The 72,089-nt window shown below is 40.0% G+C and overlaps 2 protein-coding genes and 2 non-coding genes across 4 annotated transcripts; 2 read left to right on the top strand and 2 right to left on the bottom strand.

Moving 5' to 3' along the window:
- The first annotated feature begins 21,324 nt into the window (after nt 1-21,324).
- Nucleotides 21,325-22,011, top strand: LOC144700534 (coiled-coil protein). Its single transcript, XM_078571952.1, has one exon. The coding sequence runs from the start codon at nt 21,354-21,356 to the stop codon at nt 21,927-21,929; it is 576 nt and encodes a 191-aa protein (XP_078428078.1). The 5' UTR covers nt 21,325-21,353; the 3' UTR covers nt 21,930-22,011.
- A 4,563-nt stretch (nt 22,012-26,574) lies between these two features.
- LOC144714198 (U2 spliceosomal RNA) lies at nt 26,575-26,770 on the top strand. The gene has a single exon (XR_013584279.1). It is a non-coding gene; the product is annotated as a U2 spliceosomal RNA (small nuclear RNA).
- Nucleotides 26,771-40,015: 13,245 nt separating this feature from the next.
- LOC144714182 (U2 spliceosomal RNA) lies at nt 40,016-40,211 on the bottom strand. Its single transcript, XR_013584275.1, has one exon. It is a non-coding gene; the product is annotated as a U2 spliceosomal RNA (small nuclear RNA).
- Nucleotides 40,212-45,503: 5,292 nt separating this feature from the next.
- CYT1 (Glucose-1-phosphate adenylyltransferase family protein) lies at nt 45,504-48,215 on the bottom strand. The gene is made up of 5 exons (XM_078571939.1): nt 48,030-48,215; nt 47,512-47,677; nt 47,378-47,440; nt 46,878-47,117; nt 45,504-46,307 (listed from the first exon to the last, which is right to left on the bottom strand). The coding sequence occupies exons 2-5, from the start codon at nt 47,620-47,622 to the stop codon at nt 45,636-45,638; spliced, it is 1,086 nt and encodes a 361-aa protein (XP_078428065.1). The 5' UTR covers nt 47,623-47,677; nt 48,030-48,215; the 3' UTR covers nt 45,504-45,635.
- Between the last annotated feature and the right edge of the window lie 23,874 nt (nt 48,216-72,089).

The raw sequence follows: 72,089 nt of genomic DNA, 5'->3' as shown, positions 1-72,089 counted from the left end.
AGGTTTAGCATTTACTATATAGTTAAATAGATATGTATTTATATTTATATATACATATTTTTTCTTATATCTTTCTATAGTCTAAAATCGGAGAAATAAGGGTGGTTTTGTTGACACTCGAGAGGTTTTCGATAGAATGCCCAAAACAGATCAAACTAGGAGCAAATGGACATGTACATATGTATACACACGCACATATATATGCTTTTATAAGGTTGAATGAATAGGGACTTAGTGAAGTTGATAAATATCTTTGAATGCACATTAGGTTCTCAAAGAAATGAAAAAACAAAATTGCAGAATTGAATTCTGAACGAACTGAACTAATTTGATGATTGAAAGAACCTGAATCAAATTTATGATGTTAATATACTCAATTGCAACAAGAACAAGCTCGAGAGATACCAGGTCTGACATGATTCGATGAGAAAGAGTTGTGGCGACGCTCGCCGCCGCCAAACCTTGGTGTGTTGTCTCCCTCGCTCTTATCCTCCATGTTGGCACAAATCTGAGCTTCCCTAGCTCTTCCTAAAGCCTCCCTGAGCCTTCTGCAATCCACCAGAGTTGTCACGACGTTATCATATGCTTCAAAGCTTGGACAAGGGACCTCCGTGGTCTCCTTTCTGCAACCAGAGATAATACTTAAGCTTCCAAAATCCACTTTTCAAGGGGTCAAGAGATGTTCTCTCGACCCCTCAAGGGGTTAGGCTTGATCAAACAGTCCTCCAGGGGTCGTTTGATCAGCCCGTGGTCCAACTATGGACAATCTTCGTCGGCCACCTGACGAGGACAGTGGCTGGGGGGGGCGAAGAAGTACCATATTACCCCAAAGTTGTGGACCCATTTTTAATCAGTGTACCCCTCAAGCCATGTCAGCATGTATCATCAGCATACCCCGTCACCAATCTCCCTTGATTGGTCAGTTTGTGTGGCCCCTCTGATGGAGGCGAAAATGGGGTGTAAATTGTTGTTGTTATTTTCGATTCAATCAAATAAAAATTTGTAATAGTAAACTTACTCAGATATGTATAGAGGTGAGTAAGGTCATCTCCACAGGGATTGGCTCTTAGAGTTAGACTTAACTAAGGCGTTGGATGGCTAACAAACACAACTAGGTATTTTTTTTTAATCTCTAAGTGAAAGTAAGGAAGGATTTAATGGTGATTTATAAAGGAAAATATCCTTACTGATTTTATTTCGACCTCAGACTTTATAGAAAGGTATGGGAAGCAGATTAGTGATTTTAGCAAATTTTCATATAATTTTTAGAGGTCGAATTATAAGAGAAAATGCAGGGGAAAATTCTGAAATTTAAGTGTTTGATGAAATGTCTAAAAGAGGATTCCAGATTTTTATGATTTGTTTTATAAGGAACGAGATCAAATTTCACTGCATTTCACTTCAAGATGGATTTTATATACGAAGCATATCTTTCCAAATTTTATTACATATTTTTGGAGATTTTTTTATTGGTGGAAAAGTATTCAAATGGGTTTCAAAAATATTGTTTTAAAGATTGCATGTAAGGTATTTGAAGAAATGGGTGAGAGAGTTTTTGAAAGAATTTTTTTATGTTTTTACTCGAAATCGATTTCATTCAATTTCGAGGAAAACGTTTGATGAGATTAATTTTTCTTTCTTGAAACTGTACAAATTATGGAAAAAAATAATAATAATAAACCAAAGCACTTACTGGATTTCTGCGCCAATTTGGGATCGCCGGAGACTCCTGATCCTTCTTTGGACGCGTCGTCCTTCAGGTAAGATCTCTGCTCCTCCTTCCTCTCTTATCTCTTCCTGATCTCCCTTTAGGTAGCGGCGATGTCACTACCGTTGACCGAGAGATTCCAGAGAGTTGAGAAAAAGGCGGAGGATCTTCCCTCCGTCGTTAATTTTGATTTCAAAATGGGCGTTCAGTTCGGCGGCAAAAAGATAATGTTTTTAGTGATTCATGATCCTTTTATAGTTCAGGAATGGTCGGATTACCTTCTTGACCAGTATGGGATTATTCCGGCGAAGTTTCTGACGGCGAATCAGCGAAAATCCGCCTTCTCGTCGCCGGATTGACTTCGCCGGATTGACTTCGGAGGCGACGATGGGATGAAGAGGACGATCTGCGGTCATTCTGACTGTCCGATTTCCCTTCCAAGGGGTCCAACGGCTACGATTAAATCGTAGCCGTGGACCCCTTTATTTTCAGTGGACCCTTGCTCCGTCAGCATTTCCACGTCAGTGTTCACTGCTACACGGCATTTTCTGATTCGTCCACGGCAGCACGTTTGGATGAGCTTTTGACCTGAAAATAAAAGAAAAGAAATTAAAAGACGATCTTGACCGTTCGATCTTCCAAAGGAAGATCAACCGTCAAGATTACAACCCATTTATTGATAAAAGCCCGAACTGATGCGGGCTTCGGGCCAGGATGGCTCGAAGCCCAGACGGGTTTTGTTTTGGATTTTATTTAAGATCTCGGCCCGATGGGCCGCGATCATTCATTTCCATTATCGGCCCGGCCCGAGTGCGTTTGAGATATGAGATCTCGTAATCCCATATTGACGGTTTTAAAAACAGGGTTTGGTATATATTTTGTTTTCGTTCTTTTATAACTGAAATTAAATCCACACTTACTGTAGGGCGTTGACAAATCTCTTCTCTTGCTCTGAGGCGCGGCCGTCGGCTGGGCCTGCGCTGTTCATGTCGCCTGAGGCTGCAGCCTTTGCCGCGCTGGCAGCGCAGGTGCGGTATGCGCCAAGGCTGCGCCTTGGCTTGGCTGCGGCCCACTTTAATTTTTTTTATTTATGTTATTAATATTCATTTTTTTCTTTTATAATTTTTATTGTTTATTTAACCATCAAATGTCTTAATATGTTTATAAATGCAAAAAGCATAAAAATGTGAAGTTCTACACAATGAATGAATCTTTGCATAAAAGTGGGATTTTAACCTGAAATGTATGTTCATTTCATTTAAAATGTCTTCATAACCCCTTATTACATGTAGTTTTGCACACAAGAATAGTGACTCGTCACCCTCGTCTGCATCAGCGCCCTGAAACCAATCAAAAATCTAGAAAATATTTCAAATTCAAGTGCATTAAATCTCAATGTGTGATCTTATTTAAGAATATTGGACGGTTGAGATTAGATCAACGACTTTAAAAAGGTATGTTATTATATGGGCTTCGGGCCAGGTTGGCTCGAAGGCTGATTACAACTTTCCTCTCGTTTATTGAGATCGTGGCCTGTTGGGCTGAAATCATTTTTATTATAACTGGTCCCAGTCCGACAAAAATCTAAAAATACAAAACATCCATTATCCCACATTGGAAAATTTTAGGAAGCGTTTCTCTATAAAAATTTTGCATGATATTATATATCGAAAATAAATGACTTCCCTCTCTGTGAAATGAACTCCATTGTGCATGTGTGGACCTGATGTTGGGCCCCTTGGGGCTTATATTGTGTGCTTGTGGTAGGCCAGCAGTTGGGCCCCTTCTATCAGCGTTGCTCATCGTTTGCTGGTCGAGTGCCGCCGGCTCCCCCCCCCCCTTTAGCTGATCACTTACAAACCTCATTTTTTATATTTCTATGTTAAGCTTACAAATATTTCATAAATGGAATTAAAAAAATGGCTTTCATACATTAGATAGCATTTTATTGTGGAGAAATGGTTATAGTGAATATTTTGAAGAATCAATATATGGAGCGCAAATATATAATAAAATAAATATGAAATTAATAGCATCGTGCATATGCTAACTCCAAAATGTGTATGTTTTCACTGCTAAAAATCCCTTTATCAGTGTGATATTGACAAAGATGGTAATAGACTCTAATTATGCTAGCGACGGTAAGGGGAAAGAATAATGTAAGGCGAAGACAGTTACCATAGATACTCAGTGACGATAAGTTACACCACGACCACAGAAATTTATGAGCGTCATTAAGCTCCCCCTCTTCTCCAATGCTTCTTCCCACGCACCCAACACACCAAGAACACACTCGATGAATCTTAAAAACTCACTATCTTTCAATCAGCCCATGTGAGTAGGAAGCAAGTTCAAGATGAATTTCACAGTGATCCAGGCCTCTATTTATATATCAGAGGGTATGGATGGAAAGAGGAGAGGGATTGAAACAACCGTGAAAATTTCAACTTAATTGGACTGATGGATCGTCAGATATTGCGGTTTGAATTTGGATCAATCCTAGCCCTTATTTTTCTCTCTCATCATCATCGGCGCTAATGCCTTCCTCTTTTCCATTTCAGCTGAACTGTCTGAACTTTAAGATCCTTGTTGCATCATCTTCCACGCTCGCATCTTTAAAAGTGCCCACATGTACCTGCAAGTGGAAAAAGACAAAAAAGTGATTTTTACTTTATTTGTTTCTTAATTGATTATTCCATGACGTGGTGTTGCGTCACATCGCCACGTCATGGAATATTCCCCTTCTTTCTCATTTTAAGTGAATGATGCTCTGACGCATGGCATTCATGTCACAGAAAAGGGGGAAGATTCCTTATTAATCATAGACGTGGCATGGGATTCCACATGTCACGGCAGCCTTTTTGTCATTTTCCTCATTTTTTAATGATTTGTGGTGGTACAGGTGCGCGCCACATGTACAGCTGCACTTTTTGACTTTTCTTTTATCATTTTTTACCTTTTAATTTTCTCGATTCTCATCTATATTTAGCGTAAAAAATGGCTTTTTTCCATTGGTCCACGTTCCTTGCAAAAAAACATGTTACTGTGTCAGTTGATGATTGGCGCATTATGGCATTGTGATCCTTGATCCATGATGCCATAATTGTGCCTTTTCGCAATGATTAGCGCACCTAATCATTAATGACGGGTGTGATTGGTGGCCATTCGACGAAACAAATGGCGACATGTGGTTGTTGCATTTGAAATCCAAAAAATTTTAATAAATTATTTTAAAATAAAATGTCACAAAAAATATAATAAATATATATTAACTTAAAAATTTTGTATCTTTTTGAATATACATCCAAAAAAATTATTAAGAAATATATATTTTGGATTTTAAACTTAATTTGTTTCAGAATATGATGTTAGAAAAATCCTAAAAATTTTACTTTAATCTGTAAAAATCAAAATATCATTCTTAAATTAAATTTAAGACTCTTAAGCTTGATAACACATATATTATGATTTGAATGCAGAAAAACATGTAACTATTATAGAATTACACTCTTAATTTGTGTGTTATCAGCTATCCAAGTTAGTATTGATGCAATCAATAATCATCAGAAAAATCTTCTCAAATACTCCGCTACCTTGGCTAAGGACTTCATGGCATTCTTTTCCTTGTGTTTCCTCCTCTTGCATCCATAGTGATGTCAATTGTTGTTACATCCATAAGGAGCTTGGTCCCTCTTTATTCCCTCAATCCCGGAAGAGCTTAGTTGCATCTAAAAGGTTCTACATAACCCTCGATTTACATGGTATTTATCCATTCATACTTTTATGCCAATTATTTCTCTAACGAGAGGGATTAGGTCTTGGTTCATATTTTTTAATTCATTTCTGGTTCACACAACTTCAAGCAGATAAAGCATCTACAAAAGCTATGCATGTCAATTGAGTAAGTAATTTTGGATTAGCTCTAGGGATAAATCAAAATAATTTTAAAATGATCAGAAACTATTTTTCATGGTAAACCTAAATTATTCAGAATTCATAAAATAATTTAAAGAGTTGTAATATAATTTTATATTAGAAAATTACTAATTAATTCTAAATAAATACCTTCACAAGCACTTTGGCAACGTCGGGAGACGATTAATGGTGGTGTATATGAGTGGAGTGGAGCAGACGAAAGAGATATTGTGACAAAGATGAAGGTGGATGTGTGCCCAAAAGACGTAGAGAGGGGTTAACTTTGATGATGATTTTATTGTTGTTGGTGCGACAAAGATGAAGACGGATACACACTGATGAGTTGCGATGAGAGGCAGAGTTGAAGGTGGCATGCATGATGGTGAAAACCTAGGCTACAGGCTATCTTCTATCAGCATAGTTGGAGGTTGTATGCTACTCAAGTTGGATACCAATGTTTGAATATGAAGCAATTTGAGCCTTCTGATTTTCTCTCTTCTCTTATCTGTATGGTGGATTGTTAGCCTGGTATGTAGATCTAGGAGCAGAAAAGGTTAAAAAATTGATTAAAAATATTTATATAAATTGAATTTTATTTTTTCTGACCTATAAAATTATTTTCTTATTAATTTAACACCATAATGTTCCACAAAAATACCAGAAATCTAAAAATCAAAATATAATTAAAAAATATAATAAATCACTAGAATATTTAAATAAATCTAAATAAAGAGTTTCTAATGTGTAAAATTATTTTATTCATAAAATTGGTGGCAGAAAACTATGTTAAAATACCATAAAATGATGAAAATAGGTTATTCATTCTACAAGTGAAATGAATCATTCTAAGCATTAATAACATGCATTTATGGTCATTTCAATGGAAAAATAAGCACATAAAATGCATGAAATTATTGCTAAAAATAGAATGATATTCATGATTATTAATAACATATCTTACAATGTCTCGAAAGATACCACAGATGGAAAGTCCCAACTTGACCACTGAACCATCTCCATGAAATTCTTGATTCAAACAAAGACTTTTGAGAATTTCATGATTGGGTACACATAGGTCATGGTCAAAGTATAATTGTCCATCCACAAGAGATATTTGGCGAGTGAGGTCCAAGGACCACTTACACAACTCTGATGTGAATCAACATGATTAACAATTTAGTATAATACCATTCAGGAATTTGTATGGATTAATTGAATGAACTCTTTCTGCTAAAAAGCACCAGCTATCTATCATTTCTGCCTCTACATTAATGGCTACTAGACCGGTCATACTCAACATACAAGTGGGGTCTGATTTTATATCCAGATACTTAGATATCCCTCTCAATTATCCTTTGAATAGGAATACTTATTACATATGCTTAAAGACTAGTGATCTATGTATTATGATCTCATCAAAATTTACCAATTACAATCATGTATTCATGGAATTCATTATAAATATCATACATGCACATGGAATGAGATATCTACATAAAAAAGATGGAACAGAGAAGAGGGGGAGCTTACGTGCCATCACAAATCATCCTGATCTTGGTAGAACTTAAGGCTCAACTGTAAGCACCCATGATTTACATGAGTTCTTTTATCATCAATGCTAGCATACATGCATTTCATCATCTTGTTACATCATCACATCATACATCTATCACATCACTATCTCTTGTGATCTTATTGTCATCCCCATATGTTGTCTACTCATGTTCTTATCTCATTATTGTCACTCCCTTCTTGCTCTAACTCTTTCCTCTAATAACCTTATTATTACTATATAAAATGATTATCTTAATCTTATTAATATTTATCATGCTCTAGTGTTATATTTGCATCCTCTCTCGATCCCATATTTTATATGTATCTCCTCTCTCGATCCCATATTTTATACATATCATGAATCACTATTGAATGAATATTATATAAAAAATTACATTTCCTTGTGGATATGATTTGTACATATCACTAACTAGTAAGTATGTGTTACATTGTTATTGATTAAACCTAAAATTACTAACAATGAATGAAAACCCTAATTTTAATTTTATCAGACTCACAATGTTTAGTTATATGTCTTCACACCACTGGGATACAAAATAGCTTATTGAGGATGTGTAACATAAAACTATGTCATAGTGAACTCTTTACTTACAAATATTTTAGTCATGCCCCTTTTTGTAACATCAAATTTTGGCTCAACATGAGCATCAATCCCAAGGATATAGGCTAACAGCTCATTCTTAAAGACAATCATCAAGTTCATGAGCATTTGATAAATATTGTACTCTTCAAACTATCTACATCAAATATGCCATATAATGGGTTACTTCATGATGTACCATATTGGGCTCCCACTAAAATTAATCATTTTACACAACCTTCATAATCAGAAATAAAATTATATTTTAATAAATAATTTTATTTAATTTATAGGTTTATTTTTATTAAAATATACATTTATGTATGATATTAAATCTTTAAATGATTTATTAATTTCCCATAATAAATTTCTCATTGTTCACTAATGTATGCTTTTTTACATAACTTTAATAAATAAATTTCATAAAAAATTAATTTAATACATTATAAATTTTAATTTTTGCTTTATTTAAACATTTATAGGTACTTATCATATTTTTAAAATCATAATATGAGTTTTTCCACAAAATTATGGTAATTTTATATATTTTATGCTAAATTTATAAAGATACTTTTATAAGTTCTAATGTATATATATTTAATTACTCATAAAATTAAAAGCATAAAATAAATTTATTTTATTCTCTCTGCCAGGTGTCACAATCTAATTTGGTAAAACTATAACTAATGTTTAGTGTTAGTCAATCGTTGGCTATGGTTGATGATTATCATTGGCTTATCATTGGTGGTAGTAAATTTTTTTGAAATTAAATTCATAAATAAACACATTTTAGAATTTAGAAAAAAAATTGATCCATGTTTATATTTCTAGGGATTTATTATATTTTTTAAATGATATTGTGCGTTTTCCCCAAATTCATGGTATTTTTCTAAATAAAGTACTATGAAATTAAAAGTACTGTGAGTTAATATGTATCTATTGATTTATTTAATTATTTATAAATTCTAGAAATTCATATTAATGTGTTTTAATACTCTTCACCTTGTATTGCAATCCAATTCATTGAAACTACAACCAATGATTAGTGTAAGTCAATCATCGGCTATGGCTAATGATTTGCATTGGTGAATCATTGGCAGAAGTAAAGGATTAGTATGCATTATTCTATGCCTTTTATGGTTACTTTTTACCTAAGAATCCATTCTACCTATAGAAGAAAAAAAAACCCTTATTCAAAAAATAAATGATTGTGATATGGAGAGAAACTTTTACTACGTGAGGACACATGTTTAAATGTGATTGACTAACTGAAAAGAGCATTTAATATGCCTTAACTTATTTTAATTTTTGGCCTTTAAAGGTATATATATGACAAAAGCTTGTTGGGTGTGACATTTCAAGCACAAAAAATTATGCTAATGCTTGGTGTTTTTTGGTGAAATCAAGGCATGCATGAACACATTATTTAAGTTCAAATTATGATGTGGGATGTTTGGGAAATATAATGATTCTACACTAAATTTGTGATCTATGACAAGGTGAGAAAAAAAATGGGCACATATTACTCCAACTTCAAATAATGAGATTTAATGATCCAAAAAGAGTTTTGGGCTGTTGTTTTAAGGTTAGATTTGTCTTTACCTCCTCTATTTATTTAATGGATCTATAAGTAGACCCCCTCTATCATTGTAAAAGGCTCCTTTGGATTTTTTATAGTTATAATTATCATAATGATTTTCCCATTTGTTGGAAGCTAAGAGGGGGGGTGAATTAGCTTATCTACTTTTTGTTTGCCTAATTAGCTTTTAAGATTCCTTGATTTGACTCTCACCTTCTTTCTCTCAAACACTTAGATTTACTTGGTTCCTCGATCCGCTTAGTGATCGAGTCAATCTAAGGCCCCCCTTCGAGTCCAAATTAGGACTCAGGATAACCTTACTAAGGATCCTCCCTTGTAAGGTACCCTAACCCAACTTACAGAGTTGCTTCTGCAGAGGAGTCTTCCGATGGCACGTCACGTTCTTTGGTGCACGAGCTTCAACCCCGAACCGCCTTCGGGTAGACCGTCACGAACTCTTCCTCGTACGTCCACTTCCCTCGTCACCGTCACGTCCTTGGTGCCACCAACGTCACCTCCCTGCCTTCTCGATCTTCGTCACCTGCTCAGATTAGTGAAAGAAACGATATACCTCTCCCCGTGACTGATCAAAGGTCAATCACTTCTCTCAATGATGTATGAATGATCAAAAACACTAAGATTCAAATGTGATATCAAGATCAATTCTGAAAACCTGTCTCATAAGTACTTTCAAGATCAACAAATCAATTCCTCTTAATCACTTTCAAAAATAATATCAATCCCTTCACTATCCTTCACAAAATCTCATAAAAATCACCACTAACTCAATGATTGTGGAGGAAACTATCACCCTATTCAGTAAATGAATGAATGATGAAAATGAAAAACTTCCCTTGAGAGTCGAGAAGCACAAGCACACTGATTGCGGGGGAAGAACTTCACAAGAGGGAGCACTTTCTTCTTCAAAGAGGAGCTCAAGAGAGATGGTTTTCAAAGTGGATGCCTCAACCCTTGCTCTGAAGGGGTATTTATAGGGCTAGAGGGGTAGATTGTAATTTTCTGAGAATTTCAAAAAAAAAAATTCGAGCTCAAAAGGAGCTATAATTAATTTTTTATGACCTTTCAAAGTTTTATAGAAAGTTTCCTTAATTAAAAAATTAATTATAGTAATTAGTGCTAATTAAAGTAGTTAGGTTTAATATAGGAATTCCAAAAGTCGGAAAAAATATGATTTTTAGAAATGACAAATGAATTGTGGAAAGTCAACCGTCGGATCCGACCTTTGGAATAAATCAAATTTCCTAATTCGATTTATCGGGTCCGAAGTGAGTTAAATATAGAACTTTTATTTCTATATTAAAGTGCACACGTGGCGCACTAGTCAAGCGCCACGTTGCCAGGGCGGAGGTCGCGGGTTCGAATCCCGCCCGCCCCGTTTTTTTTTTCTTTATTTAAACATTCTACTGCGGACCCGACCGCGGACTTAACTGGTTAAGTCCGCCCGTCGGGTCCGCCACTAAGGCTAATGGGCTCCGCCCATTTAGGCCTTATTGGGCCCTTTATAACCCAAAATAAATCCAAAAAAAGTGATTAAAAAACCATTTCTCATTCAATAAAAATTCTTTTAATTTCTTTATTATTTTTTTGACATTTTAAAATATAAATCAATTTTTTAAAGACACTTTAAAACCTAAAACGCCCTTTATATTATTTAAAACATTTTAAAAACATTTAAAAACATTTTCAGAATATTTAAAAAGCATTTTTAATTATACAGAAGATTTTAACAATTTCTTTAACAATTATATTAATATTTTAAAACATTTTTTTAAAACATTCAAAAACCTTTAAAAACCTCTAACTTCAAAGAACTTATTAATTTATAAAGTCATGATTACTATTTTAATTTAATGCACATTAAAACACAAAAACCTCAACACCATTTAAAATCTCATTTGGGGCTGTTCTTGAGTCTCAAGAGTGAAAGATTGAAGGAGAGATATTATAATAAAGGCTCATGAAGAGAAAGTGTCATTCAGCCTGATTGACTACTGATGACGAGGTTAGTGTTATCTTCATGTTGTAAAACTAAAATTACATCATTTTCTCATGTTATCTTCATTGAGGATAGCCTAGGTTTTTTACCATCCCACATGCCACCATTGACTTTGACTCTTATTGATTTGTATTTGCCTCCATCTCCATCACCACCAGTGATGGTAAGTCTGCATCCATTTCCATGTTCTATCACTTGTCAGCACGTATCAGCCACCATCTCCATACCAATCAAGGAAGATATTTTATTCATCAACTCACTCCATTCACCCCGCTATCAACCAGCACCTAACATTTTCAAAGTCCCAAAGAAGGAATTTAATTGGAATTAAATTTTATTCATTAACATAAATTCCAAGAAAATTCAACAAGTAAATTTATAAAATTTTAACAAATTATGTTAAAAATAATAACTTCTCATTGAGTATAATTATTTTGAATTAATTGTGATTGCTTTAACTTCAATAATTTACATTTAATTCTTGAAACAGGTATATTACATTTAATCCTAGAAATATAAATTAAATTTTAAATTCACTTATTCCAAAACTGTATCATTTGGACTCAAATATTACTCTTTTGTGCTCCAAAAAAATGATAAATAATGTTTTCTAAACAAAACACTTAAACATGTGCACTATGTCCTAGAGCATAGCCACGCCTATAATAATACATGCTATTAAGTACCCATCTCATGGGACTTTCAATGGATTACAGTATTCAATTGTTCTTGGGTCCCCAATGCTCATGTGACATGCAATATACCCCCACCAACCACTCATTTTGGTCTAAAAAGTACCATTGTTACTTGATAAAAATACATTTGTGTATACTTGAATAATATACCCTAACCAAAGTACATGGCTCTGCTATAACAACCTTGTGTTGTACGCAAGTTCTTAGTTTGTGAGGGTGGACTCCACCAACCCAACTTAAAGAAATTTGGATTGTTAGACTATAAAAATGGAGGACCATGTGTGTTTTCATCACTCGGTATGCATTCCATAAACTTATTAGCATAAAATAATGAACTCTTAATCTAAAACACATTTCCCATTTTTTAAAAATTTATTTGACATTAAATATTTTTTGGATCTCAATTAATGTGATATATGTGTGGCTAAATTATATCTATGATTTATTTGGAAATAAATATTTTAAATTTTAAATTGTTTGTATCAAAAAATAAATAATAGTATTTTCATGTCAAGTAGAGACATGTAGAACAATGAAAAAATGTAGTTTTAATTTACACTAATCTCAATTTCAGAAGACCAGAAAGTGCATACTTGTGGAACTTTTCAATTTAAAAAAGAGAATGGCGCCAATAACGATGCACTATTTTTGGAGAGTTTGAGGGGTCATTTTTATATCATGAGTAACACATTGATCTTTGTAAAATTGAAGGATTATGTGACACATGGATCAATGAGGAGAGAGAATGTTTGAGAATGATTCATCTTTAAATAAAGATATCTGATAATATATAAAGAGTTTGAGCTGAAATTTTAAGAGCATATTTAGCTTTATTTTTGTATACATACATACACTCTGATCTTTAAATAGACCCATTTTATCTACATAATAGTCCATTTTTAAATACTTAAAAGTTTTGTTACAATTTATCTTGTTTCTGTATGCCGCTAGAAAGAATGAGATTTCAAGATCCTTCAAGTTTGTTTGTTATCCATCGATCATACAAGTAGGAGGACAAAAGATAAATGGATGAAAGAGATGGATATATGATGAGTCTTCTTGTGCTTACTTTGTCTTCTTCTTCTCAACATCCATCTATTTTTATCCATCCATCCACATCAATCAATCCATCTCAATCTATCAACATACGTCCATCTACATGAATCCGTCCACATATATCCATCTCATCCCATCATCCAGGTTTGTCATCCATCATTATTCAATTTACCTGTCCTCCTTATCAATTGTGTAGACTTATTTCAAGTTTGTAATCATTTATATACATTAATTATTATAGCCCTATGTTGTTCCTTCTTATTTCACCATAATTCTTATTTTATAATATATATATGTTCATCCTCTAATCAGCATTTAAAGACACATTAGTTCCCTTGTATATGTTCTTTGCAGAAACAAGCCTTTTTCGGCACTAGCTTGTAATATTTTTTTTATGAGTTAAGGTGTTATAACATTTATTTATTTACTTGATTACCTAAAAGCAATCAATACCTGAAATTCGTTGTCATCATTAGACACTTGCACAACTCAACACTAGTTTGAGGAATCAAGAAACTCACATATTCAACATATATGCAAAATGTAATTAGATCATTGTATTTTTATTCTTTTAAAAGTTTCATTACAATTTTTTCTCTCTTCTAGTACATGAGCAGTTTATGCTATAAATTTGCATCCAAGATCATTACAAACCGACTCGAGACCTTCCTTGATAGACTTATCTCACCTGAACAATGCGGTTTTGTCAAGGGTCGACAAATCCAAGATAGTGTCATGCTCGTTCACGAGTTAACCCAGTCACTAGACACTCATATTCAGGGCTTGAATGTCATCATCAAACTGGATATGGAGAAGGTTTTTGATCGAGTCGAGTGGACATTCCTTATCAAAGTTATACGTCTCTTTGGCTTCACTTATGCATTCATCGCTCTTGTGGATGCTTGCATTAGAGAAAATCACTTCTCTCTTTTGGTGGATGGAAACTCCATAGGTTTTTTCACAGCCATGAAAGGTCACAACAAGGGGATCCCATCTCACCCCCCCTATTTACATAGATGGAGGAGGTCTTAAGCCGGTCGCTCACACGAGTGATCACCTGTGGCCTCATCCAACCATATTTTATGAAAAGGAGATGCCCGATCCTCTCGTACTCTCTATTTGCATATGATGACATTACTTTCCTCAGTGGATCTAAAACATCCATTAAGGAATTTATGAGTTTCCTCACCACGTACGAGCCAGCTTTTAGCCAGCTTGTCAATGCCTCGAAGAGCAGCTTTATGGTCAGTCCGTCCACCATTGTAAAGCACTCTCAGATTATCCAACACTATACTGGGTACCAAAAAGGATCCCTCCCTTTCGACTATCTTGGATGCCCTATCTTTCTCGGACGTGCGAGGCATCATTATTTTGATCCCTTGTTGACCAAATTGAGAAAGAAACTAGAGGGACGAAAACTTCTTTTTCCATCCCCTAGAGGACACATCCAACTCATTCGACACGTCCTCATGAGTATTCTGATGCATACCCTTGCGGTCCATTCATTATCTCTAACAATCCTCTGCTCTGTGGAGCGATTGTGCGCACATTTCTTATGGTCCGGTCACCTCGAGGGAGAGAATCGCCACCATTGGGTTTCTTGGGAGAAAGCTTGTCGGCCGATGGACGAGGAGGGTCTAGGGATTAGACGTCTTTCGGACATCCAAGACATGCTTCAAAAGAAGCTTGTGTGGTGTATGCGTACCACGCACTCCCCATTTGGGAGATTCATCTCATCGAAGTATGGCGAGTGGTCGCATAGTGAGATGGATATCCATGGCCATCTTAGGTGGCGGACTTGGAAGTGACATTGGATTAACATAGCCACGGTCAAACGTTGGCATGTCGGTCGAGGCGAGATTAACGCCTAGTATGATACATGGCTCACTGATGCACTCGTAGCCTGTCACCCCCACTTTGAGCCCCGTCGCCTTAGATTGACTGTGACGCAATTATTCCTAGATGACACAAGCCACCTTTGGGAGCAACATGGCCTTCCCATCGATCTGTTACCCCAGGCCTTGAGTACTCCCATCGTGCCCACTCAGGATCATCCTATTTGGATGCTTACCCTTGATGGGTCATTCTCTTGCCGCTCTTTTTCGGAGAATTTCCGTGAGAAATCCCTCGCCAAGGACTAGGGTCGCCGAATCTGGCATCCGGTGATCATTACTCATATCTCCTTCTTCCTCTGGAGACTTTTACATCGTGGCCTCGCGACTGATGATCAAGTGACTCGTATCGATTAATCTCTCTATTCGCGTTGCCATTGTTGCCCCACATCTCCCAAGGCTGAGACTACAAAGCACATTTTCTTTCATAGTGAGACAGCTCTCGCTTGTTGGCACCAAATCACACACCATTGGCCTCTATTTCTCGATACCTACTCTACTCTGACATTTTTAGAGTGTTTTAGCAAGATGTATTTCTTACCAACATGCTCCAAATGAAGCCCCCTCCTACACGTCACCATAGCTTACTATGGGAGATTTGGAAAGGGAAAAATTCTTCTTGTTTTGCAGGAATTCCCATGTGCGACTTAGATATCATGCGACAAGTCAAGCAATGGATACGTCGTACACATCACCTTTTACCACCTCGTGCCCGTAGCTCAGCCCTAGCCTACAACCTCCTTTGAACTTGGAGTATCCCTGTGACCCTCGCCCCCATCCGCATTCGGCTATAGATTGTTCGTTGGCACCCACTGCCAATTGGCATCCTCAAGCTAAATGTGGATGGTGTGGCCAAAGGGAACCTAGGGCCAACAGGAAGAGGTGGTGTCCTACAGGATCATAAAGGGAGTATTATCTTTGTTTTCTCCTCTTTTTACGACATACAAACTAATATAGTAGATGAGACTATGGCGATACATGATGGTTTACTCCTATGCGAGGAACAAAACCTTCATCATATCGTCGTAGAATCGGACTCACATGTATTAGTTGACATGCTTCGTGCAGTCAAATGCGCCCAATGGGGACTGCAACGTGTATGGCAGGACATCATGCGGTGCTGCCGCCGCACAACTAGTGTTCGTCACCATCTGCGTGAGGGAAATCAGAAACCAGATGCCCTTGCCGACCACGTGGTACACACACAAACCCCTTCCTCCCTTTTCCTTTCTTGACAAGCACTCCCTCCGACAGCTTGTGGATGATATCGCGTTGAACGCCTCAGCTTGCCAGTCCTTCGTACACACACACACATTCATAGGAAGGCCTACAGGAGTGGCGGATAGCATGGAGTGCTAGAGGCGGGAGAGCTCACCCTCTCTCTTGATAGTTAGTCAAGTTGAACACCTCCTCGATGACATCTGCGAACAACGGGGCGAACTAGGTACTTCACTTTTGCATTGCAATGAGGGCTCCCCCAACTCCTACTGGCACGAGGGACCATCTCTCGACCTTCAGTAGGTAACACCTATGTATCTTTCCCTTTCTGCAACATGGGCGTGGGCGAGTAGGGTCTGTGTGTAATTGGGACATGTGCACTCACTCCATGCCCAAAAATGATGAAAACACTACATTTTAACAATAAACACCCCATGGGTTGCATCCAGGGCATGGAAGGATCGGTTTACGGCCACAACCCGCAATGTTGGACGTACCTTGCATCGTGATTTTGCCAATTAAAAAAAAAGTTTATAGTTCATGTCAATCACAGTGTCTGAACCAAATACCTTATACATTTTGTTTAATTTTTTATCTATGATGATTAAAGTGTAATTTGTTTCAGGTCTAACAAAGTGAAACATAAATGGAAAACTAAAAACATACTTTTGAACTTGACCCTGAATAATAAAATGGATTCTGTCTTGAGAAAGTACAATTTGGAGGATATAAATCTAATTTTCATTACCTAAGTTTGGAATGTTACATTTGTATTTACTTCTTAATTATTGTATTTAAGAAATTCATTTAAATAATAATTTTCATGTTTGTTATGTCAATTTTCTATTTAACATTCTACAAGAAAATTTTAAATACTTAATTTTTAATTTGAGAAAATTTTCAAAATAATGCATAGTCAAAGTTGTCTATTCAACCAATGCACTTGTCTATTCAACCAGTGCCTTCATCAAACCAAACTTAGACAACATGCTGTCTATTGCCCGTTATTTGATTTGGGTGTGATTTGGATCAAATTAAAAACATAACTAATGACAGATTGATAATGTTTTAGATTTTATTCCAGATGTAACTAAAACATTTTCATTCTTTTTGGGACGTGGTCCAAACTATAGTTTGTTTGGATGTAATGCAAAATAAAAGACTAACATTATGACTATACTTCAACTAAATAAATATTTACTGAGTAGACATTTTAGTTAATATGTGCATATAGCAGTGTTTGTTCCTCATAAATGACAAGAAAAAACTGTAGTTATGCCAACAAAAATGCTTATGCTATGCCCATATTATATCCCGTCATAAACTTTTTTGGGGAAACATGCCTCTGTGCAAGATACAAAATTTGTATACTAATAACACCCTAAATTTGGTCTTTATTTCATGCTACTAGCACAATTCTATGCATTTAAGGAGCTTAAAATGGGCTTGTTATCATATATTTACATAAATTTAATGTTTCCAAGTGATTTCTGATTTTTCCCTAATTTTCTGTTAATTTTATGAATTTTATGGGATTTATTTGAGCTTGAAATAATTATATTTAAATGAAAATGTCAGGTTTAAAATTTAATTTCGAGTTTAATTATTATGATTATGAAATACCAAATTTTCTAGAATTTTTTGGAATTTTCAAGAATTTATTTAGGATTTAATTGGATTTTTTGAGATTTATTTGAGTGAGAAATGAATTTTTAAAGAGGAAAAGGATATATTTATAATGAGAAAATGAGTTTTAAAGTAATTTCTACTCTTCTAAGGGCTTTTTGTAAATTTCAGTTGCAATTATGCCCTCAAACACAGCTCTCGGTCATGTATGCAGGCGTAAAGCTATTATTTAAACATTTACAGGGTTTTATTGCAAGTACTTAGTATTTTTTAATGGTTTTCTCGCGAAGGACAAATTCACAATTACTTTTGGGCCCGTCAGGCTGTAATTTCAAACTTTATGAAGGGTTTCTACGCAAATTATTCAGAAAAGTTTTTCAGGAGTCGACGTGGCCTCATCTCAGGCGTCGGATGAGAATCTGACGGCGTTTGATGATGGGCGCCATCGGGAGGTAAGTTCACCGCTCGTGCGGCGCATATAACGCACGCGCACGGGCGGTGATATGGCATTCGTTGATTCGCCCATGCTGCACAAGATGCACACTTCAGTGCATAGCGAAACGTACCACACTCATTTTTTTACACCTTTTCTCTTTGTTCTTATTTTTTGCCAGGGGGTAAGTGGAGCTCGGAGATCAAACCTGAAAAAAAAAATTCAAAATGCGCCTGCAAATCAGCGATCGACACATCATGGGGTGTTAAAGAAAGTTTAAATTAAATAAATGAAAATTGATCCAATGGCTATGATTGGTCGATTTTCATTTATTAATAACTTTTGATCCTGAAGTCCGATTGAGATGATTTTTTATGGATTTGCTCGTCTTGATCCCCTCTTTCTATCATGGTTGATCATTCAGATCAAGCCTACATCGATAGATAAAAATTAATTACTAAATGGGGGTAAAATGGTAATTTTTACCATTTAACCTAAGTATAAAAGCCAAATTTTGAGAGGAGGGGGTCATTCTGGATGGTGCTCTATCACAGCTGCAAGAAAAAACAGAGAGGAGCTCCAGCTTTGATCAACTTGTTTTGTATTTTTTCCTTCTTTGTATTTGAACTTTGGGTGTATTTTGGATGTTGTTAGTTGAATTTCTTAATCGTTCTTCTTGATCCTTGTCTGAACTTCTAAAACGCTTGGCTTGAGTGGCATGTACAAGCCCTGACTAGGATTAAGAGGAGAAATTGAAAGATTTAACAAGCTATTCCAAGTACATTAAAACAAAACTATAAAAAAAACTTATAAAAAAGGGTTAACTTTCTAGGAGATTAGGGTTCCCATCTTATTATCCAATAGAGTAGTTATTCCTGCTTTATCAAACTTACAGAACCAACCAAAAAAAATCAAAATTTTGTTCTTAATCTCTCTAATTAAATTCTTCGATCCTTTCAATTGGATCAATTAATTCAACTTAGAGCCCCTTATTTCTTCTACTCCTCTCATCTCTTCTACCTCCCTCTCTAACCTCCTTGTCTAATTAGGTTGATTTGATCTTCATTGAAGATCAAATTAACTCTAATTAGGATTGAATTGTCAAGAAAATCATCAAATTGAATTCCTTACTAGCTTCCCTTGGACGATACCTTTACTTATCAATATACATCTTAAGTTAAGGTTTTATAAATTTTATTGTATAAGCTGAAATTGACAACGACAAGGGATTAAATTTGGTAAAATTCACCCCTATTTTTGGCTTAGCATCTACTCACAGCCGAGACTTAAATGTTAGCAAAATATTGGTGGTTTCGGCATTGAGTTAATATAGCTTGTACATTATAATTCCAAGATCCTTTTTTTGGCATCTTATATTAGACATCATTGAATAGGAAGTTTTTGGCTGAAATAAAGAAATTGTTGAGCATGCCAAAATAATTGCACATTTTTTACAACCCCTTGATTTCATGTTTATTGGCAAATACTTCCTGATATGTCTGTAGAACACTGTTGTCATGTTATTTATATCTTGATGCAATATGACATGCTTTGTGGGATTCTAGTCGTAGCATAATTTACTCCAAAGTATGTTGTGAAATACTCCATCAACTTCAACCAAGTAGATGACACTTTGTTTGCTAACCAGTCACTGTGATTTTGACTGAATGTTATATCACCTCAGCCACTCCCATTTCTATCATCCTTTAAAAGCAGTGTCATGCACATTAGAACTAAATTAAAATAAAATAAATATTTTACTATTTGAGGGGTGCAGTTGAACATCTTATGTACACTTTTATGCTAGAAACTACTTTTAACAAACACCCATACGAGGGAAAATGCATGAGCACGTTCACAAGGCACATGTTGAGGGCATGTTATGCATGGTTTACATTTTGGCTATGCCGGATGGGCATTGGTTGACTGAATGGCTAGTTAGTTGGGTGGCTGGTGTGCTAGATAACTACCTAAGTATTTGGCTTGGAAACTAAATAGCAATTGACTGCTTAGGACCTCTATAAGTTTACCATTAGTGTCATTACTTCAAGGAAAGCAGTGCATTATTCTTGGACACTGAAATCAGAAGTCAATTCACTGCACACCATGGATGAACATCTTCAATGTCTATTTTGATATTCTTGAAATTTTAGAACTTCAGTGTCTATAATTATTTGAGTAATTTGTTTTGAGATAAAAGATTCAACACAAATAAAAGCCAAACCTCAGAACTATGCATCGGATGGATAGATAAAGTAATCCTTAATGAATTATGAATTCTAACATCTCCTAAATAGAATAAGAATCTCTATTGCTATGCTCAAAACCAAGGTCAAAGTAAGAATTGACCAACACAATCAAAATTGCTATTGGTCAACAGTAATATCTGGCAATAAATGACGCTATCATTCCAGATTCCAAACAATTTACTTCAAAAAATATTTAAAACATTATTTTATCTCTTTAGCATATACTATTATAGAGATAAATACATTTGAAGAGTATGGCTTGAGTTTCTTTTGAAGACTCACACGAAAAACAATATCATCCCCTAAATTCAAATTGAAGCTGATTCCAAGGTTACTTTGGATGTTCTCAATGATCTCCACTGTATGGTAAAGTTATAATCAAAGGAAACCCCCAAGGAAACTCAAGACTCGGGAGCCTTTAGAAGTACCTCAAAGAAAGAGCTTGATTGGTCTCAATTTTCTTTATCTGATTTTCAGCTGATCTTTAAATGATTTCATGCTTAGCAATCAGGAAAAACTATTAAACAAAAAAGAATATGGCTTGTTTATGCAATCTTCACCAAGTATTAATTGAGCTTCTAATCAGGGGTATTTCTGGTATTCTTAAAAAAATATTTCTTCTTTCCCAGTCCGCTCTATTTAACAGGCCGATCAGATCGAGCCAACCGATTCAGCTTCTATTCACGAGGGCCGTTCGATGGGATCGAAAGTGTTGTCCGATCTCATCCGACCGTCAAATCCGATCGCGGAACCCATATATAAATCCTCCTCCTGCCCTAGAGAAAGCTTCAGAAGCCGTCTCCAGCTCCCATGGCGTGTACCTTGGATTTCAGATTCCTCGACGAGGGAATCGGCGGGCAGAGGAACAAGCGTAAGAGGGCCGCCCAGGATGCGGCCGAAGCCATGGAGGAGGACGGCGGGGCCGCCGCCGCCGCAGAGCTCCCAACGCCGCCGTCGAAACGATCCGCCGTCGCATCCGCCGAAGATCCCAACCGTCCTTCGGCGATCGGACGGCCCACATACGACGGCGTGATCGCCGGCAGAGTCTCCGGCCGGAACTGGAAGCAGCCCCGCCAGCAGCGGTCGTCGGCGATGCGGGTAACCCGCCGTGGCAAGTCGCTGGAGCAGCGCGTGAAAGATAAGGAATTGAAAAGAGCGTTCCAAGACCGCGTGAAGGAACTGAAGGAGGAGATTCGCTCGAATAAGGTTGAGAAGCGGAGGAAGAGGGAGGAGAGGGAGAAGAAGAAGAAGGAGAATATACTTCGGACGGGCACCAAACTCCAGAAGATCACCAATCCGAAGACGCTGAAGAAGATTGCTAAGTCCAAGCAGCGGAAGAACCTCAAGCTCGTCGATGATTCCCTGGTCAGTAAGAACAAGAGATAGTGATGTTTGCGATTGGTTTCTAGATTCTAGATGAATATCAATGTTTTTGAATGCGTTCTTTATGATATCCGTGGTTGCTCTATCAGGCATCAGTTAAGTTCTTGGGATTTAATCTGCGTGATGATTCTGGTTGTGTGTATAATCGACGCAATTTTACATATTAAATCTGTAATGGGGATACGGCGGTATTAATTTCTCGTTGAGATTAGAGCCATTTACCTCTCATCACACGAGAACACACTGGGTCCGTAGAAAAATTTAAAATCCGCCAAGGGAAACGTGGTTCAGTTAAATCTTTGTAAACTAGCTGGCTGTACTGCAACAATCGTATTCATTGAAGGGTTTCAAGTGAATGAGATATTCACGGATAAGGTTTCTACACAGACTACACCGAAGAGATCAAGGTTGAATACATAGTTTGTTTTTGTTGTCAATAAAATAGCTTTCTTCATGCGAAGAAACGATCGATACCCGATTTGAACTAAATCACTGAACAATTCGGATAAGCCAAATTTGAATGAAAGATGAGAAACTTGAATCGGAAGTAGGCATCGCCATTTTAGACCGGGGACCAGGCTGCCAGTCTGTCCCAGCGGGTCTGTGGCTCAAACTGGACTGGAACTAGATGTGGATGTGGATGACCTCTAAGTCGCGGTTAAAGGGACATGGGAATGCCACATGGCTCCTAATGACAAAGATGATGGGTTGAAGACCGACGGCACGAGCATGGCCACTACCGTTAGATAGTGCACCTTCGACAAGTCCAACAAAGGACGTATCGACAGAATTCCCACCATTCAAAGCAATATGCCCATCTAAGTCTATGTATGGGGAGGTGGAGAAGGGTTCAGGAGGTACTAAAAGAAATAAAGAACCCTCAAATAGGGGTAGCTGTGAGCGTAGCAGTGTGACAGGGGCCTGGTCGGCTGTGAAGGTGACAACAAAAGCCGGCGCGTGATGGCCGCGGTGAAGGCGGTGCGGGCCGAGCGGATGGAGAGAATGCTGGTGTTGATGCGAGCAATTGTGTGGGCGACAGCGTCGGCAGTGTCACGCCGACGGCTCGTGCAGCAGCACAGACGCAGGGAGGGTGATGGTGTAGATGACGGTGAGGCGATGGCTCGAGCAGCGGTTGGGGCAGCAACGCGACGATGGTGAGGACGGTGGAAGCAGAGTGAGTGGTGACGGTGTCCGGGTCGCAGGGGTGATGGCGCGCGCGGACGCACAACAATAGCGCGACAGCTGCGAAGGCTGCGCGGGCCCGGCAGATGAGACAGCGTGCATCTGCGGCAGCACAGGCAGCGCAGGTGGCGACAAAGCGTAGCGATGGCGAGGGCGGTGTGGGCCAAGCAGGAGGACGGCACACGACGACGGCGAGGTCGGCGATGGCGCATAGCGACAGCGCGCAATGGCGATGAGGCGGCACGCGGGCGACAGCAGCGCGTAGCGGGGGTGGCAGTGAGGGCGGCGCAGGCCCCACAGGCTAATGACACGTGATGCATGGCGGTAGCAAGGGCGGTAAGCAGTAGCGTAGCGGTGGCAATGCCGCGTGGCAGCGGTGAGGGTTTGGCATAGTGGCGGCGCGAGCGGATGCATGGTGACAGCACGACAGCGGAGTGGGCCGAGCAGGCGGGATGGTGGGGGCGCAGCATTAGGGCATTTCCAATGGGAGGGCAAAATGTGAGAGCAAAACCAAAAATAATAATAATAAATGAACAAATACTCTTTTTTCTTTCTTTTTCTTTTCTTTCTGAGAGTGTAATATGGGGCCCCCCTATGGAAAAAAGGGAAAGCAGCCCACATAATGGGTCATATGGGCCTTCTAAAAGGAAGAGAAACCCATATATAGGACCATACACTGGTCCACCACACACAAACACACATCTTGGCCTGTATAAAAGGCCGACACGAAAAGGAAGTTCCAAAAATACAAACGAAGATAACATCAACCTATGGGACCCGTTGACTTGGCAGAATACTTGAAAGTTGGGTCTTTCACTTCAGCCGCAAGTTCCTCAAGCTGGTTGAGACCGATCTTCAGTGCTAGATGGTCCCCATTGTGGTTTGTGCCATATGCCAAACCCCGCTCCCCGCTTGCGTCAACTGGCCCCCCCTCCTTGCTCGCATTGGACAACCCTCCCCCCTTTTGCCCTGGAAACCCCCCCCACCCCGCCCATGTCGCGATGGCCGTCCTCCTCCCGCCTCGTTCCCATTTGTGCTCGACCCCTCCCCCCTCTCCTTCCGTATTCGCGTCGGATGCCATCCCCCTCTCCTTTTCTCTTCTTCACAGTTAACACAGCCCCCCCTTCTCTTCCCCGTTCTCCCTCACATTCTCTCTTCCCCAACTCCCCCCTCTCTTCTTTTCTTTTCATTTTCTTTATTCAGTCTTTTTCTTTATCTCCTCTTCTTAATTTATTGTTTCTTTTCTTCTTCTACTACTTTGACTCTTCCTTTATTCCTGTATTCTTAATATTTTATTAATCTTTTCATCTTCCTTTCTTATCTTTTCTTCTTCTTCTTTTCATCTTCCTTTCTTCTTATTTTCTCTCGTCTTTCTCTTTCTCTCATATTCCTATTTTATTTGTTTCTTTCCTTCTTATATTCTTGTTGTTTATTAATCTTTTCAACTTCCTTTCTTATCTTCTCTTCTTATTTATTCTGATTTTCTCTTCCTTTTCCATGCAACCTTTTACTTTTACTCTTTGACTTTGACTATTCAACATGACTGGGTCGGGACTAGATAGGGACCGGAGTGGGACTGGACAAAAGAAGACCAGAATCAGACTGAAATTTAGATAAGGTTTAGGTCCTTGCTTAAACCAGTACCAGACCAGGGCTGTCAAACCCTGATCACATGGAGGCTGCAATAGGTTGCCATACATATGTTTAATTACCGAACAATCGTAGAGCGCTAGCAAAAATTGAACTACCCTAAAACCATCAAAAGGGCAAACTGGGAAAATATAACGTCCAAAACAGGATTGGCAAAACATGCAAGAATAAAAAGTTTTGAACAGCTTTAAAGTAAAATATTTCAAAATATATTGAAGTCGCAATAGCTATGAATATGAGGAATTCTATAAAGTATAGCACATAACTTTCGAAACGGGGGACTGGAAACTGCGTCCAGGGAAATTTGTGTAGGAGAAGCAAAATCAACGTCATACTGTCCCTGATCAAGTCTAATAGAAAGTACTTTATCCGAATAGCAGAGGAAAAAGACAATGAGAGAATAAGGAAGATTTCTAGAGAAGAGATCACACGCATTAGAGAGAACGACAGAGAGGAGCAAGAGAGACAGAGAGTGAGAGCTAGACAGAGATAACGAGAGAGAGAGAGAGAGAGAGAGAGAGAGAGAGAGAGAGAGAGAGAGAGAGAGAGAGAGAGAGAGAGAGAGAGAGAATGCGTAAGAGGGAAAAAGAAAGCGAGAAGATGCGGGATATAATGTAATGTAACTATGTTACTTATAAATATTTTATAAAATACATAGCGGGATATAATGTAACTATGTTGTCATAATATTACACTTACTAACTACATAATGGGGAAATTCAATTATTATAAATTTAATTTGTAACTCATGGTATAAGATGTTCTAAAAATGAAATTTCAGAATTTTGGTAATTTGGACTGAAAACTGCATTCGGAAGAAATATGCGTAAAGGAAGCACAATCGTTGACATCTTGTTCTTGGTAAAGTCAAATTACAGCGTATTTTGTCTGGATAGCAAAGCGCAAAACCAAGGAAGAGAGAACGAGGAAGATTTCTAGATACAATAAGATATAATGGTTCCAGAATATCATTTTAAATGTCGATAAGTTTTCGTAAAATTATAATTATTATCTACGGATGGGTGGAATAGCTTTGTTCGTACGGGAGAGTGAGCGAAACCCGATTTGAAATCGGTGAACGCAGGACTCGAGTGAGAGCGGAAGACGAGAAACTCCCACCGCGAGGAGACCGCAGTAGATCGCCGCATCTGTTTAACCGGCTAAGAATCCTGGAGCGCGAGCGAAAATCGAACATTCCTGAAATCTGGAAACCACCCCCAGACCGGAAGGTCGTGAATTGGGAAAATGTTACGTCCAACCAAAACGGGGAGGGCAGAAGAAGGCTCGAATAAACAGCTTCGGACGGCTTCGGATTAGAATAGTTTTTCATTGGTTCAAAAGCATAAAATTGAAAAAGATTTCAAACCATTGCGAAGCCGCTAGAGCAAACGGGGTAAAAAGCAAGTCTGGGAATTTCGGCAAGGGGGACTGAAAATTTGGTAAAAGAGGCAAAATCGTCGGCATCTTGTTCGTGCTCAAGTCTAATAGACAGAATTTTATGTCGACGACGGAGGACAAAGCCGAGGAAGAGAGAATGGGGAAGATTTCCAGAGATAAGGGACGCGCACATGTATATATATATATATATATATATATATATAGTATTCTGCCTATGCCGACTGCCGAGTACTACTACTGAGTGAGCGAGAGGAGCAGCGTCTGTGGGCCGCGAGGATTCCTCCCGTCTTCGAAGCATTATCCTTGGCGCGGGAGGAAGAGGGGGAAGCGCCATATACTTTTAATCCCATATCGAGGGATTCACGAGCGTACTTTGCCTCTCGCGTAGAAATAAGGTCCCATCGCGGCAGGAATTCTCATACCTTTCTCGGCCTTTTGGCTAAGATCAAGTGTAGTATCTGTTCTTATCAGTTTAATATCTGATACGTGGGCCATCGGCCCACATGATATTAAATTAATTTCTTGTGGGGGAGAGCCCACCACAGTGGCTTGCCACTGGGACTCTCGCGCGTCGCCCTTGCGTTGCACTACTGCATGGGCCCGGCGCACCCCTCCCAATTCAAATTCAACTGTTTGCCGTCTGAGGAGTTGTAAATCCGAAGCGCTACGCGAACACGTGAGTAAGAGGCAGACCACTTAAAACCCAAGTCAGAACTTCGGATGACACGTGAGAGGCAGACCAGCATTTCACTGCGGTCCGTTTGGTAAATCTCTTCACATATCTTTCTGCCGTTCACCGTCTATCCCTACTACCGTTCATTCTAACTACCGTTTTCATCTTAGAAACCTGATATCTCATTTTTCTCTCCTGTTTCTCTCCTGTTTCACAAAAATGATACGAGATAACACATACGAATGATGGATATTTGGTTTGGTAGTTTGTGAAAGATCTTTCTGTAAGGTTCTTGACGCTCATTTGTTTTCCTCAGCCTTTGGACTGTTGGCGAGATAACTCTGTTATGGGGCTAATATCGTAATATTATGAATTATACTTTTTTAAATTGGATATTAGCGTTCCATAAATTGAAATATAAATAATGTTAGACTGGCTTACCGGGAACTTTCTGACTCATCTATGTAATAAGACAATGCAATCCTTGTTTTCTGTTTTAATAAACTATTTACTCTGACATGAAAAATTTTCACACGGTATTAGAGCCAGAAAATTTCCCGCCCTAGCCTCCATGTGCTAGCATGTTCATCTAGCCTGAGCTTGCCCCTTCTGGGTGTCGTGCCGCCTCTCCTTCTGGGTGTCATCCTGAGTAACCACGCATGCCCTGCCATGGTCATCATGATTCAAAAATAGTAGAAGCTTTAGACTTTGGTACTGCTTTATAATATTTATAAATTTGATTTTATTTATATAAGTATATTTATTCTTTTAGTTTTAATAAAATAGTTAATTTAAATTGTACACGGTCTGGCGACAGTCCTCGGTGCAGCTCGATAAACTTTATTTTAGGTTTAGTTGTCTTTGATACTTGAGTTAGTCAAAAGTATTTGTATATTACATTTACATTTACAATTACACGTGATTAGGTAGTGATGAGAAAAGGTGTCTCCACGTGGAATATGATTAGGGAATTAATGTATATTTAAGTGTTGTTTAGGGGATGAGAGAGGATATTTTATAAAATATATGAATTAGAGACGAATGTGAATGATGTAATATGAGAGGTGATAAATCAAATTCTATATGAAGTACTGAAGGACAGAAGATATAGAGATTGTAGAGACATAAGGGATAAAGTGCTGAAATGGTGAAGGGATCGGAAAAATACAGATATATGAACAAAAAAATAAATTTACATAAATTTTATTTGGGACATAGGGGGGCACGACTGAATGATGACCAATGATGATGACAAGGCCATTAAATGTTTTTTAATAATATATTCTGACTTCAAATATATATATCTATACAAATATGACGTCAGAAATTACAAAATACCCCAAAATAAAGAAAAGTCAGACTATCTCTCTAAACTAGGGATCACCCGTCCCGATACCGACATCGGATTACGGTATCGTGACGGATGCTGTACTGGATACTGAAATCACATTTTCGGTATCCGTTTTTTCCAATATCCAGATTTCGGATATCGGTTGCTACAGTACCGATATCCGATATCCGATATCAGTATCCGTCTCGATGTCGTCATCCGCCTCCGTCTCTTGGGGAGGATGACGATATCGGACATCGGAGTTGGATATTCGGATTTCGATATCCAACATAGAAGGTTGTAAAAAATATAGTTTAGTCGTCGACTACGTGGGCCAGCAGCGAGGAATTACTGGGCCACGGGTTAACATGAGCTTTTTAAGCTATTCAGAAGCTCGTTTAATATATACAGCTCAATATTTTTGTTTCCTTTCATATGGGATAACATGATTCAGAGTAATGTTAAACTCCGAATCATGTCATCCCATATGGAAGAAAACAGAAAGTTTGGGCTGTATATATTAAACGAGGTAGGATATACATGGCGTTGTTAACATAAATCATCGAAAATGATGATCAATACTTGTTTTTTCTGTTGATACCAGATATCGATACCCGAATACCGGTTCCGATATCCGGATATCAAAGTCTGATATCCGGTATCCGATATCAATCTCGTCCTTACCCATTCGATATCCGTCTCCGACATCCGTCTTCATCTATCGGACGGATATCGTCCGATATCTGATATCAGACACCGTCCCGTTCTTTTTTGGATATCGGATATCGAATGTTTGATACTGTATATGGGACAGACAATCCCTACTCTAAACATAACTTTAATTATCTTAAGTCGGACACCATGCATGCTTGATCCTTTTAGTGTGGATAAATATTTAAGTTGATAACAATGATGTAATAATTATCGTGTTATCACGTGCGTAGGCATCCAAACAATCCAGCACAAGGAGATCCGCGCGGGTGTCCCTCTCTCACCTAGGCATCAGCTTGTAATGATCATGCAAATTTCAGATCATCATAGGATGATGAAGAATCAATTAATAACACTTGCATCAACCATGTTTTAACCTGGATCTTGAAGAATTCCGTATTCTTTTGGCCACCTTTTTGTCCCTAGGGTTGTCGCTGCAGATCCCCAATACATCTGAGGCCAAATGATGCTTCCGCTCTAGGATGCCACACTTTTATATAGATGTTCCATATGTGGGTACAATATCTTTATTACCTCCTAGGACACATGGTGCATCTTGATTAATATGTTAGCAAACTGATATGTCACAGAAATATACCTGGATCGCAAGTCAAATGCACATTTCATGTCTCATTCAATGTTCATTGATGCAATGTATAATGTATGTGTGATGTTCATAACAAAGTCCATTAATACATGCTATGAATAAGAGAATTATGATAATATCATAATACATAGATCAATAGTCTTGAAACACTAGTTCTAAATATCTATATTCAAGGGATACTCGATAAGGACATCAAAATACTTGCAATGACTTCAATGAATTACTATGAGATCATAATACACAAATAAATAGTATTTAAGCATGTAATCTAAGTATTTTTATGTAAATAATAATGACATCAAAATATCTAGGTAAAAAATAGCACTATCTAGTTATGATGCATATGAAATATCCCATAGCCATTACTTTGGAGACACTAAATACAAAATGGCAGTTGCCCTTCACAGGAAAGGGTTTACTGAAAAAATATTATGAATAGAAAGTTGTCTTTGGCTATAACCTACATATTCAATTGAATAAATCAGATATTTCAATCTGAAATAAATCCTTAGTTCTTCTCGAGTAATTAATGATACATTTTGCTGCCACCTAGTGTTCCTCGCTTGGGTCTTCCTGAAATCTTCTCGTAACACTTAGAGAAAATGCAACATCAGGCCAAGTACATTTCATTGTGTACATGATTGATCCAATAGCATAAGCATACAGGACATTAGCAATCATCGCTCTATCTTCAGTCGTCTTAGGTGAGTGCTCCTTAGATACTTGAACTCCATGTCTCATTGGCATGAGACGTCTCTTAGAGTTCTCCATCCTAAACCTTTTGACAATAGTACCTATGTACGTAGATTGTGATAATCCTAACAACCTTCTTGATCTATCTCTGAAGATACATATTCCTAGTTGTCATGCGGTCAAATCCCGAGCTATGTCTATCGCTTGAATCTGATGCATGTTGGCCTCAGTGCTTGGAGCAGAACACTGAGCAGCCTTGATCTCTTGCAACTGAAGTCTTTTGAAATAGCTTAAGATCGCATAGAAGGGGTTAGAGGAGAGTGTTTTGCAATAGATTTAGTCCCGTCGAGGAATAGTGTCATTGCATTAATATCTCAAATGGTTACATCATAATCATGATCGTTACATGGGGGAAGACCACGGATGATACATAGTAACAAGACGAGGCATATCGTGCCAGGGTAGTGTCGCCTCACCGCCTCAAGGCCCGTCGCTCTGTGCGTGCACGCCCGCAGCCCTGCCGCTACACATGTGCCCCCGGGCCGGGTGCAGCGTGCCCACGGGCATGGGGATCACACATGCCACCCCTGCCTTGACGATGACACACAGCACCAGCACTCGTGCTGACACTTATCGCCCATAGACAGCGCGACGCTGCCGCATTCGGCGCCTCAAGCCGAGCGTTGTGCGCCCGACACTACCCGCGGGAATGCCACGCGCCCCCATGCTGCCTCAGCGCTCACTGTGCGTCATTGCCTTGGTCTCCTGGCGAGATGTCACCCACCCCGCATCCCGCACACACAATGGGGACGTTGTCCGTGCAGCCGCTGCACGGCATCCCGCACAACTCCGCGCGCTGCACCTGCGACATGCCGCCCGGCCTACGCATCCTGCGCCTGCACAGCGCTTGGCCCTCGCGCGAAGCGTTGGCACCCGCGCGTGGCGCTTGGCGCATGCGCGCTCGCGCCTGTCAGCCTAAGCATGCGCCCAGCACGCGCGGACTTCACTTGATCCGTTCTGCCTAAGTGCGAACGGGCACACACACCATCCGTAGTGTATCACCACCTACGGGGACGATGGCCTGAAAGATCAGGTTAGATGTCACCACCTTAGTGCATTGTAGCACTAAATAGGACTCAGTCATTATAGATTGTGAGTCTCACACAAACATGCCCTCCCAGTAAGTATGCATGCCTCTGGGCAGGGAATGCCACCTAGTTAGGGGCCTAACACTAGTACATAGGTCGTTTCTCTCAAATCTTTCATGGAGAAGTTTTTAGACAGCCATGTCTTTATTGATGCATTCTTACATCATTTCCAATCACTAGAATGTCATCCACATATAAAATCACGAAAGTGATTACACCCCCACTGGTTTTCTTGAATATACATGGTTCATCTTCATTTTCAATGAAGTCATAAGATCTGATAGCCACATCAAATCTGAGGGTCCATTTGCTTCAATCCATAAATGGATCTTTTATACACTGATAAAGGAATTTTTTTAGTAAAAATATACACATTTTAGAGTTACTACGTGCATCATTTTATTAATTCATAAAAACCTTCATTACGACCATTTATCCTTTAGTGATTGAATGCCATTTTCTATCTTGTTTGAAAAATACTTAGGGCCTTAAAAATAAAAAATAAAATAAATAAAAGGGTTTTTGAGTGGCTAGCTAAGGACGAGACGGAGGCACTCAGCCAAGCCCTGCCAGCAAGTGCATAGTGCTCAAGCCGACCAGCAGCGGAGAGCACTGCCTTATAGCTCACCCTTGGCACACTTGGCGCATATAGAGGACCATTAGAAGGCTCAAAGAAGCCCAAGGAGAAGTTCACACATCAACACGAGAGAAGTCTTTAGTTAGATCAATCTATTATATAAGTTGAGATTTTTATAGTCTTTGTTATTTAAACTTCTCAGATATAGGATCAAAGTCACCTTTTAATTTTCACCTTCTTGTCGGCCGCGGCTGAGAAAAAACAAAGGGATTGCAGACAACGAGCCGCGATCTTAAGGAATAACAGAAGAATGTGTGACCAGGCTTCAAGCCTACCCGGCCCAAAGCCCGTATCATTTCGTGTTTTTTTAAATAGCGGGATATGATCTCATCCGCCTGATTTCCTTAAAGAGGATCGGACGGTGAGATCTGCCTTGTTTATTTAACTTGTTTTCTTTTCTTTTCCAGGCTTGTGATTAGCCACCATGCCTAACGCTATTAGGAGCCACCCGAACGGGTGAATCACAAGGGAGAATGGTGATGAGGTAGATGATGTGGCTAGAGTGGATACAGGGAATGAGAATGAGTCCACGGCTTCAATTTAATCGCATCTGTTGACCCATTTTAATGGGAAATCAAAGAGTTGGGGGGCAATATTATCTTCTTTGCCCCCAGCCACTATCCTCATCGACCGACCGGTGAAGGCCACCCATGACAGGACCAAAGGTGATCCAATGGCCCCTAGAGGGATGTTAGATCAACCCTAACCCCTTGAGGGGTCGATAGAACATCTCTTGATCCCTTAAGAGGGAGTATCTGAAGGTCTAACATGCATCTCTTATCGCAGGAAGAAAGAAGCCGTCAGAGGTCCCTTTTCAGAGATCAGAGAGCTTGGCTTAGTCGTAACAGCTCCGTCTTGGTGGCAGAGGTCCCTTTTCGAAGATCAGAGAGCTTGGCTTAGTCGTGACAGCTCCGTATTGGCACCATGAACTTGGGAGGATTCAAGGAGGAGCAAGGGAGTGCGGAGTCTATGTCAGCAAGGGCGAAAGGAGAGGGGAAGACGCACACTGAGGCTAGGTGGCATCAATTGGTGCCGCCACCCCCGTCCTCGATTCAGGGCGGAGTCTGTTAACTCTGATCTTGTTCTTGTTGCAATTGATTAGATTAATATGATAAACTTAATTCAGGTTTTTTTAAAATTTGGCAAATTGGTTCAGTTCAATCAAAGTTTAATGCCACTATTCCATTTTGGTATTCCATTGAACATCTGGTGTGTTTAAAAAGTCATTATCAATTTATATAAGTCTTTCATTTATCAACATTATAAAAATCTGTACATATACATATAAGTATTTTCTTACTCTTATCCCAATCTCTCTCAGGCATTCTGCCGAACACCTCTTGGTGTTAGACAGAACTATCCCCTTAACCTCAGTTTTCTACTCTAAAAGAATGTATAAAAATATATAAAAACATAAAAATATATATTTCTCTTGTTTCAGCCTCTTTTGGGTATTTGGTCGAACACCTCTGAGGTGTTCGACTAAATTACCACTTTAACACCCAAAAATTGATTATAAATAAATATATAAATATATATAAAATAGATATTTTAATTCTATAATAAATATTATACCTATATAAGTTGTACTCTATAACTATAGGCAACCGTATACTAATATATATATATATATTCCTTAATTATTATTACTAGTTCTTTTATCCTACCTTAATATATCTATACCTATGTAGTTAGCTATATTATAATTAGATAATTACTTATTCTCTCCCTAGCTAGCTTAATCTTAAATTCTTAGTCTATATAAATACTTCTCTAGCTTACTTATCTACACCTAATTAAATAATCTCTCCCTATCTATCAAACTTCTACCCTATTCTTCTTCTTCTTCTTTACTCTTATTAAAATAATTAGTCTTATTAAAATAATTACTCTTATTAAGTAACTCCTTCTCACATCTTATTACCGCAGATCCTTATTCTTCACTATCTAATTAAATCTTACTCTCTACTATTACTATTCCTATTTCGTATCTAAAATATAACTTACTATTAATTAAATAAATACCCCCCTACCTTCTATCAATAGTATCATACTAATATATCTATCTTATTGGTCTTATCTACTCCACTACTGATATTACTATCATCCTTAATTATGATATCTAATATATTACTTCTTTATCATTTCTAGTATCTATAAAAATATATATAGACAATATCTGATATTCTCTCCTTTCTAGTACTCTTATTCACCTAATACTGCCTATACTTACTAACTGTCCATTTCTTCTTAGAGCCATTATCTTTAGTATTATTGGTATGGCTTATTAACTATAACTCAATTATTAAATACACCTCTAAAGACCTGTCCCTGTGGAGACGATCTCACTCTAACTATACTTCTGAGTAAGTTTTATGTCTTTTATCAAATTTATTGATTTTAGGCAAATTAAAATTACAACAAAATTAAAAATTAACACGCAATTTGCCTTCATCACACACCTTATCAAGAAATTCCTTGGATCCGTAAGCCTCGGGTTGTATCATACACTTCTTCCTAAAGATTTACATTTTGGAAACCAGTCTTGACATCCATTTCCCATATCTCATAGTCATGTTGTGTAGCTATGGCAAGAAGAATTCTGATCGACTTTATCATGGCAACTGGCAAAAATGTTTCATCATAATCAACTCCTTGTCATTGAAGATAACCTTTCACAACTAATCTTGCCTCTTACGTCTCAATTTGTCCATCAACACAAATATTTTTCTTAAATATCCACTTATACCCCATAGGTACTATGCCTTCGGAAGGGCAACCAAGTACCATACATGGTTTTGGTGAATGGATTAAATTTCAGAATCCATCGCGTATTGCCCTTTGTGAGAGTCAGAATATTGAACCTCATCATATGTTAGTGCATCATCATCCTTAAAATCTAATGTCTCAACTTCAGCCGATACAATATGTCCAATATATCTATAAGGTTTGTCTCACTATTCTTCCTAACTTACGTGGCTATAGTGTATCTATCTGAACATGTTCATGAACTGAGCACTCTTATCTAATCAGATTGGCTTGGAATTTCTTCCAAGACTACTTTACTCCCACTATCTTCTCTCAGAAGATGGTATTCTTTGAGACACAATATTGTTTGTTCTTGCGGATGGTAAAAGTAGTAACCCCATGTTTCTTTTGGGTATCCCACAATGTGCATAGTTCAGTTCTTGATTCTAGCTTATCTGGTTCATGCCTCTTTACATGGGTTGGACACCCCCATACTTTAATGTACATAAAGTTGGGTTTCCTTTCATTACATATCTCATATGGAGTGGACACTACAGATTTTCTGGGTAACATGTTCAATATATGTGCTTATGATTCAAGTGCATATCCCCAAAGGAATACTGGTAATTCTGAGTAGCACATCATGGATCATACCAAGTATAACAAGGTGTGATTCCTTCTCTATGACACCCCATTCATTGTGGAGTGTAGGGTGGGGTCAACTTAGTATACCATTATCCTTCATAAATTGTGTGAATTATGTACTTAATTTGTTATACTCTTTCCTGATTTTTTCTCTACTTCATTCTTAAACTCCTTGACTTTTTCAAAAGCTTCGGACTTATACTTACTCAAGTATACCCATCCGAATATAGAGAAATCATCAATGAATGTAATGAAATAAGAACCACCACGTCTTGCTTGGACTGACAAGACCACATACATCACAATGTATAAGTTCTAAAATGCCCTTGGCACGCTCTCCATTTCCAGAGAATGGCAACTTGGTAGTGTACCCATAATGCAAGATTCACAAGTCGCATACGATGCAAAATCAAACGGGCCCAAGTATGCATCTTCATGCATCTTTATTTCTAATGTGTCCTAGCTTACAATGACATAAATAGGATGTGTTCACACATTTTTTACTCTTCTTAAGAGTGGTGTCGACTTGGAGATCAAAACTAGAAACATCCATCATATATAAACCATTGAACACAGGTGCTAAAACAATCAACTCATTGTTGAAGTAGATAGGACATGTTTTGTTCATAATAGTCATGGTGTACCCAAGTCTATCTAATCATGAAATATAAAAAATGTTCCTTATTATGTTAGGAACATAATAGCAGTCTTCTAACGACAGGAAATCTCTAGATGGAAGCTTGAGGTTCACTGTCCTCATAGAGAAAACAACAGCTCTTGTGACGTTCCCCACCTTCAACTCCATCTCGCCTTTGCTCAGCTTTCTTCTCTCTGTCAGTACCTACCAATCATTGCAGATATGATAAGCACATCCAGTGTCCAATACCCACGATGCAGAACCTCTACAAGACAAATAAGTATGTATCACACAGATACCTAGAGCATCGTTATGCTTCTTTGGAGCTAGCTTGTTGAGGTAATTATTGTAGTTCCTTTTCCAGTGACCCTTTGTTTCTCAATGGAAGCATGTGCCTTTTCACCATTGTCCTTTATCGGTGGTGCTTTCTCTTACTTCTTACCTTTATCTCTGTTTGAGAAAGCGGTTGCCTTGCTCTTCTTGTTAGTCCTACCAACAAAAAGTACTTGTGGCTTGTCCTTATGAAGCTTGCCCCTGGCAGTGGTAAGCATGTTGAGAAGCTCTGATAGAGTGTCCTGAAGTTTGTTCATGTTAAAATTAACAATGAACTCGGAGAATGAATCTGAAAATGATTTGAGGATAAGATATGTGCTCATTTCAACGGGAACTTCAACTCCTAGTACTACCAACCACTATATACATTCTATCATCTTTAGTACATGATTTTGTATCGAAGATGACTCGCCCATGCGAGCCCAGAATAAACTCTTTGATATCTCCTATTTTTTAGTTATGCTCTATACAACAAAAAATCCATCAAATGAAGCAGCATAGGTCTCAACTCCATATCTTCATGTTGCTGATGCAACTCCTTGCACATAGAAGCTAGCATGTAGCATTGAACCGTGTGGAATCATCTTTCCACTTCTGATGTGCCAGTATCTCCCCTTCAGTTGCATCTGATGCATCTTTGCTTGGATCATCACTCTTTAGGATGTACACTATGTGCTCAGACTTTAGAAAAATATTCATGTTTCTGAGACAATCAGTAAAGTTCGGGTCGGTCAATTGGTTGGCATCCATTATGCAATGTATGGGGTTGCTGGATAACATTTTTGCCTACATGAGATATTTTTCTAATGAATCACTAATTCAAGCAGATCCTAAATTCATCCAAATATTTACCTTCCACTATTTTCTGTCAACCCATACAACCCTCATAGGTATGGAAGTGGAAATAACCGACTATCTCCTTGTGGGCATCAAATTCTCAATATATATATTATGATCTGGACTACGCTCCACCAATCATAATAAATATAATTCAGCACTCATCTCATAAAACTTCCATCTGGTTGCAATTTTCGATCTTGGTTTGGTCGTCAAGACTCATGCGGCCTTGAGTACACCCCACCTACATCTGAGTTTGGTCTGTTTTATAACCTCATTTCTTGACGGGAAGCATCATTTGGCCTCAGATGTATTGGGGATCTGCAGCGACAACCCTAGGGACAAAAAGGTGGCCAAAAGAATACGGAATTCTTCAAGATCCAGGTTAAAACATGGTTGATGTAAGTGTTATTAATTGATTCTTCATCATCCTATGATGATCTGAAATTTGCATGATCATTACAAGCTGATGCCTAGGTGAGAGAGGGACACCCGCGCTGATCTCCTTGTGCTGGATTGTTTGGATGCCTACGCACGTGATAACACGATAATTATTACATCATTGTTATCAACTTAAATATTTATCCACACTAAAAGGATCAAGCATGCATGGTGTCCGACTTAAGATAATTAAAGTTATGTTTAGAGTAGGGATTGTCTGTCCCATATACAGTATCAAACATTCGATATCCGATATCCAAAAAAGAACGGGACGGTGTCTGATATCAGATATCGGACGATATCCGTCCGATAGATGAAGACGGATGTCGGAGACGGATATCGAATGGGTAAGGACGAGATTGATATCGGATACCGGATATCAGACTTTGATATCCGGATATCGGAACCGGTATTCGGGTATCGATATCTGGTATCAACAGAAAAAACAAGTATTGATCATCATTTTCGATGATTTATGTTAACAACGCCATGTATATCCTACCTCGTTTAATATATACAGCCCAAACTTTCTGTTTTCTTCCATATGGGATGACATGATTCGGAGTTTAACATTACTCTGAATCATGTTATCCCATATGAAAGGAAACAAAAATATTGAGCTGTATATATTAAACGAGCTTCTGAATAGCTTAAAAAGCTCATGTTAACCCGTGGCCCAGTAATTCCTCGCTGCTGGCCCACGTAGTCGACGACTAAACTATATTTTTTACAACCTTCTATGTTGGATATCGAAATCCGAATATCCAACTCCGATGTCCGATATCGTCATCCTCCCCAAGAGACGGAGGCGGATGACGACATCGAGACGGATACTGATATCGGATATCGGATATCGGTACTGTAGCAACCGATATCCGAAATCTGGATATTGGAAAAAACGGATACCGAAAATGTGATTTCAGTATCCAGTACAGCATCCGTCACGATACCGTAATCCGATGTCGGTATCGGGACGGGTGATCCCTAGTTTAGAGAGATAGTCTGACTTTTCTTTATTTTGGGGTATTTTGTAATTTCTGACGTCATATTTGTATAGATATATATATTTGAAGTCAGAATATATTATTAAAAAACATTTAATGGCCTTGTCATCATCATTGGTCATCATTCAGTCGTGCCCCCCTATGTCCCAAATAAAATTTATGTAAATTTATTTTTTTGTTCATATATCTGTATTTTTCCGATCCCTTCACCATTTCAGCACTTTATCCCTTATGTCTCTACAATCTCTATATCTTCTGTCCTTCAGTACTTCATATAGAATTTGATTTATCACCTCTCATATTACATCATTCACATTCGTCTCTAATTCATATATTTTATAAAATATCCTCTCTCATCCCCTAAACAACACTTAAATATACATTAATTCCCTAATCATATTCCACGTGGAGACACCTTTTCTCATCACTACCTAATCACGTGTAATTGTAAATGTAAATGTAATATACAAATACTTTTGACTAACTCAAGTATCAAAGACAACTAAACCTAAAATAAAGTTTATCGAGCTGCACCGAGGACTGTCGCCAGACCGTGTACAATTTAAATTAACTATTTTATTAAAACTAAAAGAATAAATATACTTATATAAATAAAATCAAATTTATAAATATTATAAAGCAGTACCAAAGTCTAAAGCTTCTACTATTTTTGAATCATGATGACCATGGCAGGGCATGCGTGGTTACTCAGGATGACACCCAGAAGGAGAGGCGGCACGACACCCAGAAGGGGCAAGCTCAGGCTAGATGAACATGCTAGCACATGGAGGCTAGGGCGGGAAATTTTCTGGCTCTAATACCGTGTGAAAATTTTTCATGTCAGAGTAAATAGTTTATTAAAACAGAAAACAAGGATTGCATTGTCTTATTACATAGATGAGTCAGAAAGTTCCTGTAAGCCAGTCTAACATTATTTATATTTCAATTTATGGAACGCTAATATCCAATTTAAAAAAGTATAATTCATAATATTACGATATTAGCCCCATAACAGAGTTATCTCGCCAACAGTCCAAAGGCTGAGGAAAACAAATGAGCGTCAAGAACCTTACAGAAAGATCTTTCACAAACTACCAAACCAAATATCCATCATTCGTATGTGTTATCTCGTATCATTTTTGTGAAACAGGAGAGAAACAGGAGAGAAAAATGAGATATCAGGTTTCTAAGATGAAAACGGTAGTTAGAATGAACGGTAGTAGGGATAGACGGTGAACGGCAGAAAGATATGTGAAGAGATTTACCAAACGGACCGCAGTGAAATGCTGGTCTGCCTCTCACGTGTCATCCGAAGTTCTGACTTGGGTTTTAAGTGGTCTGCCTCTTACTCACGTGTTCGCGTAGCGCTTCGGATTTACAACTCCTCAGACGGCAAACAGTTGAATTTGAATTGGGAGGGGTGCGCCGGGCCCATGCAGTAGTGCAACGCAAGGGCGACGCGCGAGAGTCCCAGTGGCAAGCCACTGTGGTGGGCTCTCCCCCACAAGAAATTAATTTAATATCATGTGGGCCGATGGCCCACGTATCAGATATTAAACTGATAAGAACAGATACTACACTTGATCTTAGCCAAAAGGCCGAGAAAGGTATGAGAATTCCTGCCGCGATGGGACCTTATTTCTACGCGAGAGGCAAAGTACGCTCGTGAATCCCTCGATATGGGATTAAAAGTATATGGCGCTTCCCCCTCTTCCTCCCGCGCCAAGGATAATGCTTCGAAGACGGGGAGGGAATCCTCGCGGCCCACAGACGCTGCTCCTCTCTCGCTCACTCAGTAGTAGTACTCGGCAGTCGGCATAGGCAGAATACTATATATATATATATATATATATATATATATATACATGTGCGCGTACCTTATCTCTGGAAATCTTCCCCATTCTCTCTTCCTCGGCTTTGTCCTCCGTCGTCGACATAAAATTCTGTCTATTAGACTTGAGCACGAACAAGATGCCGACGATTTTGCCTCTTTTACCAAATTTTCAGTCCCCCTTGCCGAAATTCCCAGACTTGCTTTTTACCCCGTTTGCTCTAGCGGCTTCGCAATGGTTTGAAATCTTTTTCAATTTTATGCTTTTGAACCAATGAAAAACTATTCTAATCCGAAGCCGTCCGAAGCTGTTTATTCGAGCCTTCTTCTGCCCTCCCCGTTTTGGTTGGACGTAACATTTTCCCAATTCACGACCTTCCGGTCTGGGGGTGGTTTCCAGATTTCAGGAATGTTCGATTTTCGCTCGCGCTCCAGGATTCTTAGCCGATTAAACAGATGCGGCGATCTACTGCGGTCTCCTCGCGGTGGGAGTTTCTCGTCTTCCGCTCTCACTCGAGTCCTGCGTTCACCGATTTCAAATCGGGTTTCGCTCACTCTCCCGTACGAACAAAGCTATTCCACCCATCCGTAGATAATAATTATAATTTTACGAAAACTTATCGACATTTAAAATGATATTCTGGAACCATTAATTTTAACGAAGTATTTATAAAATATTAATTAGTCTCCAAGTAAATTTATCATTATTGGATTCCTCCACTGTGTATATAATAACTGTAATATAGTATATGCACACTGAGTGACATTATGATTAATATTTTAGAACTATTCGTTCTAATGTAAGGATGTAACATTATACAGAAAATGTTTTTTGAAACATAGTAACATTATGGTTAGTATTTTCTAACAATTAGTTCTCAGGCAGGCATGCAAAATTTTGTGAAATATTTATAATTTCAGAGTTAAAATACACAATAGAAATGCATTTAAGAGTTTAGCTTTCACGAGAAGAAAGGTGAATTGTATCGGTACGATGCACATCCACCAAATCAACCCTCTTGTCCTTGCCGTCATATTTACCTTTTTGCTTGGTAGCATTGTTTTGATATCGTCCTCCGCTCGCCACCTACACCTTCTTAGATTCATGAGTAGCTCTTTTATAGTCATCCTGGATCACTTTAATGCCGACAACTCCTTTACAACCATTGACTCTAGACTACAAGTGTTCACCTCTTACCTTTCACCGGTGTAGTGGTTCCATCCCCTTGATTTGTGGGTTAATGTACACATCCAGCACATGCATATTATCAACTGTGGGTTTATGCTCATTGTCCCGCAACAACTCGTCCAATACTTCACTAAAAAAACCTATAAAAGACAATCTCCACAATAAAACTGTACGGACCATGCTCTGATCACCGGTGACCCGCGCACATTTAAGAATCTATGCACATAGGATATGACTTTGTCATTGTTGTTGCGGTCAACTAACTATACCTCCATGGATGGATCGATGAGTGCAGCAATGTTGAAGGCCTGGATGCAACTGAGGATTAATTTTATTTGGTCATCTTGGTCTTCATCACTAGACAAAACATTGAAGTCAGACATTTGATTATTTGAAATATATTTACATCTCTGATATCATGCATGACCTTTTCCACGTGGCCTGTTATTGACTTAAATGAAAAAATTCCCTTCATTTGGTGTTCTCGCCTTCGATTGACAAGCAATGGTGGTAGCCAAAATGAGCAGTTGGAATATATCTTTGCAATCCTTGATCATTTTCCACTCCTCATCAACCAACATAGCTTTCTTCAACACTTTCAATGCCATGATTTTAAGAATGTCCCTTTTCTCGACACAAACTACCACCATGTCATGCATTGGATTCCACCTTGTTCGGCAGTCCAAGGGAACCTTTTTCTTGCTTGATCGGCTAAACTTCTTGCATAATAAAACGTAGTGCTCATCTCATCGTGTCAAACCAAGTACTATTGTGACTATCTCATTGAAGTGACGTATGATGAAGTGCCCAATATAGATGAACCAACGTCATCATACACATCGAGTTATTTGTCCCAAGAATATCATTAGCATCTATAATGACCTGCTATGATGTTGTGTGCATCATGTGTAGGGAGCTCTACTCAGCCTGGAGTAAAAATTTTGTGACTTATGCCGTATAGAGCATGTGTCTACTTGCACTAAATTGACAATTTTGCAAGCTTTAATTCTTCCTACAGAATATTAATATTTTTTTCTGTTATTTGATGCATTATCAGTGATCACTGTACACCTGCATAAAATTAAATCAGATGATAAAAAAGAATTCGGAAAAACATATTATTCATAATTGAGCGATGCATACCCTTAACTTTAACTCAAACTCCTACAAAATTTCAATGATACAAAATTTCATTTGATGTATGCCAAGCACATACTCGCATACTTATCAATATGTGTCTACCCTAATCACGCTCACCCTAAGAATGCAATGTTTTCTATGAAGTCCATGAGTCAAGTGTTAGTGATACTTGGACAATGACAACTATTTTTTTTGGCTGCTCTCTTTTTCATATCCTTGTAAAGTGCATGTGCTTTTCTTGGATGGCCTTCAATAATGGGAAAGGTAACGCTTGGTACGCAATATAACAAAGAAGTCTTATGAAGTTTTTTGAATAATAGGCCACGGCGAATCAGAAAGGCAGACGAAGCATAATACTTATTCTGTCGTCTCTATTGTATAACCAGTATAATACTGCTTTGTACTAGCTGTTTTGTCAAATTAGTCAGGTAGTGACCTTAAAGGAAACATACACTTAAAGATGAAACCTCTCTAGATGTCTCCGGAGTGGAGTGTTTCTTTGATATTTGTTCTAGTCTACAGTGAGGCCACATAATTTGCACTTGAATTTACGTCGTCCTACATACGTGTGGTACCTTACATCGTAGGTGTTAATGTTAGTTCTTTCCTATTTCTATCTGTACTACTAACATTTGATTCATCTTCCACATACATGACTAAGAAATCTGGTATGTGCGAAGACGTATAGTGATCCATCCTATCAACTTGCATTTTTATGAAATGATATAAATGCAAGGCAAATGATAAATGAGAAGAACAAAAAAGTGACACATATGATAATTATGTAGTGCAACCTCTTGGAGAGAGAATGATGGGAATGAACCAATATGTGTAATGTGTTTCGAAAAAATGGGGGTAATGGGTTTTATCCCATGGTCCTCCAATTGATCTCGAAAAAGACTCTTGCCCCATGGTCCCTCAATCGAAGAAATAAGAAGCCATTACTACTTAGAAGGGATAAAAAGTAAAAGAACTCAAGGATGGTTTGAACATGCTACATCATGTAAATAAGAATAAAAATCACACTGAAAAAGAGTTTAGATTGATGGCATATATTAAGAATAAGTCACCGCTCCTAATTGTATTTTTTTCAAAAAACTCTTGGACCTAGTCATGAATGTATTCAACCTGTTCCATCCAAAAGCAATACACAAGTCAGAACTGGCTTGGCGTAAATCTAGGCAAAATGGGTGGTCTTCAACTAGGTTTTTGGTTTTCAACAAAAAGGTAAATTTATCAACTTAAGTTTAGATTTATTTTTTTTAAAAAGATCGACTTAAGTTTAGATCACACCATTCATATCTATGGATTAACCTGGAAAAAATAGATATGAAAAGATATGCCTTGATTTCAGCCTAAGGACCGCCGGTTATTATAATATAACTTCTATGTTATGAGAAATTTAGAGACATGTATTTTTCATACAAAACATTCCCGAGCTCTTTCTAGGGTTGATTAATTTGTCAAACTCATGTGTCATTGAGATATCGTTTGATTTTATGTTTCAAAAAGAAATTGAGATATTTGTTTAAGCCTCTTTTTAGAGCATTGTGTCCTCAGAAGAAATTTGAGATATCGATATTCAAAACTCAATTTCCTGCACTGCAGGGTGGCGCAGCAGAACAGTTGGATGCGATCTGCAAGCTCTTAGATCCTTTATGGACGCTAAAATAGAGGCTATTTATCATAGGCTTGATAAGGAGAGGAGGAAACACGAGGAGAAAATTAGTAATCTTATTATTATAATACTTCTTATTCTCCATTCGAAGAGGAAAAGATGATGAACTGGGATTACTTGATGGGAGGGGTCGCTGGAGAGCTCTCCTTGGACACGATGGCTGATATGGCAAGTCCTTGCAAGTTGATTTCCAGACTCTCGTCTTCCCTTTTGTTGCATTAAGAGGGAATGACTGATAGAGGTTGAAAGATCGTGCAGCTATCATGTACATTATATTTATATACCCATCATAATCCAAAGAGACGGGAAAGTGATATATCATCTCTGTTAGCCCAGATTGTTTCATACAACACTTTCAATACACCAGAACCATGAATTTTATGAAATGGTTCTTAACTTAAACTAGTTTAGACTCCATGTTTTCTCACCTTGACTTGTGGGGCTCTTTCAATTTTTGGAGTAAAGAGGATGTTGTTCAGTTATATTACCCTTAATCATCTCTTCACTCCAGAAGGATAGTTTTGAATATAATAGACATATTCCGAGAGAATCGTCACTCCAGCATCCACGTCACTAGGTACATCCTTCAGCCATATGATCTTAAATCTATACTTACTCACCACGTGAATGTGAACACAACCAAGAACCGAGACGGGGGATTTGTGGCATTCTCCACTATGCTGTACCTGGTGGGTATCATTTTTATCATAAATTTAAATGATCAAAACATGGCCGAAATTTCCAGATTGGAAGACATGTTATCATTTTTGATTGACAGGTCAATTATCCAGAAATAAATCTTGATTCCTTCATTCAAATTTTTAAAAGCTAAAATGATGAGAGAAGAGGATTTCTTCTCTAAATTACTGTAAGTACTTCCTACCTTGGAAAATTAATTTCATGGGAAATTGGATTCAAGTTCCCGCTCAAATATCAATAATACTACATCTAAATCACAGTTTCATCAATGCGTCCATCAATCTCAAAATCATTGCGTTCATACATCACCTAAACGTTACTTACAGCTCATAATCAGAACTAAACTGGTCGTTTGAACTACAGAAGTGGAAAAAAAATATTTTTACTGATCTACACTTCCGAAGTAAAAGCCCAACACTATTGGTTGCAGACGGAGCCACGCATTCTTACACTATCAACAGCAGAAGACAGAGTGGGGGGGGGGGGGGGGGATCATCATCACATCACGATCTCAGGCTTGATGATGCTGGACTTGATCTCCTTGTGGGGGAGGACGACGCCGCCATTGCTGTAGACCTCGTCGCCGAGGTGGACGTCCTCACCGAGAATGGTCATGTTCTCGACGCGGGCCCACTGCCCGACCGTGGAGTGCCAGCCGATGATGCTACCCGACACGCAGGCGTGCTTCTTGATGCGCACCCCGCGCATCACGGTGCAGCGCGAGAGCCGGACCCCCGGCTCGACCACGCAGCCCGGCCCGATGGCCACGTCCGGGCCAATCAGGCAGCCCTCCCCGATGACCGCGCTCTCGTGGACCAGCACGTTGCCCACCACGTGTCCCCCCCGGGCCAGCTCCCCCGGGCTCTTCTTCCTCAGCGAGCCCAGATAGAGCCGCAGGCCCGTTATGTAGTCTCTGGGCTGGCCCACGTCCATCCAGAAGCCCGGCAGCACCATGGCGAAGAGCTTCTCCTCCGCTGCTATCCTCGGGAAGACCTCCTTCTCTATCGACGTGGGCCGCAGCTCGATCCTGTCCAGCACCGACGGGTTCAGCAGGTAAATTCCCGCGTTGATCTTGTTCCCCACGAAGATCTTCGGCTTCTCCACGAACTTCTCCACCTTCCCTGTTTCCTCCTCCATCACCACCACCCCGTACTTGGACGGCTCGTCCACCTGCCGCCATTCTCCCACTTACGGTCCAATTTCCACGGACATGAAGATGGCATCATGATGACTATATACGTCTGATATCGGATAATTGACGGTGGCGAATGCCAGTACCTATACTAGCGTCCAAACCTCCAGAGGAAGGTGGATGCCAATATAGGGACAGATATCAGTACTGTAGCAACCGGTATCCTTTATAGCGCCAGATATTGGGATGCCCATATAGGGACGGATATGAGTACTGTAACAAACCGTATCCATTATCGCCATCTGACATTGGACATCATTATTGTCACAACCCACATCCAATATCGTCATCTGATATCAGGATATCAGTACTGTAACAACCCGTATCCAATATCGTCATCTGACATCTGGGTACGGGTTAAGTAACAACTGGTATATCGTCATCTGATATCCGGATACGGGTTAAGCCAGACATGCTACTTCAGTTCCATCTAATGAGTTGGACTGAAGGAGAATTTGATGAGGAAAAGGAACGGGGCAAAATGGGTTATGCTCCGTTCCGTTCCAGGATGTGGAGAAGTTATACAGTTAAACTCAATTTGGGTCTACCTTGGTGACCATGATAGAGGCCTCGCCGCCGTGGGCGGCGTGGAAGGTCATCATCTCTGCTAGCGGGTAGTCGCTGATGACGTCGCTGTTCATGACGAAGAACGGGTCGCCGGAGCCGTCAACGAGCTTGTCTCTTGCCAGGGCAAGCGGCCCGGCGGTGCCGAGCGGCTCGGTCTCCCTAGAACAAGTGATCTTGATCCCCAGCTTGGCCTCATACTCCTTGAGGAAATTGAGCATCACCTATGTACGAGGGAGGCCAGAAGAAGATCAAACAAAGCTTTGTGACGGACGACGGACCGAACGGATGCTGTAAAGGACGGGACGAAATATTTCCTTCCGTTTACTCTTGCAGTGTAAAGACCGACGACGGATCGAATTTCGTTCACAAACCCGGAAATGAAACTAGTGTTCGTCATCGTTCTCACAAGGATGACGCTTACGAAATCATCGTTAATGGGGAAAGGGAAAAGAAGAGAGAATGCATAGAGCGGTTGGCGGACCTCGGGCTGGTAGTTAATGGCGAGGACGACTTCCGTCACGCCGATGGCCTTCAGAGCTTCGATCTGGTTCAGAGAGAAAACCCTTTTCAAATTCCGATCCGAGATTTAGGAAGATCGAAGAGAAGAAGATATACCTGGTGCACGATCATGGGCTTGTTGGCGAACTCGACCAGCGGTTTGGGAACGCTGAGAGTAAGCGGACGAAGCCGAGTCCCGAACCCACCCACCAGGATGAGAGCCTTCATGGCTGGAGATGAACTCGATCAGAAGGCAAAGGGCGAGATCTTTCTGTGCACAAACCTGCCAGAGAAGCGCTATTAAGCAAGAGAGGCGACGCTAAACGACGCCGAAAGATAAACGGAATTGGCAGGTGGCGATAGAAATGCGAGTTCACGCGACTCCCGGCAAATGATCTACAGCTAATTGCAAGCTGGTACGGCGTGATCCTCATCTCGCTCTCATTGGAGCGCGTCTTCCTCCGGTAAATCCGAGATTCCCTCGTTCGACGAGGGAATTCTCGATAGAGGGATGAAATTCCGCGTGTCAAGGGAAAGAAACCCTAGCGGATATCTCGAGAGGAAGCCGTTGGATCTACGGGTCTCTGATGGGCGAAGAAGGGTAGGAGAAAAGCCATGGAAAGCGGAGATCTTACGGGATTGGAGGTGTTGGAAGCGCCTCGCCGAAGCTACGACGGAGAAGAAGAGGTTGTCCGACGCGTACCAGCTTGAGCTTGAGCTTGAGCTTGACTCTCCCGTTTTCCCCTCTCTTCCTCTCTGTTTATACTATGTCTTCGTCTCTAACCTCGTGGAAGCCTTTACCGACGTGGAACTTGCCCACCCTCGTCTTCTACCACTCGTTTGATGGCCCCCTCCTCCATTCTATAGAGAGAGATATAATATATACATATTTATAGGAGGAGAGAGAGATGGTTTGGCAGAAAGCAATAAAAACTTATGCCATCATGGTGATGAACATGATGTGGATGGTTTGGGATGTGTACGGTTTAGGCCCTGGCATCCTCAGCCGCTGCTGATGGATAGTTGGTATAAAAAAAATGAAGAAAAATGAGGCAAGTGATGATGTGGAGTGTGCAGAGACACATAAGGTACAGGTATGGAGACTATTTTTTTATTTTCAAGTATTGTGATAGGATGAAGAATACTCTAAGAGATGCTTTCCTGCGGGTAAAAAGGCTCTCGAGTATGCTCAACCGGTGACCAACCAAAAAATATGTGGCTCCCAGTGACCAGATGTTAACAACATGTGAAATGTGTGATTGGCTTGCGGGCTATATTATTGACAGCCTTGACACATAGTCATTGATTGTGTCTCATTGTTTTCATTCATCATTTTTTAATACCAATGCGACCAGTGAATTGAAAGATAACAAGTTAATGATGAGTAAGGATCATCTCTATTAGGAACTTCCCGGCGATGGAGATTAAGTTGGTGAGAAATGAAACTTTTGGAGTACGAGCATGAGAGAATAGGAAAATGGAAAAGTGAGAAGGTGATATTTTTTATATATAAACTATGCATATTGTTAATATGTGATATGTAAGATAAAGGTTGTGAGAATTAAAGTTAATTAACTTGATTAAAGCATGCAATGCGAACTAATTATTGTAATGATCAATATGCATTACTTGAGAACTAGTTATTACTATGATATATTTATTGTATTACATTAAATATAAAATCCAATAAATATATCAGTACTCTAGAATTTTGGTTATTGAGATAATTAGCATTAATTTTTTTGTCATTTTTAAAAAATGTATTCTCCCTTCCTCTCATTTGGGATAGTTATCTGATCTTGTAATTGCTTATGATGAATAAGTTTTTGAAAAGTATCTCATTTTATGATTATTTAAACAATAAATCGTTTTTAATCAACATCAAAAGATAATTTTCATATTACAAACCTGAATATTAATAAAGTGTTACCTATAGTAACTATGGATGTAAACTTAACTTTGAATATTTATGAAAGTTTCTATACTATTCATCTTACACCGAATACTGATATTGTCCTATAGTGAAGGTATGTTCATGCCTTGGTCATTGTTAAAGGTTGAGTATAATCATAGTTTTTGAAAAAAAAATCTTCTTTCTGAATATAAATATACATCACAATTAAAGGAGATTATAGTTAAATAACTAAAGGTGCATTTTGGAATATCTTATTTATTCTTCTCTCCTTTTATTTTTAGAGTACCTAAATATGTGTACAAACTTAACTTTGTTAAGATACCCAAACACTTGAGTCAAAAAAATAAATGCATCCACGTTCCACTCTATGTCATTAGATCTTCTTTAAATTTTAGATCTACCCTGATTCAGCTGCATAGAGTCTACTGCTACAGAAGGAAAATTCAAAACATAATTTTGTACCAAATACATAAATTTTGACTTATCGCCTTGGAAAAAATACAACACAATTCACTAGGCTCTTTGTTGACAATGTAATTTTCACACTTAATGGAGACAAGAATCCACAGAAGTTAGCGTTACCTGGTCATTTTGCACATAATTTGTCATTCAAAATTAAATTTCAAATTGATTCAAAAGTATAAACTTGATTATGATGGTAAGTGCGGGTATATTCCAAAACAATTGGGTTGACTTTAAAATGTTTGGCTCTTTGATAGACGCAAAATAAAGCATGTAAACATACATATTTTAAGGGCATTTTGGATACATATCAGGTGTATTTTCTTCAATTTATAATAATTTTACATTCCCTGCACTAAATAGAGCAAACGATAAAATAATGCATTTTAAGGTGATTTTTATGCATGTTTTAGAACCTCAAAGATTTGTTAGTAAAAATATATTTGAGACCTCTTTAAATTTCTAAGGTTCTATTTAGTGTGCATGCTATTGCAGGATAGAAGAGGAAATTGGAGAAATTAAGAAAATAAATAAACAGAGAAAATATAATGAAAAAGAAAGATATATATAATTATAAAATTAAAAAAGATGGCAATATTGGGCCAGCTAAGGGTCAACAAAGCGTGACGGGCCTCAAGCCAGCAGCCACGCCAGCGAGCGCCAAGCACCCAAGCTGGCCCAACTGACGGCGATATCCGTCACGCAAGGAGCCCATAGCAGTGGCCCACATCAAGCTCAGAAGATGTCGGACAAGAGAAGTCACGGTCGCGTCGAAGGGGTATGTCATTTGGTTGCAATAGCATATTAGTGCCACAATATATATAGTAAAACATATTCTTTAAATTTTCAATATGGGGTGCAAATCCCATGTTTATTTTGTTCACATCGGACCGGGCCACTGAGAGAATACCATCGCGGCCCAACGGGCTATGACCTAGAGAAGATTAAAAGAAAGTAAGACCGGGCTTCGAGCCAACCCGGCCCAAAGCCCGTCTCGTTTTGGGCTTATTTAAAATGACGGATATGATCTCGGCCATCCAATCTTCTTAAAGAAGATCAAACAGTGAGATCTTGCTGTCTATTTAACATATTTTTTTTCTTTCTTTTTATAGGCTGACGCGGATCACGGGGCCTGTCGCCTGACGAATGAGAAGGCAGAGTGCTGACGAAGCGACTGACGGGGGACTGACGTGGACTGCTGACGTGGCGGCATATGAATAATCAACGGCTAGGGGCATTTCCATCCAGTTTCGCCCCTGGCCGTCAACGTTGGCGGTCGGAGGCCGTCTTCGACCAACGAGGAGGGACCAGCAACCATCCAACGTCCCGAGAGGACTCCCAGGGCTTTCCCCCTCCATCAGAGGGCCTCTGGGATCCCTCCCGAGCCTTTAAAGGGTCCCCAAATGCCCCAATTCGAGCATCTCTCGTCGCAGGAACGGAAACGGAGGCGGAGGTCCCGTCTGAGTTTGGAAGCAAGACGGCGGCGTAGTGACAGCGCTGGTAGCTGCAGAAGACTTGGGAAGGCTTCAGAGAAGATCCAGGAGTACTTAGTTCTATGCCAGCAAGGGAGAGAAGAGAGGGGGAAAATGCATACTGGCGCTAGGCGACGACGACTGGCGATGCCATCCCCTAACTCTGAATTCGGTAACTCTGAACTCTTCTCGGTTGACATTTGGTACTTGACACTTCAAGTATTATTCGAGCTCCTTCAATCAGCAATCTAGTTCAGTTCAGTTCAATCACGATTCATCACTGGGATACGATTTGAGCATAGTATCAAACACCTGGCGTCTTCAATACTTCATTTTCTAATTGCCTAAGTTCAAATTTCCAAATCTTATAAATATAAAAAGTATAAACATATCCGTATTACCCGACGTCTATCGGGCATTCTGTCAAACACCTCGCAGTTATTCGACAGAAATATCTCTTTGATCTGATTTTACAGAAAAAAATCTTAAAAAACGCTTACCGAATTCCAACAGGCATTTTGTCGAACACACAAGGGGCTTTCGACAGAAGTCCCTCCTTAGCTTCAATTTCCTTTACAAATTCTATATAAAAAAACCTATAAAAGCCATAACATCTATTTGTATTCGACCCCCTAACGGGCACTTGGTCGAACACTTGTCGGGTGTTCGACTAAATCCACCCAATATTTCATTTAATTGAATGCAAAAACTATATAAAAATATCTAAAAAAACATATAAACACTATATAAGCTATATAATTAATGTCTCAACTCTGATTTCGACCATCTCTTGGGAATTTGGTTGAACACCTCTCTGGTGTTTGACTAAATCACCCTATATTTCATTAAATTGCCTATAGAAAATTCTATTAAAACTATATAAATCATATAAAAACCTCTAAAACTACCTATATTAATTCTGTGATAAAAATTTTACTTAAATAAGTAGTACTCTATAATTCTAACCTATTCTATAGTTATATAAATACTTCTTAACTACTATTATTATCCTTTACCCCTTCCTAATATCTCTCTATACTCACAAAATTCTTACTTATCATATTATAGTTAGATCCTTACTTATTCTCTTCCTATCTATCTTATTAAAATAATATTTTCTATACTTATCACTTAATTCATCTCATACTTGTTATCTTTAGTATTATTTCTATATTTTAATAACTAATAACTCGATTATCAAATCTAAACCTAAAGGCTAGTCCCTACGGAGACGACCTTACTCCAACTATACATTTGAGTAAGCTCTATATTTTATCAAATTTATTTGATTGTAGGCAAATTAATGACAACAACAAATTAAAATTAACACGTAATTTGCCTCCATCAAATTGCCAAGACGAGCAATTTGATCCACTTTCAAATTGCCTAGACCCCTAGGATCAATCTTTAGATACATTTTATGTATCTCTGATAACATGGATTTTTAGTACATTATATTATCACATTTACATGTTATCAAGCTTAAAATGATTAAATCTATTTTTGAATGATTTTCTGAATTTTCTACATTTTTTGGGATTTTTCTAACAATTAGATTCTATAAGAATATAATATTTGAGACAAAATATGATTTTTCTGGAATAGTTTGGCGTTAAATTTGGAAAGATATAATTTTTTGAGTCAAAATATATATTTACACGTATTTTTATGGTGTTTTATTTTATCTAATATGAAATTTTAAGTATTTTCGTGACATAGGGTGACGTGGCGTGCAGAAGCATCACCACGTGAAAGAGATTTTTTCCTTTGTTTTTTTTTCCTTTTGTCATGTACACGTGGCACGGAATGCAAAAAGCCACGGAATACAAAAAGCCACAGAGTACGAAAAGCCACGGAATATGAAAAGCCATGGAATATGAAAAACCTCAGAATACCAAGTGCTTTGACTTCTTAATGGGCACGAAACCGATGACATTGATGAGGAGAGAGAAGAAATTAAAGGCTAGGATTGCTTTAACTTCCAACGGCCATAACTTTTGATCTTCCCCTCCTCTTTCTATCCATACCCTCTGATCTATAAATAGAGGCCTGGATCATTGTAAAAATCATCTTAAAAAACCATCCAACCACTATCCTCGTTCATACTGTCGTTCATCATCGTGTCTGTCACAATCACTTACTCTTTTATTTAAGTTAAATTAACATATAAATTAAGTACTTCTTAATCGATATCACTAGCTCATATCCTTGAATCGTGTTTTTGTCGATCCTCTCATTGATCATCACTAGTTTAAGAAAGTAATTCCTTAATCATCGTTCCCTATGGAGACGATCCATACTCATCACTAACTAAGTATTTTCAAGTACGGTTAAATGTGTTTTTATTGAATGATCTCAATTACCAACTACGAATTTTAACCCTAAATTGAGATTATCAATCTCCTCTACTTATTAATTATTTATCTCTTCTCATTCTTATTAGCTTTAGTATTTTCATTATATCTTAATAAATAACAACTCATTTATTGAATATAAACCTAAAGGCCAATCCCTGTGGAGATGACCTTACTCATAATATACACTTGAGAAAGTTTCTATACTTTATTAAATTTATTTTATTGTAGGAAACTTAATTGCAGTGACAAATTAAAATTAACAGGTAATTTGCTTCCATCAAATTGGCGCCATTGCCGGGGAAGACCCCTAAGACTGTTTAAGCGATCCAACGGTGGGGGAAGACCCCTAGGACCGTTTCCCCCATCAGACCCCTAGAACTCATCAAATTGCCGAGACCCCTAGAATCAATCTTTAGATACATTTTATGTATCTCCTCTACTTATTAATTACTTATCTCTTCTCATTCTTATTAGCTTTCGTATTTTCATTATATCTTATCTCTTCTCATACTTATCAATCTTTTGAGAACCTCCTGACCGTTCAAGAAGCTCCAGGAGGCTTCAAGGAAGAGCTAGGAAAGCTTGATTATGCACCAGCAAGGGAGAGAAGGAAGGGGCAGACCGCATACCGACGCTAGGTGGCGGCGATCGGCGCCACCACCCCCTTGCTTCTATTCAGGGCGGAATCAGGTACTCTAAGCTTATCTTAGTTGAACTTCAAGATTGTTATAGTTTACTTTTGAATTGAGTTTGTTTTATTATTGATCTGATCCACTTTCATCCAAAGATTTTTACATACGATTTCTTTCGAGCATTTCATCGAACAACTAGTGTGTTTGATGAATATTCCTTGATTTACCTAAGTTCTACCCCACTTAACTTTCCAAAAATATAAAAAATATATTCCCCTCTCTTCCGTCTTGCTTCGGGCATTTTGTCGAACATCTGACGGGCGTTCGACAGAGTCACCCTCTAATATTCGATTTCCTCTTATAAAATATAAATACAATATAAAAAATACTTACTATTAAATAAATACTTTATATATATATATATATATTCCCCTAACGGCCATTTGGTCGTTAGGTTTAGATTTTATATACAATATAAAAAAACTTACTATTAAGTAAATACATAAAATGCTTGGCTCTTCAAACAAGGTCAAATTACATAAATACAAAGGTAAGACTTAAAATAATATTCATATAATTATATAATAAGTATTCAAGTCGAATTCAATCAAAATAGATAAAATGAAAAATGTGGAAGTCAAATAATTCCTATTTGTTGACCAAGTCAACTAATTATTTTTTGATAATATAAGGATTATGAGAGTGTATTATTATTTTACATATTTCTAAAAAAAATAAAATTAACATGAATTGAGGATAAATGATCATACATTGACAAAACTTGTTTTTTTAAAAACTAGATAGATAATATTTTTGAAATTAATATCAGCTCTCATAATCGATGTTTTGAAAATAATCTCATTTATGATGCATTGTTTAAAAAATTAAATGACTTGACCAATAAAGTGAACGAGTTATGGATTGAACCCTTGGGAATATAAGGTCCTTAAGAAATAAAATTATGCAATTTGGAGGTTTAAACAGTGATGGGTGATAAACTCAAAATTAGGGTAAAAATAAACTCATCGTGAAATTGAGTTTAATCTTTAATATTTATATACCAGTACTCGTAAATAATTTAGTTAGATAATAATGAGTAAGGCTCCTCTCCACAGGGTACGGATGTTAGGGAAGGACTCTCTCGATCAGGTAAAGACGAGAAGATGATAGTAGTTATGTATATGGTACAAGCTAGTGAATGGGTGATGATAGTGATGAAAATAAAGGTAGGAGGAATTTAAGAAGAAAGAAAAGTAGCGTGTAAGTACTAGTAGTGGATCATTGAGTAAGACGAGAGGATCAAGGTAGATGTGAATGATGGCATGATACATGAGAAGAGTGAATGATAAGATACGGCTAATTAGGGTTTATAATTTAGGGTTTATGATAGACGATGATGGGGAGATGAGACAGAACAAAGAAGAGGGTGTAAGGCGTAGGGAAATGGACAGTGAGAATGAGATAGAACGATGATTAAAATGGGAGAGAGAGGTGATCTGTGTTGTCCCAAAAAAAGTGGGAAGGATAGAGGTAGGTGATGAGATCGTCACAGTGCAGGGGACACGTGAAATAAAATATAGATGAAGATGGATAGGGAAGATGATGGATGAGGATGGAGGTGGATGAATGATAGTGATGGATGAGTATGCTGGAAGATGAAGGCAGTGAACTACCTAGGTGTGTTGAAGAAGACTCAATCTCCCCACTTCTCTGTTGAACCTCTCTAAGCGCTAGAGACACTAGAAAAACTTGATGGATCTAAAATTTCACTTTATTTAAGTCTCCATCTCTAGGAAGAACTGAGCTTAGATATATTTTTACAACGATCGGAGGCTCAATTTATAGATCCAACCATATAGATGGCAATAACACCCTAAATTCGGTATCTATTTCAAGCAATTAGCACAATTTTATGCACTTAAAGAATTTAAAATGGGGTTATTATCATATATTATGTGTTAATTACTTTTTCCAAGTGAATTTTGGTTTTTCCCTAATTTTCTGTTAATTATATGAATTTTCTGGAATTTATTTAAGCTTGGAATAATTCTGTTTAAATAAAAATGGCAGGTTTGAAACTTAATTTGTTGTTAATTAATGTGGGGACGAATTACTGAATTTTCTAGGATTTTATTGGATTTTTGGGGAATTTATTCAAGGAAGAAATGAATTTTTAAATAGGAAAAGGATATATTTATATGGAAAATATGAGTTTTTAAGCAATTTCTAAAGTCAAAGGAATTTTTCTTAAATTTGTGCTGTAATTATGCCCTTAAAACAGCTCTCGGTCATGGTTGTAAGCAATTAAAATAGTTACGGGGTTTTAATGCAATTAATCAGTATTTTTTATTTAATGTTTTCAGCAAAAAATGGAGGAGAGAGAGCGAAAAGGATATATACATGAATACTTTTCGGGTGGCGTCGATTTGCGTGTGCATATTTAATCATGGAGTTTTTTACTAAATTCTTGGTCATTCTTGCTCCTAGAGGTAAGTTCACCTCCCGTGCTTTGCATACGAAGCGCACGCACGGGAGGTGACGTGGCATACTGTGATTGGGTTTAACTTTGAAGGCGCAGTAAGTGAAATCGTGTCACATTATGTCTATTTTTATTGTTTTTTCTTTATTTTGATTTTAGGACAAGGGGTATGTGGCACGCCGAGAATCAACCCATTATTTTAAGTTCAAAATTCTCCAGCCAATCTGCCATCGACACATCATTGCGTGTGAAGAAAAATAATAATTAAATAAATGAATTTTGATCCAATGGCTAGGATTGGTCAAAATTCATTTATTAATAACTTTTGATCCTGACATCCGATTGAGATGATTTTTTTATTGATTCTCTCGTCTCAACCTCATCTTCCTACCTGTATTATTCAGATAAATACTACATTAATGGATAAAAATTAATTACTAAATGAGGGTGAAATGGTATTTTTTACCATCTAACCTAAGTATAAAAGCCAAATCTTTCTATCTGGAGGTGGCTCTATCACAGGTGCTAGACAGAGAGGAGCTTCATCCTGGATCCAATCTATTGGGTGCTTTCTGTTTCATTGTATTTGATTTTAGTGTGATTTGGATTATGTGTTAGTAAATTTTGTGATTGTTCTTCGTGATCTTGGTCTGCATTTCTAAATCGCTTGGCTTGAGCAGAATGTACAAGCCTATACTAGGATTGAGAGCAGAAATTGTGAAATTGATCTAGCTATTCCATTTTCACATTAAGAAAAAAATTTATAACAAAGTTTAATTTCTAGGAGATATTAAATTGCCCTTTATGATCTAATATTTAGTAAATTTTGAATTACTAAATCCCTAAAACTAACTAAAACCAAATCAAATTTCCTTCTTAATCCCTCTACTTGACTCCTTTGATCCTTTTAATTGGATCAAAGAATTCAATTTAGAGCTCCCTATTTCTTCTATTCTTCCCATCTCTTCTACCCCCCTTTCTAAATTATTCATCTAATTGGGGTGATTTGATCTTCATTGAAGATTTAATTAACTCTAACTAGGGTCCAATCAACAACGACAAGGGATTAAAAAATTGCAAAATTCACCCCTATTTTTGGCTTATCATATGGATAGTAGACATTAAGACAAAGCTACCATTAAAATTTCAGCTCAATCCAAGTTTTGGATTGTCAGATATCAAATCTAGAAGTTGGACGTTTCTTAAAGGTTGATTTAATCAAAAGATTTCTCTCTCCTCATCCTCGTCAGTGTGTCACATCATTTGGTAAGGTTTTTGTATCATCAAAGCATTTAATGTGATGATTGGCTGAGATTTTTCCTCATCATCTGTAAACGACTGCTAACATTGCACCGTGTATCACCTTAGAAAAAAGACAAAAATAGAAGAATAATACTATATTACTTAAGCATTTTAATAAATATCTAGCTTGCAGCTGACGTGACGCTGCGTCAATGCATGCCACGCCAGATAATCCAAGCAAGGGCGGACACATGCATGCCACGTGTTCTTGTGCACCCCACATGTTGTGTGACAGTTCAAAGGGCGTTGCAATAATTTGACCAGTCCAACGAGAGAGAGAAAAAGTAATGAATTTTTAAACCATCTTCGCCTAGGTTGGCACATCGCATTTATCGCATTTATTTCAAACATTGCATGTCAGGCATGTTCCTGAATTTAAGAAGAACCTCATCTCCTTGAGAAAACTTGATGCAAAGGGCTATTGATACTAAGGTCAAGGTGGAATCTTTAAAGTCTCCAAAGGTAACGAAGACCAATTATCTCATGACAAATTATCTCATGACACATATACTATTATGGTCACTAAAAGTAGGGTTTGACGGTCCCGGTCCGGTCCTTACTTTTAGCAAGGACCTAAACCTTACCTAAGGATCAGTCCAGATCCGGTCTGGTCTTGTCCGGTCCAGTCCTTTCCCGGTCCAAAATGGTATGGACTTCTCGTCAAATGGGAAATTATTGCAAAGTCACTTGTAAAACCCATCGTGAAAAACGAAATGAAGAATAAAATAAATAGAGCAAAAAGAGAAGGAGATGGGAAGAAGAGTACTTGAACAATAAAAGAAGTTTTAAAGAAGAAGACAGGAAGAAGAAACTGAAGAAGGTAAAGAAACTTAATGAGAAACAAGAAAATCAGGAGAAAGAGGGAAAATAGTAGGAAAAAGGTAACGAAGAAGAAAAAGTAAAAGAATACTAGAAAAGTAGACGACTGAGATATTGGGAGAGAGAAGAGAGTGTGCGAGAGACAGAGAATGGGAGAGAGAGAGAGAAGAGAGTGAGAGAGAGAACGGGAGAGAGAGGAGAAAGTGAGAGAGAGAACAGGAGAGAGAGAAGAGAGCGTGAGAGAGAGAGTGAACGGCAGAGAAGAGAACGTGAGAGAGAGAGAAAGAATGGCAGAGAAGAGAGCGTGAGAGAGAGAGAGTGAACGGCAGAGAAGAGAGCGTGAGAGATAGAAAGAACGGGAGAGAGAAGAGAGTGTGTAGGAGAGAGAACGGCAGAAAAGAGAGCGTGCGAGCGAGAGAGAGAGAGAGAGAGAACGGCAGAGAAGAGAGCGTGAGAGATAGAAAGAACGGGAGAGAGAAGAGAGCGTGAGAGAGAGAGACAACAGGAGAGAGAAGAGCGTGCGAGCGAGAGAGAGAACGGCAGAGAATAAAGCGTGCGAGAGAGAGAGAGAGAGAGAGAGAGAGAGAGAGAGAGAGAGAGAGAGAGAGAGAGAGAGAGAGAACGGGGGAGAGAGAAGAGAGAAGAGAGCGTGAGAGAGAGAGAACGGCAGAGAAGAGAGCGTGCGATAGGGAGAGAGAGAGAAGAGCGTGCGAGAGAGAGAGAGAACGGGAGAGAGAAAGCTTGCAAGAGAGAACAAGTGAGCGAGAGAGCATGAGGGAGAACAAGAAACAGAGCACGAGAGAGAGAGTACGAGCTTGAGAGAGAGAGAACGAGAGAGAGAGAACATGAGCGTGAGAGAGAGTACGATCGGAGGAGGGAGAGGGGGCAGGGGAAGGGGGATAAAAAAATATATTATTTTTTATTAAATTTTTAGTCCGGACCCGGCCCAGTTTGACCATCGGACCGGACCCGGCCCGACAAACCGGTGCCCCTAAAATGGTGGACCAGCGGTCCCAATTCGCGCCGGTCCGTCCGGTCCCCGGTCCAAAATGTCAAACCCAAACTACAAGCATCAGTAAAGTTGCTGTGGTGGCTAAACCTATGATAAAGGTGGATATCACATAGCTATGTCATATGTGGGTTGGGCACATGAGTCAAACTGGATTAGAATTGTTGAGTAAGATGTTTGTTATGTTGTCAAGGTGTTAGCAAGATGGTGTTCTGTGAACATGGTGTTTTCGGGAAGCAAAAATGTATGACCTTCAGTACAACACCTCATTGAACTCAAGGGACACCTTGACTATATCCACTATAATGTGTTGGGTCCTTCATGAATTCCTTCAAAAGGTGGTGCTAATTAACTTGTCATCTTCATTGATGATTTATCTTGGGAGATGTTGGTATATATTTTGAAGCACAGAAATGAGGTCTGCAAAGTCTTTCTGAAAGGTCTTAGAGCAACGAAAGGTGCTCGTTGAGTATCAAACATGCAAGAAAATCAAGAGGCTGAGTATGAGCATTGTTATGAAATTTTGTTCATGTGAGTTTGCTAAATTTTGCAAGGACGAGGATATTTGAGACATAGTACAGTTTGTCACACTCCACAATAAATGATATGACTGAAAGAATGAATCAGACCTTGCTTGAGAGAGCACATGCAAGTTATTTAATGCACACTTTATTAAAGATTTTTTGATCAAAGCCATCTTGATTACTTGTTACCTTGTCAATCAGTCACCAACATTCGTTATTGACTTTGAAAACTCTGTAGCAGGTATGGTCAAGTAATCCTATAGACTACTTGTATTTTTTGATATGGGATCGAACCCACAGAAGGGCCACTGAAGGCCCAAGAACACCATGACCCAAAAAATAGTTAATGCAACTTGTGAACGATTGGAGGGAAGAGGTAATTTAATTCAACATGCATCCCACATGAAATTTATACAACACTCATGCTTGATTAACATTTTTGATATGGGATATATAATAGATTTCTTTCACCCCACACCATGGCGAGCTGACAAGAGAGGAGCAGAATCATTGCCCAATGGGCTGCAATCTTAATTAAAGATGACTGAAGCCATGGCTAGGCTTTGAGTCAAACCGACCCAAAGCCCATGTCATAATGGGTTGAATTATTAGTGGTCTTTGGATCTGATTCATTTGATCTTCTTAAGGAAGATCAAATAATCTGATTTCCATCAAGCCCTTAACTTTTATTTCCTCTTTTTTCAGACTTCTGATTTGTCAAATTGGTGGGGTTGCACAATGGACCAATTAGAAGGCCAAATGTTGATGATGCGACCTGATGTGGAAGGGGGTGCATTGAAAAGAAAATGGGTCCATGGTTGCAACTTAATCATAGCTGTTGGACCTATCTAATGGAGATTGGACGGTGGAGGGGGGGTGATAAACCCATCCTTCTCCACCTCCCCGTGGTCATCCCGATGGTTGACTGGTGGAGGCCGATGACAAGAGGTTGTAAATCGATCTAACAGTTGTGTGAGAGCCGTTTGCTTGGGGACCACTAGATTAGTGGTCGAGAGAGGATCTCTCTTGACCTTTTAACTACACATTTCGATTCCTATTGCCTTATCTCTCATCACTGATAATCACGAATAACATGCTAATTTTCATAGTAATTTCATGCACCTTACGTGTTTATTCTCCGTGAAATCATCATAAAAGTAAAATGATTTATTTCAAGTTCATAATGAATTCCCAATTTATGACATCAATTTCATGAATAAGTCAGAAAGTATCTATTTAGATATATTTAAATATTTAAAGGGTTTATTATTTTTTTTATGGTTTTTCTAGTATTTTTATGGAATTTTCTGAAGTTAAATTAATAACAACAATGAGGATTAAACTTTAAGTCCATTTTTAGCACAATTCTTTAATGTGTGTTTTGATGAATGTTCAAAGTAATGCGTGCCTTAATAAGGTATTTGAACAAAGGACAATAGGTCCTCAGTCAAGTAGTTAAACTGATTGTATGTGAACATAATAGGAGCCTTAAATATACTAAAAGGCTGCTTAGTTTGACCATACGTTGAACAAGTCAAATCATGTACTTAGGGCTAGTAATTTTTATGCATTGAATATAAACATAGTTTTCTAACACTATTCAGGTATTTGTGTGAATTTTTCTTCATTAAAGCATAGTTTTTCAATAAATTTGTTGAATAAATTATTCAAAATACTATTTACTATCTTCGAGTATTTAAGGCTGAATTTACTGATGATTTATTGAAAATGAATTACATGAAGATATTATTATCTAATGGTAACATCTTTATTTAAATGATGTGGTAAACATACCTAAAAGTTAAAGATTATTTTAAAACTCAAATCATTGGCATAACGGCTAGTTTTTGCTCTTAACTCTTGAAAGGTATTTTGAATTGATGGCAAAATGGTAAAGATAAAAAATCAAAGTTAAAATGATTATTATTTTATATTGCTTAATCATAATCAACTCCTATGAGTTTTGGACTTTTGAAAGACTACAATTATGTTATTTTTTTATTTCTAAGTCTATATGTAGTTTTGAGCCCTAATTTCAAACTCCCTTCTCCTTGCCCTTTGAAAATCGTAGTCCAAAAGCTAGAGAGATCTCTCAATTTGCAGATCAATTTTCAAGCAGTGTTTGAGAAATCTTTGAAGAGATCATTTGTTTCTAACATCAATCCAAGTCCATAGAACTTAAAATCGTATTTTTTGGGCCAGGGTACTTCAAGATTCTAAGGAAAGAAGGCCGACATCCAAAGTTCGCACATCCTCGATCTTGTGATAAGTTTACAATATTTAAAATAACTTTCACGCTGATTTTGGCTTTTATTTAACATATCAGTTGTTGCCAAAATCCATACAAAACCATAAAACTTGGAATCACATCATTTGGTTGAGTTTGGAAAGAGTTACAGGGGTTAAAAGTCAGACACTAAGGGATCAAATGGTAAACTAAGGACGTGGAAAGAATGATCTCTAGATATTTATCTGATTTGTTTTTGAATATTTTGTTGAGATAACAGTTGTGTGAAATTGTGTTCAGAAACCGTTAAAGTTAGAATCATTGCTTTTGATGGAGGATTTAAAAAGATATTTGAGTTTTAAGCATCAAAGGTCAAACACGAATCGATAATTTCATCCAAAGAAAAACGTGGAGGAGAAGAGGACTGAAGAAATAACGACTACAAACAAGGAGGTATTACTGAAGGAAAGTCATATTTTTATTTATGAATATTTATCTCTGAATTAATAAAATTTTGACATAAAATTATTCTTTTTAAAATACATAAAATTGGTCCTATCTTGAATAATATTTTATGTAGCCATCAATACTAAGTGTTGTTGAGGAGAATACGTTTATTCAGAAATATGCTGTTATTGCTAGATCTTTGTGATCACTCAGGTTAAGGCTTTGGGGCCATAAGAAGCAAGCTTTGGGGGCCATAAGAAGCAAGCTTTGGGGGCCAAGTTTAAGCAGATCAAGCAATGTCATTCCGTGGAAGCCTTTGAGAGTTGAGGACGACAAAGCTTCATCAACTTTTTACTTTTCTTTGTATCCAGGTTCAGCCCTATTTCAAGTGATTTTCTTGGGGGGCATGCACACAAATCACCTCGAGATGGATACCCCCCAAAAACATTTAGGATTAGCCTAAGTTTTCTAAACAAATAATTGTGTCTCCCATTTCCCCTACCTCATTTCAAAAGTAGAAAAATCCTAGGGCTAATTAAAAATAGAAATATAATAAATTGACAACCCAATTCAACCCCGCCTCTTAGGTTATTCCTTGGCCACCTAAACTAACAGAAAATAATTTTATAATTCAACAAATATAATTTTGATTCATTTAAATATTTTAATGAGTTAATTTACCTTTTCCACTCCTAGAAGTTCATGTAAGGCCGGTAATCCACCATACAATTCAGATGATAGAGAAAAATAGAGGAGAGAGAAAATCATATGGCTCAGATCACTCCAAATTGAAACGATGATATCTAATGATCCAGATAAATTTTTGGGCTGAAATTTTGAGGATAATCTACATTTCCTTCCCCTATTCATCCATCATATTAGATCTATAAATATAACCTCTCATCATTGTAAAAAAATGCCCTTGTATTTTATTCCTAATTACGATTAACAAAGTGATTTTCTCATTCACAATCTCGCTTGGGTCTGTTCTTGTACCCCAAGAGAAGGATTGAAGGAGTGACATTTATATCAAGACACGTGAAGAAATAGCACCACTCTGCCCGTTGGCCATGTGACGACGAGGTTAGTGTGATCTTCATCTTTCTCTAACTTACATCTTCATCCTTTTTCCCTGGTTATCATTGTCAATAGCCTAGGTTTCCACTCTCACCCACAACACCTTCAACTCCATCTCTCGCCGACATGTATCTGCCTCCATCTGTGTTGCACCAACGATGGTAAAATCATCATCACTCGCTCTCACTCTACCGCTCGTTGGCGCATATCAGTTATCATCTCTACAAGATATCTCTTTCATCCACTTCACTCTACTCACGTCCATCTCTTTCTGCCATCACCAGACGCTCCCAAAGTGTTGGTGGCTAAGGTATTTGAAAATGAATATCTTTATACTATAAAGTCATATTCAAATTCTCAAAATTATTCCATGAAATCTGAATAAATTAGGTTAAATTATCATACAGTTTTATAACCTTCCTAAAATTATTTAAAATTTCTTTTCACGAGTTTGCTTCGTTAAATTAGATTTTTTTCCCTTAAATCAATATCAAAATTATAAAAATAGAAATCAGAGATAAAAATTCAGCTGTTCGGTACTTACTTTCGTTGGATTTGACCCTTGTTATATGCTTGTAGGGAAATAAATATTGTTGTATAAATCAGAAGCCTTTAACAACATATTTAACCATGATTTTTTGTTCATTAGTCACATGAAAGGAACGAGATGACAGAAACCTATTCGGTAGATTCTCATTACACCCCAAGTCATGAACACCTTGAGGAAATGTAGGAGTTTTTGGACACTGTTAGAGAGAGTGTAGGACAATGCATGCTGATCATATCAAATTAGATCAATAAAATTATGATTTTATACTAATTTTTAGTAAAAAATTTTTGATTTGTACTTGCATTATTCACCATTTATAGATAAAAAATAAAAAAAATTATGATTAATTCTCTTTGATCGGGTTAGATAGGTGAGAGTGAGACAGGTTGAGAAAACGACGAATATTCATCGAGAGTCTTACCTGCCCGGTACGAGTCGGGTCCTCCCGACGCGTGTGAGCACTTTAGCGGGGGTGTCCCCGATTGGCGATGTACTCACCCTCGACCCTCTCAGGCGAGGTTCAGGAGGCCCGTCCGACCTCACTTAGAGCAATCCCGTCAATCTCTGGAACGGCATCCCCCCCCCGTCGGCGCACGCACGTACGACACGTAGGAAATCTCGCATCGCACGTCTTCATTCATACCTGTCCATCCGCACTGTTCGGACGACGCTTACGGTCGTTGTCCAAACGAGATCCTGAATCGATACCGAGCCACTACCCTCGGTGTCGACCGGACGACGTCTTGTCAACGTCCGGCATCAAATTGGTATCAGAGCTAGGTTGTGGTCGCCCACAGCACGTCTCTGACTCCGCATCGCATATAGCTGCATCCGCATTCATCGTCTTTTTCGAACATTCATATAGGATTCCCAAGAATGGCTGTAGAGATGCGATCCGCACGGATGGCACAACGCGGAGGTTCTACCTCCCCGCGACGAACCGAATTGTCGCATGACGAGGGAGGCAATGAGATTGCCCTCTCGGGACCCCAACCCGCGACCCCGGTAGCCGACCCCGTCCTGCCAAATGTTGAGGCTACGCGGATTACACCCGACGACACCAGTGCTCCTGGCACATCGGGCCCACCAGAATGTCCCGGTGCGCCATGCGAGCCGCAGCACTCCCCACGCAGTTCACCGCGATTCCTCGACGACGCCTCGCCGAGTGATTATGAGGATAGGGCTACCGTAGGCCAGCGCCCACACGGGAAATCTCCCGTTGTCGAGCACACCCCCCGAGCGACCCCCACACGGGGTCGGGGACGAGGGCGAGGAGGCACCTCTCGCCTGTACCCGCCAAGAGAAGAACTTCCGGACGACCAAGGAGCTTACTTCCGCGCCATGACTGCGAGGATGGAACGCATGGAGCGCATGTTCGCTGACCAACGGGCGTCAGAGCACGGAGTTGAGGTGGGACCGGCTGCCCGAGGGCAACCTCACCACGCACCAGGGGTTGGTCGACAGGGACCCCAGGGCCGACTTATCTAGGACCTCGATGCTGATTATGAGATTTTCCATCACAGATCAGACGGCGCCCATCCCCAGGGACGCCTAGCTAGGGAACCGGCGCGCGAGCCCCAGGATATTTGCGCTTGGGATGTGCACCACCCGCGGGACGGCTTTGCCCGCGGGTACGACGCGGACCGACCCATCCGGCCTGATCCTTACGCTCGTTAGTATGAGCGAGACGTGGGCCATGACTATCCGGCCCAACGTTACGATCCCATCCAGACCCGAGATCCGCATATGGGTGACCCATCGGCGCACCGTGATGACTATTTCCGGCCACCTCCACCACGATACTATGGGGTTGACGGCGTCCCCCCACCACCACATCGCGCAACGCCCTTGGACCGTACACCTCGGGATGGTCCTCCCCACCTTTGGGGCGACCGCGGCCACGAGCCGTTCCCGCCCCGTCGCCACTTGGATCAGCGACGAGGAGACTACCCCGTGCTCGAACGACACTTTGACGACGATGAACGTCAGCGGGAAGAGCACCGTGCACACATCCAGAGAAGCGTGCGCGCCGACGTTGCCGTCTTTGAGGGCTCTCAAAAGCCCAAAGAGTTTATCGACTGGGAGTCGAACATGAACTCGTACTTCAGGTGGTATGGTATGGACGATGACCTATGTGTCGAGTACATGGAGACACGACTTGGCGGATAGGCTAAGATCTTTTGGGAAAATGAGTGAGTCGCCGCCGAGCGACGAGGACAACCCATTATGTCCTGGGTGGAAATGGCACAGAAGCTAAGGAGCAAGTACGTTCCTCGACAGTACCAGATGTCACTCTTCCTCTCGTGGTTCGACCTCAAATAGGGTTGACTCCCGGTGATGGAGTACATCGAGGCTTTCGAGGAATGTCGGATGTGATATCGCTTCATGGAGGACCCACGAGTTATCATTGGGCTCTTCGCCCACGGCCTCTGGCCGGCCTTGCGCAGCAAGGTCCTCAAGTGCCATCCGGCCGAGGTTGACGAAGCCTATCATCTAGTGGAACACATGGATCCACCCGCCGAAGACACCCCGGCACCTAGCGCGAACACCGCGCCTCAGACTCCACCCGTCTGGCCCCTTCCTGCTCGTACTGCACCACCCGCAACCACACGGGTCACGCCGATCACCAGGGGACAAGGGACCCCCCCCGGTCACCTCAGTGGGGTCCACCCCACTAGCTCGGGCCGTCGCTAGTGATATACCGGCCCGGAGCGCTGCCACCAGTCAGGCACACATCACGTGCTACAAGTGCCAGGGACGAGGACACCGACACTTTTGATCGGCGCCGATGATGTCGAACAAGACCATATTGATGGAGCGAACGTACCGCAGAAGGACCACTACCACGGGGACGAGGAGTACGCCCTCGAGTATGAGGAGCCCGATGGTCAGATCAGATATATACAGATCATCGAGGCACGAGGAAGCCCCTCCACGGCACCCCATGTGTCCACCCGGTCGTTGGCCAACATCGCCGTCGACACGCCCGGCACCAGCAGAGCCCGGCCACCTCCGCGGGTTACCACTCCCGCTAGGACTCCCCCGGTTGCGCCCCAGCCGACGCTATTCGTTGATGCGGCCCTTCGTACCTCGATCTTCTACATGTACGTCAAGATCAATGGCAAGGCGTGCAAAGTGATCGTGGACAGTGGCAGTTGCAGCAACGCTATTTCCGATACGATGGTCACCAGATTAGGGTTAACAGCGATAGAGCACCCCACTCTGTATGACGTCTCATGGATCAACGCTTCTTCACTATCCATGAAGCGTCAATGCCGCGTCCCGCTAAAGGTGAGCACCTATGCTGAGGACGTCCTCTGCGATGTACTACCCATGGAGGTGGGTAGCATCATCCTAGGCCGCCCGTGGTTGTATGATCACGATGTCACCTTGGCCGGACGTGCGAACACCTGTTCCTTCATGTATCAAGGACGACGGGTTACATGGCACCCTTATGTCATGAAGCCGGCGAACAAGCCGGCCGCGACCAAACCCGTAGGGTTGATGGTCATTAGAGGACCCTTATTCGCCCGTGACCTGGGCCGCGAGGGTGACGACACGGCCTTGTGTCTCGCTGTCACCCTCGACGTCCCCACCGACCCCCAAGTTCCCCTCGTTCACCCGAGGTAGAGGCTCTCATATCGGAGTTCGGAGATGTCTTCCCGGATGAGCTACCAGGTGGATTGCCCCCAATGCGGAATGGACGCAATCGACCTGGTACCCGGTGCATCGCTACCGAACCTACCGCACTATCGCATGGATCCGCCGAAGTACGAGGAGCTACTACGGCAGGTCAGGGAGCTCTTGGAGAAGGGCCTTATTCAGGAGAGCCTTAGCCCCTATGCGGTTCCGGCTCTCTTAGCTCTGAAGAAGGATGGCATGTGGCGCATGTCCTGCGATAGTCATGCCATCAACAAAATAACAGTCAAGTACCGTTTTCCTATTCCACGAGTCCAGGACTTATTCGACATGATGACAGGAACTACTATGTTCTCCAAGATAGATTTACGGAGCGGATACCATCAGGTTTGGATTCGTCCTGGCGACGAATGGAAGACCGCCTTTAAGATAAAGGACGGTTTATATGAGTGGAGAGTCATGCAATTCGGCCTCTCCAACGCGCCTAGTACTTTCCAGTGCCTCATGAATGAGGCACTACGCGCATTTATAGGGAAGTTCATAGTCGTCTACTTTGACGACATCATCGTCTATAGCCGATCGAAAGATGAGCACCTCGACCATCTTCGGTAGGTTTGCACGGTCCTGCGGCGCGAGCAGCTCTATGCTCACCCAAATAAGTGCAGCTTCCTCACCTCAGAGGTTGCCTTCCTCAGCTTCATCATCTCGGCTCAGGGCGATGCCGCCGACCCGGAGAAGGTCCGGGCCATCACGTCGTGGCCGACACCGGCCAATATGCACGATGTTAGGAGTTTCATAGGTCTTGCGACCTTCTATAGGCGATTCATACGGAACTTTAGTACCATCACGGCACCCATCACCGACTTCCTCAAGGAGGAGTCGTTCGCTTGGACACTGGCAGCAGAACGAGCTTTCCAGCAGATAAAGCTCATGATGACCCAGGCGCCGGTACTACGCCTTCCCGACTTCGGGAAGGTCTTCGAGGTCACATGTGATGCCTCGGGCATCGGGAACGAAGGCGTCCTGAGCCAGGAGGGTCGCCCAGTCAAGTTCTTCAGCGAGAAGCTGAATGACGCCAAGCTGCGTTACTCCACGTACGACAAGGAGTTCTACGTCGTCATACAGGCCTTACGGCATTGGCGTCACTACCTCCTATCTTTGGAGTTCGTCCTCTTTTCAGACCACGAGGCGCTCAAGTATCTGCACTCACAGCAGAAGTTGAGCGACCGCCACGCCAGGTGGGTCGAGTACCTACAGGATTACAAGTTCGTTATCAAGCACAAGAAGGGCAAGGATAACGTCATCGCCGACGCCCTTAGTAGGAGAGCCCACGTGCTTAACGTCATGAAGGTGACAGTCCTAGGGTTTGAGACCGTCCGAGACGGGTACGACAACTACTCTGATTTCAGCTCTATCATCGCCGAGGTTCGACGAGGCCCGTCCTAGGACTATAGGGACTTCGTCATCACTGATGGATTTCTGTTCTATAAGAACAGATTATGCGTGCCACGCACGTCACTGCGTGACTTCCTCACTTGGGAGTGTCACGCCAGAGGACTTAGCGGCCATTTTGGTCGCGACAAGACGATCGCAACCATAGAATATCAATTCTATTGGCCTTCTCTAAAGCGCGATGTCGGCAACATAGTTGCCCAATGCCGCGTATGTGCCTTGGCCAAGCAGGTCAAGAAGAGCGCCGGATTATATACCCCACTATCGACGCCCAAGCGTCCGTGGGATGACGTGAGAATGGATTTCGTCTTGGGACTGCCTCACACCGCGAGGCACCACGACTCCATCATGGTAGTCGTGGATAGGTTTTCGAAGATGGCCCACTTCCTGCCTTGTGCGAAGACATCAGACACTATGAAGGTCGCTCAGCTCTTCTTCCGGGAGATCGTGCGCCTTCATGGCCTACCATCCTCGATCGTGTCCGATCGTGACATACGCTTCACAAGCTACTTTTGGAGGACCTTGTGGAGTCTTTTGGGCACGAAGCTCAAATGTTTGACTGCTTGCCATCCGCAGACCGACGGTCAAACGGAGGTAGTCAATCGGAGTTTGGCCAACCTTCTCCGTTCCCTAGTTGGCGAACATCTCGCGTCGTGGGATCTTATCATGCCACGCGCTGAGTTCGCATACAACTCCTCGGTGAACCGTACCACCGGGTTGAGCCCATTTGATATTGCCTACGGCCAGGCACCCCGTCGACCTTTAGACCTAGCTCCCATAGATCCACATGTTTGGGTTTCTGAAGACGGTCTTGCATTTGTCCAACATATTTCTGCATTACATCATCGCATTCATGATAGGATCACGCAGCAAAATGCATTGTACAAGCAAGCCGCCGACTTGCATCGTTGACCCAGAGCATTTGACGTGGGAGACTTAGTGATGGTCAGACTTAGGCCGGAGTGGTACTCTCCCGGGACGGCTACGAAGCTGCATGCTCGTAGTGCCGGCCCGTTCCCGATCCTCCGAAGAGTGGGCGACAACGTGTATGTCATCGAGATTCCCCCCACTTGGGGAATAGGCTCCACATTCAATGTGGCGGACCTAGCTCCGTATCGGGCCCCTTCTCACCCCCCAGACTCAGCCTCTCTAGACCCCATCAGTGTGAGTGAGTTTGCCGCGACCACTCCCCCGATTGTTTCACCTGATAGGCACGAGGCAATCGATTGTGTACTGCAGGAGGTAATTGACCATGCAGGTGAGGGGATATCGAGGAGGTTCCTGGTGCGCTGGGCGGGACGGACTTGTGCGAACGACACTTGGATTATAGAGCAGGAGCTCCAGCGCCTTCGGCCAGACTTCTTCACTCGCTGCCGTTCATCCACCCTGACTCGCCGGAGTCGAGTATTTCCCACCTCGGGAGGGTTGATGGCGCGGCACCGCCGGACACCGCAGGACACTACAGAGCCGTCACACGAGGAGCCACCACCGTCACCGTGCCCGCCACCGACATGTGTTCAACCGACACGATGAGCTGCTGCATCGACGCACGACCCCGGGTTCAGATACTCAGCATGACATCGCGCCTCCTTCATCTTCGGATCATTTCACTTACGCGTTCTTATTCTCTTTCCCGTTCTTCGTCTCTCACTTTGTCGATGTAGTGAGGGGAAGAGCCCATATGAGGACATCTTCCCCTCCCACATACTTTGATGGGCCTAACAAGCCCCTTATCTTCTTTTATTTTCATTTTCATTTTCTTTTTGTTTTTGTTGTTTAAAGGGGCCCCATCTTCATCTATATAAGGAGGGGTGGGCGCCCAAGACTCTTACTCTTGAATTTGGAAGTTTTAACGTGGAGTTTGTAGAGTCACGTACGTGAGAGGAGGAAGAAGAAGAAGAAAGAAGAAGAAGAAGAAGAAGAAGAAGAAGAAGAAGAGGAAGGAAGGGAAGAGGATGAAGAAGGAGAGAAGAAGAGAGAGAGAGAGGAGGAGAGGGTCGCCGCTGTCCGCACCACCGCCCTGCTTCCTCCACCGCCCGAAGCTCCGACCGCCGCTACCCCGCATCGCCTCCCGCAGCTCCGGCCGCCGTAGCCCCGCGCTGTCCTTCGGTCTCCGCCGCTGCCTGCAGTCCCCGTCGTCGTTGACCCGCACCGTCGCCCGTAGCGCCGGACACCGCCTCCCGCACCGTCGCCCACAGCTCCGGCCGCCGTTGCCCCCCACCGCCATTCTGCCTCCGATCGCCGCTGTCTGCACCGCCGCCCTGCTACCGCCACCGCCCGCAGCTCCGACCGCCGCTGCCCTGCACCGCCGCCCGCAGCTCCGACCGCCGTA

The sequence above is a fragment of the Wolffia australiana genome, chromosome 1 (genome assembly GCF_029677425.1).
Source record: "Wolffia australiana isolate 7733 chromosome 1, ASM2967742v1".
NCBI classification, from domain to species: domain Eukaryota; kingdom Viridiplantae; phylum Streptophyta; class Magnoliopsida; order Alismatales; family Araceae; genus Wolffia; species Wolffia australiana.
Note: the sequence above shows the minus strand (reverse complement) of the source record. Positions and strands in the feature narration are given on the sequence as shown.

Coding starts and splice junctions, on each gene's coding strand:
- LOC144700534 (XM_078571952.1), top strand. CDS start 21,354: ATGGCGTGTACCTTGGATTTCAGATTCCTCGACGAGGGAATCGGCGGG.
- CYT1 (XM_078571939.1), bottom strand. CDS start 47,622: ATGAAGGCTCTCATCCTGGTGGGTGGGTTCGGGACTCGGCTTCGTCCG. Junction 47,118..47,377: donor CCATTAACTACCAGCCCGAG/GTCCGCCAACCG, acceptor CCTCGTACATAG/GTGATGCTCAATTTCCTCAA. Junction 46,308..46,877: donor CCTCTATCATGGTCACCAAG/GTAGACCCAAAT, acceptor GAATGGCGGCAG/GTGGACGAGCCGTCCAAGTA.